At 32.5% G+C, this 65,315-nt stretch overlaps 4 protein-coding genes across 6 annotated transcripts; 2 read left to right on the top strand and 2 right to left on the bottom strand.

The window, feature by feature from the left end:
- The first annotated feature begins 9,323 nt into the window (after positions 1 to 9,323).
- LOC145593755 (uncharacterized) lies at positions 9,324 to 13,640 on the top strand. Its single transcript, XM_081650101.1, has 3 exons — positions 9,324 to 10,259; positions 11,727 to 11,979; positions 12,915 to 13,640. Exons 1-3 carry the CDS (start codon positions 9,942 to 9,944, stop codon positions 13,304 to 13,306), a joined length of 963 nt encoding a protein of 320 aa, XP_081506227.1. The 5' UTR covers positions 9,324 to 9,941; the 3' UTR covers positions 13,307 to 13,640.
- A 1,821-nt stretch (positions 13,641 to 15,461) lies between these two features.
- LOC145593753 (protein TIC236, chloroplastic-like) lies at positions 15,462 to 39,749 on the top strand. Of its 2 annotated transcripts, none has more exons than XM_081650097.1 (24): positions 15,462 to 15,619; positions 15,707 to 18,010; positions 19,708 to 19,906; positions 20,036 to 20,095; positions 20,789 to 20,893; positions 22,553 to 22,693; positions 22,983 to 23,045; positions 24,261 to 24,491; positions 25,223 to 25,306; positions 26,642 to 26,799; positions 28,342 to 28,846; positions 29,300 to 29,464; positions 29,570 to 29,629; positions 30,849 to 30,971; positions 32,196 to 32,471; positions 33,119 to 33,184; positions 33,695 to 33,826; positions 35,115 to 35,939; positions 36,050 to 36,330; positions 36,540 to 36,805; positions 36,990 to 37,228; positions 37,306 to 37,497; positions 39,044 to 39,316; positions 39,421 to 39,749. In XM_081650097.1, exons 2-24 carry the CDS (start codon positions 16,011 to 16,013, stop codon positions 39,565 to 39,567), a joined length of 6,591 nt encoding a protein of 2,196 aa, XP_081506223.1. In that variant the 5' UTR covers positions 15,462 to 15,619; positions 15,707 to 16,010; the 3' UTR covers positions 39,568 to 39,749. The 2 variants fall into 2 exon arrangements, with proteins under 2 accessions (XP_081506223.1, XP_081506222.1); XM_081650096.1 differs by having other exon boundaries at positions 36,981 to 37,228.
- A 335-nt stretch (positions 39,750 to 40,084) lies between these two features.
- LOC145593754 (psbP domain-containing protein 5, chloroplastic-like) lies at positions 40,085 to 44,852 on the bottom strand. 2 transcript variants are annotated; one of them, XM_081650099.1, is made up of 11 exons: positions 44,666 to 44,849; positions 44,397 to 44,563; positions 44,169 to 44,277; positions 42,899 to 42,948; positions 42,641 to 42,708; positions 42,463 to 42,561; positions 41,472 to 41,531; positions 41,289 to 41,348; positions 41,141 to 41,195; positions 40,556 to 40,605; positions 40,085 to 40,428 (listed from the first exon to the last, which is right to left on the bottom strand). In XM_081650099.1, exons 1-11 carry the CDS (start codon positions 44,743 to 44,745, stop codon positions 40,330 to 40,332), a joined length of 897 nt encoding a protein of 298 aa, XP_081506225.1. In that variant the 5' UTR covers positions 44,746 to 44,849; the 3' UTR covers positions 40,085 to 40,329. The 2 variants fall into 2 exon arrangements, with proteins under 2 accessions (XP_081506225.1, XP_081506226.1); XM_081650100.1 differs by lacking the exons at positions 42,899 to 42,948; positions 44,169 to 44,277 and having other exon boundaries at positions 44,666 to 44,852.
- Positions 44,853 to 62,069: 17,217 nt separating this feature from the next.
- LOC145594426 (uncharacterized) lies at positions 62,070 to 63,937 on the bottom strand. The gene is made up of 2 exons (XM_081650738.1): positions 63,804 to 63,937; positions 62,070 to 62,835 (listed from the first exon to the last, which is right to left on the bottom strand). The coding sequence occupies exon 2, from the start codon at positions 62,823 to 62,825 to the stop codon at positions 62,070 to 62,072; it is 756 nt and encodes a 251-aa protein (XP_081506864.1). The 5' UTR covers positions 62,826 to 62,835; positions 63,804 to 63,937.
- Between the last annotated feature and the right edge of the window lie 1,378 nt (positions 63,938 to 65,315).

Below are 65,315 nucleotides of genomic sequence, written 5' to 3'. Positions count from 1 at the left end.
TCATCACCATTTGATTTGATTAAATCCATAATCTTAAGCTTTATTAGGCATAATATAATATGATGTAATATGATCAAGTAAAATAAATATTTACCCCCCTACGACAATAGGTGGGAAGCAATCTCAAAAAAAAAAAAAAAAAAAAAAAAAAAAAGTAAAAAAAATATTTAAAAACTACGGAGTATAACGAAAGTTAGATGCATCATTTTGAAAAGTTTTTTATCAGTTAGATTGTGTGAAAGTATTTGATTAAATAATGGTTGAAATAACGGAAAGTGTATCTATAAGGGAGAAGGAAATTCATCAATTAGTTAGAATTTTAAAAAGAGGAAAAAAAAATTAATTTTAGATCGTGAAGTGTTTGGTACAATAATCTTTAAAAATACTTATAATCTGTCTTTATTCATCAATAAATGCTACTCGTATATGATAGTTAAATGTGAAATTTTTTTATCTAGAGGATGATTTGAAAGTATTTGATTAAATTGTGGCTCAAATAACGAAAGTGTATGAAGCTTTGCGTTATTTTTTTTTTTTTTTACATATAAGGAAGTGAAAATGAAACAGTGTTCATCAATTAGCTAGAATTTCCATAACGAGAAGTAAGCAAAATTTATTTATATCGTGAAGGGTTTAATACAGTTACCTTATAAAAAATAAATTTTAAAAAAAAAAAAAAAAAAAAAAAAAAAAAAAAAAAAAACACTACAATTATAATATGTCTTAATTGTGTTCATATAAATTGATGAAATCAAGTAGTCAAACAATCATGTTACTTTACTAGGCAATTGATATACACACTATGACAATAAAAATAATTTGTTTCAAAGTCCTAAAGATAGTTAAAAGTTGATTGAATAGTTTTTTATATGATAGAATGTGTTAAAGAATTTAATGATTTTTTTTTTATTTTACAAAGCTATATATATACTAACGATAAATATAAAGCATACCTAAAATATATGGATGAGAGATTCGAACACTTGACCTCTTAAAAATAGGTTTCTATTTAATAAATAATAATATTATTATTTAACCATCTAGTTAATTATCAATTATGCTTTAAACTTGCAAAATAGATAATATTATACTGTAAAGGATTGAAGACATATACTGCATACAAACTATTAAATGCTCTTAAACATTAGCAGTTGCACAACTATAAAAGTAATAATCCGGGGCAACACTCGGGCTACTGACTAGTTAAAATATTAAATTAAGGTAGTTATTAAAGGTTTGTAGGCTAAGGTTTAAAATAAGAATTTTTTTATGGTTTTGGAGGGATTGCATAATATTTAATTAAAGGATTGGCCGGGGATTTGAGACATTATGAAGAAATAATATTTTTATTATTATATATATAGATAAGTTAACCGACTATGCTCTCAAATAATTAATGCTATTTTACTAAAACTAGGGTAGCTAATGCACAAGCTAGTCATGTCATGAAATCTCTATCAATTTGGATTTATGTTATACCTTTAGTTGTTAATAACATTAGGGAAAATATGTAAACAAAAACTTTAGGGATATAAATCTTTGTACACTACTTTTAAAATTTCAATAGAAGAGTGAACTAACATTTTTAAGGGATTAAGGGCAAAAAAGTTGATAAATATTTTAAAGGGTATAATTGTTCAATCACTATATATAAGAGTTATTTCAAACTTTTCAAAAGCTATATAGACTAGAGAAGAAAAAGGGGGGAAATAAACAAGCCCTAAAGCTACGTTATTAATAAATTAATAAAAAAAAACAAAAACAAAAACAAAAACAAAAACAAAAAGGTTAAAAAAAATGGCACACATGTAAATGAGGGTATTTAAATAGACATTTTTAGGGATACAATTGTCATAACATTTATTCATAAGTGTTGGTTAAACTTTTAAAAAGTTATATACATTAGGGACTAGAGATAATTTTCATAACAATATTCATAAGGATTTGGTTAACCTTTTAAAAAGCTAGGAAAATGAAGCTATAAGATAGTTAGATGTTAAAAAGTCTTGACCCTGAGTCCTTGATATAATAAATTAATAATCGGGAAAGTATTTGACGAATTGGTGGTTGAATTCATGGCAAGTGCATGGAGTACTACGCATTTTTTAAATGTGATCTGGTGAGCTAGGTAAAATAAAAATGAAAATGTACGTGATCATCACTTAACTAGTTAGAAATGGCAAGTGTATTCTCAGCATGCATGGTAAGTTTTATACGATTTAGAGACGTTATTCTTGCAAAATATTACTTTAATGATGATATGTCTTTTTCCTTTTTCCATTTAAGTTAACTCAAATATGTTGACAAAGAATCAATGACACAAGAGTCTGTTCACATTTACTGAACTAAATAGAGCTGAAATGAATATTTTATAAGGGAAGGAAATTAGGAACTGAACTGAACTGATTGGAGCAGAACTGAATTGAACTGAAATTAAGCTGAAGTAAACAAACTCTTACTTGAGTAAATGACAAATACAACATGATAATGAAAATTTATTTAAACCTTTCAAGGTGTTTGGTGTTGAATAGTATGCATTGAAGTATTTGATAAATTAAATTAATGGTTGTATACATTTAGTAATACGGTGAAAATAAATGAAATAGTGATCATCAATTAGTTAGAACAGTAAAGACCTAGAGTTTTTAGAATGTCATGTGAGAAATCCTTATTACGGTGAAAAAATACATTTAGTAGTATTTAAGATTGTATAAGGGTTGATAAACAATTATCATGCAAAATATTACTTTATTAATAATTATAATTTGTCCTTTAATTTACTCCAACGCAGATATAAATGTTGTCAAACAATCAATTCTACTTTGGTAGGGTGAGGGATATATTCATATGTATAATATTTTTTTTTGGTGTTCCACCCGATTCACCCTTTGGGTTGGGTGGTTAGATTCCAGTCCCCTCCCAATTGTTGTTGCGGGGGATTGAACACGAGTCCTCCCTACCAAGTGCAGTCCCCATCACCACTACACCAACACTCAATTAGTATTCATATATATAATATGACAATACATAGATATACTTTTACGGATTCTACTATGTGTGTCTTTAGGGTAAGAATCTCATCAGTTATCTACTAATTTTATAAATGTACATGTAGTTAAGCAAAAAAAGAAAAAAAAAATCAAAAGCATGTCTTTCTCACTTTACATCAATGTTTTTATTGTTTAAAAAAAAAATTTTATTATTTTTTTATATAAAAAAAGCTTGATTCATCTACCTAATCCACATTTTAGATCATGTATGAATGTATGCTATGTTATTTGAGACAGACACAGTGTTAAATAATACTTTATATAAGGAAATTTAGTGTTTTAACGATATATATTTTCATTTATCAATTAGAACATGTGATTATTTTTTTCCCCTTCATGCATATTAACAAGATTTTTTTTTTTTGGTGTCGATAACCTCTACAATCCAACTTAGCAAAACATTAAAAACTAGATCGAATAGCATTAACATGCACTTTTTTCTATATTTTTTTAGAGATAGAAATAAGGGGGAAAAGTTTCAAATACGGAGTAAATATGCAAAACATTAACAACTACAATAGCATGATAAACGAGGAGGAAAAGTTTCACATACGAAGTAGTTTTTATGTGCATGATAAAGGTTTGGATATTTGTTTGAAACCAAATGCATGTTATTCTCTTTGATCTCGATCGAGTAGAAATTGACTACATTAGCTTCATTTGTTCATCTTTTAGTTTTGTTGGCACGTATCTCAACGAATTAACATTTTAATTTTATTAAGTTAATTTATTTATGCTATAGTCGTTATAACGCAGATAACTTACTAATATATGTAAATGATATGATCATACCCAAAATTTGACTTTACTTCAATGTGGAATTTCATTGCTCGTGAATCTTTCTATTCTAATCATAAAGTAATTAAATTCAGGGAAATTATCTTTCATTAATTTTGATTTACGGAAAACTTTTGTATACACCCGGTTTTCAGTAATTTACTGTACATCGGGTACACTTTTGTCAGATTTAGTGTTACTTTTGTCAAATTTAGTCACTTTTGTCAAATTTATCAATGAAGCATAAATAACTCTTATATATGTCAGGGTAACTTTTGTGCGTTTTAGTGTAACTTTTGCATATTTTATTGTCACTTTATAACGGATGTTCAGTAAATTACTGAATATCCGTTTTATTTAAAAGTTTGTGTTGATTTACATGTACACTACTATTAAATTGGGGATAAATTTGAAAATTATTGTAAATCCCAAATAGTACAAACAAGAAATATGGTCTTCATCTATATATATTTAAAATTAAATAAATGAGATTTATATTGTATTTTTTTTAGAAAAAAATTAATTGAACTACTTGTATTTAGTAAACATCTTGGTTTACATAAGTTACAATAATGAATCAGTGTACTTGTTTCGCCCAAAACCCTAGCTAGCAACATGATACTTGTTAAGTTAGTAATTTTAAAAATGAAGTCGAACCAAACCAATTTTAGCTAAATTCAAAAATAATAATTTAACTCCAAAAGAAAAAAGCCTTAAATTGTTATGTAAAATATATTATAACCCTTTTTCAGTTTGTATTTCTAATTTATAAGTAATTAATTTGGTTTAATTTCTTGATCTTCTAATGTAATTTTGCAAGCTATCTAACTAATTCATATTATCGGTCGTCTTAATACATACATATGAGTACTCAAGTGTGTGTAGAAGTGCACATCATATATATCATACTCAACACGCACATTGTAATCATCAAAGATGATCTGATGTAGCTCATATACCTTTTTTTTGCGATTAATGATAATAAATACATATTCTTGAATCTTAATTGTATTCTATATATATGTTAGGTTAGTAAAAAAAAGAAAAAAAAAAAAACTCGTGTGGTAAATGACATTTGATTACATTCTATTTTATGAGAGATTTCACTAAAATCGAAAAGTTCGAATCTCCCTAAATCTACACTCTTCAATTTTTTAAGTGGTTGAGAAAAAAAATTGACATCTCATTTTTACAAAGAAAAACACACAAAACTAACATGCATGTTAAACAAGCTAATCGAGAAGATAAACTTAAATCAAATTACTAATTGATAAACTTAATTAATACAAAGTATATATCTTACTCCCTCCGTCCCCAAATGATAGTCCCTTATGGGCAAAAATCACGGGAATTAAGAAACTTAAATCAAAGTAGTAAAATTACATTGAAAAGATAAATTCACATTGGGTATGTAAAATAGTAGAGAGAGAAAATAAAAAAAGTACATTGAAAAACACAATTTATATGGAAAAGTTAAATTTGCACAAATATTGTTGCAATTGGAGGGAATTTTGATAAAAAAATTGATATTAATGGTACTTGAAAAAAACAAATGGGACTATCAATTTGGGACTAAAAATAAGCCATAAGGGACTATCATTTGGGGACGGAGGGAGTATATTTTAGTCATATCGAATACGGAGTATTACCTTTGAAACAACTAAAAATTCAAGTATCAATAAATAAATAAATAAATAATGATGATGATGACATTAACAATTGCAATAATAATTACAATAATAATAATGATAATATTAACAACAATAACAATAATTATAATAATACTAACAACAATATAATACTTGCATTGCTGAAGCAGGTCCATAATTCCCAAAGACTCAAGACATTGGGGCACGTGCTGCAGCTCGTATCTTAATTACTAGATATAATAATAATGATGGAGTGGGGGCCCAGATTGTACCTTAGATTTCCATTAATTTTTTTGTAGGTTGTATGACTTTGTCGATTTTTGAATAATAATAATAAATAATAACTAATAAATAATATAATAACGACAATAAATAATAATAAAGCAAAATTTATATCATCATCTTACTTCCTCCATTTCTTTTTAGTTTACACGTTTTTTTTAGTCACGTTTACAAACGCACAATTTCAATTGTTAACATCTTTAATTACCGATGAACAAAAATTATGAACATTTGATATTTTGGAAATATATTGTTACGAATCTAACAAGATCTTATATGACTATATTTTTCATTACCTATATAAAGCACAAATCATGGGCAAAGGAAAATGAGTAAATAGTGCTAAAGTCAAAACGTGTCAACTAAAAAAATGGAGGTAGTATATCCAATTGGTAATGTGTAATCTACCATATAAGGAAATAAAATATTTACCATACCATTTTGACATTGAATGATCTTAGACATAATGAAAAAAAATATTTTCCATAATATCTTGATAATGTGTGATCTATTCATATAAGAAAACAAAATTTGACTATCTATCTTATTGATACTTTCCTATTTGTCTATTATTATTTGACTCTCATATTATTTTATAATTGTGGAAAAAACTTGTTTTATTATTTTGGTAATAATATAATTTGGATTATCATTTCTAGGTATTATCATTATTATAATATTAATTATTATTGTTGTTACTATATATTTTTTTATTAATGATATTAACTGAATTTGAATTTTGCTCAATCAAATTGACAATAAGTCCAAAGAATAGAGCCTAAAAGTCTAGATGGTTTTATTTGTTGACTCATCCAAATTATTTTTATTGCCAAAATAATTAAACAAGTTGCTACCATAATTATCAATGAAATTGATAATCAAATAAGGTGTAAACAATCAATAAGATATAAAAAAGGACAGACAAGTAATTTGTTTCCTTGTATTTAGATCACTCATTATCAAAATAGATAAAAAATATCTTGTTTCCTTATATTTAAGATCACTCAATGTCATGATAGTAGAGTAAATAATTATTTCCTCAAATTGTAGATTACACATTATCATAGAATAAATAAATGATAGATGACAAACATTTTCCTTCCTTACACTTTTTTTTTTAAATTTATATTTTTATGTTTTTCTGTATTTTCTTGAAAATATGCATGATTCATTTTTTTAAGTTCCAATAATTTCCTCTATTTTGATATTAATTTAAGAAAGATACGAAATACATACATTTATTAAATTTTAGGGTTCGTTTGGCATCACTGTGCTTTTCTATTTTTTGGTTTTTTATTTTTCAAAATTATATGATATATGTCATATAATGAATAAAAAATTAGTCAAGTTTATTAAACTCATGGCAATTTTGAAAACTGACAACAAAAATGTTATGAGTTTTAGCAAAGGTTTTTTTAGCAAAGGTTTTTCAAAAAAAAAAAAAAAAAAAATTGGAAACAAAAAACGACGCCAAACAAGCCCTTAGTTATGAGTTTTAGCAAAGGTTTTTTTTTAAAAAAGTATTACTCGTTTGCTTATTGATAGTCCCTTATGGACAATATTAAGTCCTTCCATCCCTTATGGCCAATTTTAAGTCCCAAAATGATAGTCTCATTTACTTTTTTCAAGTACTATTAATATCAATTTTTGTTTTTTACCAAAATTTCATCCAATTTGCAACAATATTTTTAACTTTTCCATGTAAATTTTGTTTTTCATTACATTTTTATTACAATCTGTCTCTACTTGTTTGCATACCAATGTAAATTTATATTTTCAATGTATTTTAACCACTTTTATTCATATTATGTTTATTAATTCCTGTGAAAATTGTCCATAATGGATTATCAATAAGGGACGGAGGGAGTAGCTTATATCAATACTCGTGCACGGTAATAAAAAATATCACTTATATTTTTCAATCATATTAGACCATACCAACAAAAAAAATCAAACCAATTTGAGTTATGAGTTTTAGCAATTTTTTTTTTTAAAAAATCAAATTATTCACGTAAGCTTATTATTAGTATTCAATCTATAGTAATATATAAAGTGAAAGGGGGTTTTGGGTGATAAATTTCACTTTCCCAAAATACCCCTTTCATCTTTTATAATTTTTAAAAGAAAACTACGTACCATAATTTAAAAAATATAACTACCATTTTTTTATAAAAAAAAAAAAAAAAACCAAAAAAACTACCACTCTTGAATTTATTTTACTTTTAATTTTTTTTTTAAGGGAAATCATATTTTGCATGAACATTATAATGTACTCATATCTTACCTTTTAACCTCTATGATTTCATCAATTTATGAACCCACTAATATATATATTTTTTTTATTAGAATAAGGTAGATAATATTTTAGGGAAAAAAAAAAGAGAATCAAGCCATGCATATTAATTTCTTATGTTGCACATGCAATTTGCGTGTGTCTCACAACTTGCATATATAATTACATAATTTTTAAATTCAAGAATAATAGACGGTATATATATATATATATATATATATATGAAACAAATATAACATTATCTCATTAAATAATGTTTATCCTAATACATTTGTGTGAAAATTTAATTAGTCTAGGATATTAATCGAGTTAGGGCCTATTCACATTTACTGAACTGAGATGAGCTGAACTGAACTGATTGGAGCTGAACTGAACTGATTGGAGCTGAACTAAACTGAACTGATTGAAGCTGAACTGAAATGAATTGAGCTGAAATGAAAATTTTATGAGAGAGAGAAATTAGGAGCTGAACTGATTGAAGCTGAACTGAAGTGACTGGAGCTGAACTGAACTGAAATTTTGTAAAAGTGAACAGGCCCTTGGATCGAATTAGAACGGCACATATCAAAACAAACCTAATCGAATTGAAATACTTTTGCCTTACTTCAGAATATATGGGGAGAATGCCAATTAAAAGATGTTAGGATCTAATACGGAATGTAGTAGTATAAGTTTAATCTAAGCTGAATATTACTTCAAACAATATAAACTCAAATTTGAACAAACCTAAGTGCACAAAACTACTTGTACTTTCCTAGAAGGTAAGATGGAAAGAATATCTCTTAATAATGCTAATTCAGTTACATTAGTGTAGAAGTTTTATCAGAGCGAGATATTAATTCAATTTAGTTCAAAACAAACCTAATCAATCTAAAACTACGTGTACTTCACTCTGAAATAAGATGAAAAGGATCTCGCTTAATAATGATAATCCAATTACGTTAATAAGAAGTTTTGTCAGGGCAAGATATTAAACCATTAATCAAAACAAACCTAATCAGTCTAAAACTACTTGTTTCACTTTAGAATAAAATGAAAAAAATCTCACGTAGTAATGCAAATCCTATTTCGTTAGTGTAGAAGTTTTTGTGAGAGAAATATGTTAATTCATAATTTACCAAATTCAAACCCATTCAAACCAGGACAAACCTAATCGAACTAAAACTATTCCTATTTTTCATTGAATTAAGACAAAAACCGCATCATAGACCGCAACCGTAATAAATAAGTGATCTTATTTATTTACCTCATACGTTATCCTAGTTCACATTAAAAACATTGCATCTTCTTCTCTTCCCTTTGATTGGGTTGCCCCTTTTTATAATCTCTCACCACTCATCTCTTCCTCATAACTCCTATTCACCATCGATTTCCCCCTTTTTTCACAAACCCTAAAAAAACATATAACCTCGTTCAGCCCCCGATTCTATCGCATCACTTTCTTCTCTCATCAATCCAATCCATCTTCTTAATAATCGAGCACCTAATTAGAGAGAATCGATTATTCAAGCCCTAATTTTTGATTGTCTTATCCATATGTTTTTAATCAGTGTTTGGGTTTGAGGGAATTCGTCGATTTTCCTGTGATTTTTTTATTTAATTTTTTGTTTTGTAAAGAAAATTAGGTGTTCTTATTAAATCCCTTTTGATTTTTAATCTGTTTTGTGAAATTTGATATCTGGGTTTGACGTTTGTCGTCGTAAATTTTAGGGATTGTTGTTTTATCGGTGATTTTGATAGTTTGGGAAGAAATAAACTTGTTGTAGATCCTTTACTCGAAACCCCAGAATTTTCAATTGTTGAAAGATATAGTCTTTTGTTGAAATTGCTGAAAAAATAAGTTATTTGGCTGTAAAATTTGACCTCAAACGTTGAAGAAGAGAGAGAAAAATGGTGGGTGGAGGAAACAGGAAGAACGAGGCTTCAATTACCATCAACAACTCGAATGTTTTCGCCGCGCTTGATACGCTAAGGAAGAAGAAGAACAAGGACAAGAGCAAGAGTAGCAGCAGTAAGAGTTCTAAGACTCCTTCAAAGGAGCAGGAGGAGCCTCAGGTTTTCTGGCAACCTGCCCCTTTGAATGCTAAGTCTTGGGCCGATGTCGACGATGAAGATGACGATGATTACTACACCACCACGGCTCCGCTGCCGTCCGTGTGGGGCGCCCCCACTTCTCAGCCTGGCAACGAGGCCGCTGCCCCGGCAGAGGTTTGGTCTTGTCCTTTGTGGTTGAATTATTGATATATTCTTTATATTTGGAATCGTTAAATTGTTGAATTGTATGGTAAATTACTTGTTGCATTTAATATTATGTGGATAACATTTACGCAGACAATGATTTGTTGCATTACTTTCTGTTTGTATTGTTACACTTTGTTGGTTGAATTAGTTTGGTATGGAATGTGATTAGTCAAATCAATTGGCGGCCAACACTTTTTTGGGTGTACATTGGCATTATCTGGTGTAAGTTATTCTAATGATATTAAGCAGAATTCATTAGTTATGGTAGTAAAATGTTGATTTTGTTCATTGTTAGTGTTAGGATTGCTAGTTGATTTAAAGGCATAGAGGCGTAACAGATGGTCTGAAAGCTGTTATTACAAGAAAAAGCGACTTAGATTGTATTTGTGGGAGCTGTATAATTTACGTTACGTTGTACCATGCCACAGTCGAAAATTCAGGGAGTTGTGGCATGTACTTTTGTCTACTCTAGAGAAAGTGGTTGATAGATACCTTTATGTTGGTCGTTAATATTCACTAATAATTATGAATGACTTTTGATCCCTAGTTTATTACTATGTTGTGCCGAATTTTCATTTATAGCCTCATCTAGGTATAATTGTGCCATCTATAGTCCTATCAAGGTTGATTAGAAATATTTTTGCCATTGATACTTTGCTAGCCTCATTTAAGTTGATGGATAATGTATTGATGTCTTTGGAAGGATCATAAGATCAGGGGAATTTAATACCCCCTCCTTCCCTTTATGTTTCCCCATCGTATTTTTGGTGGTCAAAATTTAACAACTTCGACCATGAATTCTCGCTAATTTATTAGTATAATATAGTTATGTGGGGTCTTGTTATATTCGTATTAATGTCTACTTAAAAAATATCAAGTTTTAACAATTTTTACTTGTATAAAATCAGAGATTCATGATTTAAGACTTGTTCATGATTTAAGATGTGTCTTGACTCTTGAAGATTGTGATAAGTCATATGGGGCAAATAAATAAGGACAAAAGGAGTATTACTCTATCTATGGTGCTATAACAACAACACATGATATGATGATTCCCCAGTAGCTATGAATTAGATGCATCAATCTCTCATGGGGCTCCTTTTGTTCTTAAGCAAAGATAGCATGACAAAAATGTAGTTATGAGAAGCTTTTTTAATAGGGAAGCCCACGTTTATTCAGGGAAAAAAATTATTTGAAGATGATGTTTACCTGACATTCTCATAGAGTACTTGTTGTTTCCCTTTACATTTTTTGCTTCTTTTAAACCTTCAGACTTGCATTATGTACAATTCAATTTGTGATCCTTGGGTTGTTTATTTGTTTTCTTAAGTGTCGGTAACGGCTGGTCTTTGTTTGAAATTTTGCTGTTTGTTTTGTTCATTAAATTTATTAACCGCAATGTTGATAGCTGATGCCTTCTTCTCTGAATATCAGGAGAGTGAAAGTGAAGATGATATGCTTGACTTAGGTGATGAAGAGGTTGAGGAAGAGCATGAGCATGATCATGATCATGATCATGAGACAGAGGCTCCTGTACATTCAGAGCCAGTGGTCAAGAAAGCTCCTGAAACTCCTGCGCCTAAAGAAACCGAGAGACAGCTATCTAAGAAGGAAAGGAAGAAGAAGGAACTCGAGGAGCTAGAAGCTCTTCTCGCTGATTTTGGAGTTCAAAGCAGCAATGGTCAAGGTATGTGGACAGCAGTTTACAATCTTTACAATTAGTATCCGTACAGATGAACTGGCTTCCCTTGAACCTAAGAGGGGAAGGAGAGATGAAATAAAAAATACTGGTTGTTAACCAAGTAGATATCGTTGCTTAATCCTTCTTGAGAAGTTTCTAGCTATGTGTGTCATTTTGATATTGCACTGGTTTTTGGTTTCTGATAATCATTTACTCGAGTGATAGTTAGAGGATGGGTTGTCTATTTAGAATGTAAGACTTTTAGCATGAACTGGGATTGGGGATTAATAATGGTGGCGTACTCAATTTTTTAGTGTGTTCTTTTCTTTGATGGCGTATATTTGTTGACTTGTTTATTTATTTACAATATATTTCCTCCGTTCCTTTAATATTGCAACGATCACCGTTTGGGAAGTGTCACAAATATTGCAACAATTACCGTATGAGGAAGTTTCACAAATATTGCAACACTGCCATATGGGGTTATATATATTGATTTAGATCTTGTTTATTGCATCAATTTGGGTATTTTTTGCTTCTGGGTTTGATTTGAGCATTTAATTGGTCTATTCCCAGATGAAATTTTGATGAAATAATTGGTTTAGTTGAAGTGTTTTATATGCACATGTTTTCTCTCTATCTCTCTCATCATATGAGTCCCCCTATCTTTATTTATCTCTATCTCTCTCCTCATTTTGAAATCCCTGTCTTTCCCGTGTTGCAATCTTAGGGGAATGGACGAAGTATGTTTGAGTGTTTGATTTCCTACTTGGCAATGTTTGTATTTCTTGTTTTCTTGATGTGTGGGCTTGTTGTGAAAAGGTTTCACTGATCTTTAAAACCAGTAGTAGTTTCTTTCGTAAGATTTTTGCAGCAGATGGTTTCACAGATCTTTTAAAACCACTAGTTGTGTCTTCATATGTATCATATGATTTCCGCAGATGCTGCACAAGAGAAGAAAACAGAGGAGCTTAAGAAAGAAGGTGATTCAGAGAATGGGGAGAAGAAGGATAGTGGTGCTTCAGAGCCTAAGAGTGCAAAGAAGAAGAAGAAGAAGGACAAGGCTTCCAAAGATGCTCAAGATCAAACTAACAGCTCGGAGGCCACTGCTCAACAAAATGATACGGCTGGAGCAGAACAGCCAGAGGAGGACGCATCCTCGCTTGATGTCAAAGAACGCCTGAAGAGAGTGGCTGCTCTAAAGAAGAAGAAATCAAGTAAAGAGATGACTCCGGTGAAAGCTGCTGCATCGGAAGCTGCTGCGAGGAGTGCAAGGCTTGCTGCTGCAAAGAAGAAGGAGAAGAACCATTACAACCAGCAGCCTGTGCGGTAAACCTTCGATGTTCTTTTTGTATACAGGTCAAGGTATTCCCTTTTGGTCGTTCATTGCTGGTGCACAAATAAACTCTTGGGGGATCTGCTCTGCTTTTGGATAGAATTTCTTTTGCTCCGGACAGCCTTGTTTATGTAGTCAGGAAAATTTCTCCATTTTTGGCTTCTGAGGTCTTTACTAAATTGCTTAGTTATAATGATACCAATTTCGAACCAGTTTTTTATGATAACCTTTTGCTAAATGTTACTTAAACTTGGTGGAGCAGATGCGGGTAATGTACATTGGAAGCCATTTTTGCGAATGCTTGTGATTTGATGTTTGACCTTTATAGTCCTGTTCTGATGTGCAATTTTCTTTGTTTGTTTGCATCCTTTAGTACATAACCAGTATTAGTGATTCTGAGAAAATGAAAAGTTGAAGCTCTTTGTGTGGTTTGAAACAATCCGCCATATCAAGTGGAATGTTCTAGCTTTTCCATTATGTGATGTGATTGTAAAATTATGTCTGTCTGTCTGTTCCAGTGAAGAGATTTCTGATGTATGTATGAATTCAACTTGGTTCCATAGCAGAATTGTTGAACCCAGTTTTCCTAGGTGCAATTTTTCATATTTTGTTTGAATGCCCCTGTTATAGTGTTATATACGTAGTATGTTTTTATGCAATTGCAATCACTTCCATAGTTATATTAGGGATTACATTGTATAATATTATTATACACATGGACTCTTTATAATTTTATATCCAGGAACAATTTTTGTATATTCAAACATAACTACTTCCTCCGATTTTTGAGTTGTATTCTTTGCATAATGTGAACTCCTTGGTGATTGTTGGAGATGAGAGAGATATCAATTGATTTGAATATGAGTAATTCTTAAGTATAAAATTCAATTTTATATAATATAATCAATTTGTTCTTTGGAAATATGTGAGAAATTACCTAATAAATAAATGAATAAACTACCTTGTAAAGCAAATTTTGATGTAAAAACATACCTTTAGCCGGATTCCGGTAATTGGTTGAATTCCACGATGGTGTTGATTGCCATATGAATGCGATGTAAACCTAATGACACAACTTTTGTCCCTTTTCACGATTTTTTTTCCCCTTCTTCTTTAACCCATTTCTCCTTTTTTCTTCTCTATCCTTGCGCCGATGTTAATCACCCAAATTGACCATTATTGGGCATTCATTTGAAGGATAATTGAATTAGGCATTAAATTTCTTCTATTCAAAATTGGAAATCCAAACTTGAACCTAAGAATTACACCTTGTCATGAAGATACGTTGGCTGATAGAAATTTGACGACTACATTACCAATTAAACATGTTTCAATAATCAAACCCTATTTTTCTTAAATTTTAAAATCGGAATATTGTGAAAGATAAAGAGAGGGTTTTAGAATTACCTTGATTTGTGATTCTGTAATTGAAGTTCAAAGCAAAAAATTTTGATTTTTGGTGCTTATTGATGAGATTTGAACTAATTTTTCCTTTGCGCTTCACAAATGAAGGAGCAATTAGAGAACACAAAGAGGAGAAACGAAGGGAGTGAATGATAAATGTGCTAAATAATGGGAAAAAGGGGGTCATTAATAGTCATATGATATTTGTGTGTACTAGTCAACGTTGTGAAATTTAGTCAATTATCGGAATTTGGCCAAAGTTTTTTTTTTTCTTTCTTTTTTCTTTTCTCGAAAGGGGCCAAAGGTTAGTTTTAACAACAAATATTGTCGTAAATCTTCATGTAAGTTATTGTTATTATACAAAGTAATTACTCTTATCAAGTGCCCTAAATAAAAACATTAGTCTTATTATTTTTTTCTTTGAAACCAACATTACTCTTATTAAATATCAACTTTGTATTTGAAAGGTAGCATTTCTTTTTATTTTCAAAATAAAATATTTGAAAACCATCCATTTTTTCTTGCCCTTATAAAGTCAAGTTAACTCAAATCGATTTATGATAGTCGTGTTGAAGTTCATCAACTAAATTAACAACCCTAGACCAATATCTCATATTACCGAAAAGATGAAATTACCAATTTACCCTGCTTACCGTTATCAGACCCTCAAATATTTCGATGATATTTTATGAATAATGGGTAAAAAATGTTTTATGGTATATTCGTGAACAAAACAAAACAATAATTCGTCGCTTACTTACGTGAAGAAAGAAATCTCAGAAGAACAACCAAACAAATTCATCTCCCAAAAATTAAATTCAAGGCAAATGCTTTAATTTCTAACACAAAAACCCTTTAATTCTCTATTTTCTAGCAAGAAATTAGAAGCGGGGCAAAGAATCCCAGGTTACTAGATTTTCTCTCTCATCACTACATACTTTCTCTACTAATTTTTGGTTTTATATAGTTTAATACAATTTTTTTTTTTGGCAGATTAAAGGGCTTAATTCTACCCGCCAAATTCAGAATTTTCCAGAATTTCTGTATTGTTTTTCTGGGTAAGTTTTGTTTTACTAAAAGAATCTTGTTTTGCTTGAGATGGGTTTTTGCTTTGGAGTGTAGAAAGTTGAAGTTGGACGTTTGTTTGGGCAAAATTTGATGTTAACAAACTTGGGTAATTTCTATTTTAGGGGTTTGTTTTGAATTTATGCAATAATTGGTTTTGAATGGGATAATAAGTGAGGTTTGTTTAGTGGTAAATCAATGAATTGGAGTATGTTTTTGAGAGGGAGAGAGAATGAGCATTAAGCTTCATTCCCCTTTTATTGGGACACCCATTTGTAGCTCTATAGATGGAAGAAAGGGTGGTAATCTTGTGTATTTGAGGCGGCGATTGCTGCCCGAAAGAAGGAGCTCAAGCCCTTCAAAATGTAGATGTTGGAAGAAAAATCATTGGTCACCAAATGGTGTTTGGTTTCCCCAAATATATGGAAAAATTACTAAATTTTTGAATGAGGACCTTGAATCGAGAAATGAAGTGAGGGTAAATTATGTGAAAAAGCGTTTTTCGGAAGGGAAAGGGCTGGTGAAGTCTCTTTCTCCATTATGGCAAGAAGGGCTACTTCTTTTCCGGTGCTCAATTTTTGCCGCGGTGATATCTGGGGTGTGCTTGTTGCTGTGGTATGGCCGAGCTAAGGCTAAGGAATACGTTGAATTGAAGCTGCTGCCTTCTGTTTCTTCGGCATTGAGTGAATACATTCAACGTGACATTGATTTTGGTAAGGTTCGACGGATCTCACCTTTGAGCATTACGTTGGAGTCGTCTTCTTTTGGGCCTCATTCTCAGGAATTCTCATGTGGTGAGGTTCCCACAATAAAGGTCAGGATTCATCCTTTTTCTAGTTTAAGGAGGGGAAAAGTTGTGATTGATGCTGTTTTGTCTCACCCCACATTGTTGGTTGCACAAAAGAAGGATTTTACTTGGTTGGGGATTCCCTATACTGAAGATAGCTTTCAGAAACATACTTCAACGGAAGAAGGAATTGATTCTCGTACGAGGACTAGGAGGGCCGCTAGAGAAGAGGCAGGTGCCCAGTGGGATAGAGAAAGAGATGATGAAGCTAGGCGAGCTGCAGAGACAGGATACATTGTGCCTAACCATGGCTCTAGTTCTGCTGAGGTTTATGCTGAGGAAAATAAAAATGGTACAACAGAATCGATGAATGAAAAGTCACACTTCTCTGGGGATGAAGGGATGCATCGGAGGGATCATTATTCCATGGATATGGGTGTTCCATATGATGTGAAGCATGATGATTTGGAGAAGTCGTTTGGCATAAAGGCTCCTAGATCAAGGCTAAAGTCCCTTTTTCAAATCATGCTTGGTCCAACAATGCCTAAATATAAAAGAAAAACCAACGGGAAAGACCTCTCTGCGTCTGGTGATGCTGCGAAAAGAAGAATTCTTGAGCGAAGTGCTGCTGCTGCTTTTTTGTACTTCCAAAGGCTTGGACTTGAAGACTATACTCAGTCTTCTAGTTCAGGTGTGGCATTAACTTCCCTAGCAAATACACATGAATTCACAAGGCTAGCCACCAACCGCAGTGATAATCTTGATGCCAAAAGAGAGGAAGATGCTCATTATGGGATGCCTGAACTGTCAACTCACAGTGCTAGAAGCTCATATTCAGGAGATTATGCCGTGGGTCCACGTTCATCAGTCCTGTTGGACAAAGAGATTGAAAATACAGCTGGATCTGATTCATCTAGTTTTGTAGTGGGCGATGCTGAAATAACCAGTGATAAATTACCATGTATTGCTGACGTTGATGTTGCAGGAAAGAAAGATGCTACTGATCTGAGTAGCAGAGGTCCAGAAAGTGTTGATGAAAGCTTATCAGATGGATCAGACACAGTGCAACACCAAAGTTTTGAAACCATCAGAGGCACGTCTTCTGATCAAGGATATCTTGGATCGTTTGATCAAGCCACTGTGCGTCAAGAACCTTCACCTGTGGGTAATGATTCCCAACCTGCTTGGCCTCCAAATTTGAAATCAACCTCCTCCTCACCTCCAGGAAGCAGTGGAGAGAAATTTTCTTATCTTGTGTCTGGTCCATTCCAAGAATTGAAGAATGGCATGGGTCATAAATTTGAGGATGTTGTCACAGAATTAGTTGAAGAAGTGGATGATATTGAGACTGAAAGGATTGATAAGACACTACCAGTTACTCTCGATTCTGTTTATTTCAAAGGAGGAACTTTGATGCTGCTTGGATACGGGGACGCAGAACCCAGGTGCGACTAATTTACTTTGAGAAAATCAATTATCAGTTAAAATTATTGATGGCTAATTTCTGAATTACTATCTGCCTATCTGGTAGGATATTACTATGAATGTTTTTATTGCACTTCCATTTCTGTGCTCGTTATCTCTGATGTCGAGCTTCCAATTGGCTATATGTTTAAATTTGTTTTTGTTGTACGATACTCTTGACATTTCCTTTGAACATGTATGCTTGCCCTGAAGTGTGTCAAAGATAAACAGTTGGCTTTCTTGGGAAATTGTTGTTTGAAACTAGCATGTCCTTGATCCAGTTTCTGGGTTCTATGGGGTAGATCTTGTGAGATAATGAAGTAACTATCTGTCAAAGGAATTTTTAACTAAGATTTACATTGCTATTTGGTACCTAATACAATCCTTCCTGTTACAAAATGGAGATAGGTCTGCTGTAGCAGAGAATTCAGAGGTAAGATAGAGAACATGTGCACCAACACACACAAACCAAAGATCAATAGAGGAGAACAAGAATGCCTATGCAGAATGCTATTGGCATTGGTTTTCAGATTTACATTATTGTTTGGTACCTAATACAATCCGTTTTTACTGTTGTGCATTCACTGTCTTATTTTAAATTTTGTTGGTTGCCTTAAAGCCTCCTGTGTCATAGGAGTGTTGTTTTAGTGCTGCCTAATATTTTTACTAAGTATGTGGGCTTTACGATGTATTATTATTTCATCTGTTGGCGCTACTGATCTGGCATGGTCTACATCTCTGATGTAAGCCAAATATTTGACTTGGATCTTGTGTTTTCTTTGCTATGTTATTTTTGATGCTACATTGCTACATGTGTCAGCTAGTAACATACTAATATCAAGCATTCGAAAGGCTTGCAATATTCCTTTATACAAAACAAAAACAAAACAGAATTCTTATCTATAATTATCATAACTTTCTCTCTAGTGTGCTTTATGTATAGAAATCTTCCTCCAACAAATACTGTAACTTCTTTCCTAAGCTACTAATACTCCCTCCGTCCCAAAAAGAACGACCCATTTGGGTTGATTACGCGGGTATTAAGGAAGTTAAGTAAAAAGAAGTAAAAGTATATTGGAAAGATAAATTTACATGGGGTTTGTAAAAAAATAGAGAGAGAAAGTCATAAAATAACATGGAAAATCAAATTTTTATATGGGGAAGCTAATTTTGCACAAATATTGTAACAAATTGGTGGGTGTTTTAATGTAAATGGGTCATTCTTTTTGGGGACAAAATTTTGGCCAAATGGGTCGTTCTTTTTGGGACGGAGGGAGTAACAAAACTATTATGCATTACCTAAAGGGTCTAGCTCCCTAATAACAGTTCCTTGCAGTTTCTTGACATACAAAAGGATGATGTTTGCAATGACTTCTGTTTGATTGCTTTTATACTTTCAAATTTTGTTTCCAATTTTTTATTAATTGTCTGAAAGCTTCATCTTGGTGGATTGTAGACTTGTAGTGTATCATACTTAAAGACCAATGTACATGTTCTTTTACTCTTATTTTAAATATCTTCTTTGAAGCATGATTTGCAACACTCGTCGTCAATTTTTTGTGAGGTTTATACCTCATACCTAGCCATCCATTTGCTGAGAGACCTTTTCTTTCTCTTTGGTACTCGTATAAAATTCTGCTTAATTTGTTATCTTATCCTTTATGTTCCTTTTGTGTAGGGTGATGGAGAATGTTGACGGACATGTAAAGTTTCAAAACCACTATAGCCGAGTTCATGTGCAACTTAGTGGAAATTGTATGATGTGGAGATCAGAGAGGGAAATCGATGATGGTGGCTGGTTATCAACAGATGTTTTTGTTGATATTATTGAACAAAAGTGGCATGCCAATCTGAAAGTTACCAACCTTTTTGTTCCGGTAAGGTATATGCTAATTTTTATATGAAGTTGTGGAATTATTCCAACATAATATTCTTGAAAGCTATGAATGCTTATGATGTTATGTACTTTGTTTTTTTTTTTTTTTTTTTTTTTTTTTGCTTTACAGCTTTTTGAAAGAATCCTAGAAATTCCAATTGCATGGTCAAAAGGAAGAGCAAGTGGTGAGGTGCTTATCTGCCTTTTTATTACGTTGGTGGTATTTAACAGCATTTGCCTGTATGATAGAATTGTAATGACAAAATATTTCATGGGCTTTGACGATAACATTTGTTTTAGTAAATGCTATATGTATCTTTGATTTTTTTCCCTGGGCCTTATGGATTGAAAACTTGATAGGTTTATTGTCTAATCGTCTAGTAACTCTATTATGAGGCCTACTAATCTTTAATATTAAGGTATTCTCCTATGTTCATGTAAATATGTACTTGTCTAGAGATTCATGATGAATTAAAGAGACAAAGGAAGAACAGATGTGACATATGGGAGACATTAATTATTTAAAGAAATCCATAGAAACTACAATAAGGGAGGAAACAAATGGTCAGGACTCAGGAGTCTTCTTCAGTTACTCTATGGGAGTGAATGATATGCTTACTCTTGAGGCTCTTGCTTATAGAGTTTTGGTGCATTTCCTAACATGTTCCTTTTCTGTTGTTTTGCAAGATTGGGGGTTCCTTTTTAATGTATCATCCCTTTATTTTTTGTCAAATGAAGTTTATCATTTTTATAAAAAGGTCTCATTGAAACATGCGACTATCCAACTACAACAGTAGTGTATATGATCCCTTTTCAGGTTATCATGTTAGTTTGGGATTGAAAGCATTATATTCCGTCATTTTAAATTAATCCCCTTTTGCAGGTACACATTTGCATGTCGAGTGGGGAATCTTTTCCTAACCTACATGGTCAGCTAGATGTCACTGGGTTGTCCTTCCAGATATTGGATGCTCCCTCATGGTTTTCAGTATGTTCTTTAAATTCTCTCTCTCTCTAAAAATTTGAATTCTTCAGTAGGGGGTGTCTTTTCGTCAATTATATTATCCTATGCTCCGGATTCTCAGTGCTTTATGTTATTATTATTATAATTTTATTTTACCTCTCCTCTTGGCCCTCTTTAAAAACATCTTAATTTTTTTATTTTTAAACCCTCCTTTTTTTTTGGATTTTCATTTTACACTGCTGTTGTTCTCTCTTGTTTTCCACTTTCTTACTTTTCCTTGTTTGGTTTCTTTGAATTTATCTCTTTACTTTTCTTGTTTAATAATTTGCTGACAGTTCCTTATAATTAGTCACATTGTCTGACACTAAATCAATTTGAGACTCAATCGTGAGATTCTTGGCTTCTTGACACAACTCCAAAACTTGCTTTTTAAAACTCTGAAGGAGTGATTCACTTAGTCTTGATAAAGTAAGGAATAGGGCTTAAATTAAAGTGGACAAGACTCCTAAATAAAGTAATAAGGAAGTGATCAGAAACCACAATTTTAGAGTATTCGACGAAGGCTTGCACCAAAATAGAAACTACTTAATCCATTTATGAGTGAAAATTCTGATGCAACCTAGAGCAGTTTTTGAAAAAGTGCGCCTAGGCGCTGAGGTGTAAGGCGCTAGGGGGTAAGCACTTATCTTGGTCTGGGCGAGGCATATGTGGTTAGGTGCATGGGGTGCAACCAAGGCGCACTCAAGGCACATCTGAAGCAAACTTTAGCCAATTTTTTTTTTTTTTTTTTTTTTTTTTTTTTTTTTTTTTTTTTTAAATTTTCATATAGTGTGCCTCACTTCAAAGAAGCACACTTACGCGCAGCAGAACCCCTCTCGCTTTAGTGCGCCTTAAGCTTTTTAATAAATTGATCTAGAGAAACTTTGGCCACCATCCACACACAATTTTGCATTGTAAAGTGAACATCCTTTGAGGGATTATCAACAAGGTCCCCACCATAAAAATCTTGAAGTCTTCTCACAAGTATATTGAAAAACACAAAAGTTCACAGGAGCACACACTACCCCATAGTTCCTAAAGCTCATCACAGAATTTGGGTCAAGGAGGAAAATTGGTAGGCAGACAGACACAGACCACCCAGCACCCCTATCCGATGTGGCTCAGGCTCACAAGTTTTGCAATATATTTGATGAGAAACCTTTTTTCTGAGAAAATTTTCTACATGCTTTTTAAGTACTTGTAAATTTAAATGCTTAATGCGGAAACAAATTAAAGAAATTACCTATAGCGTGCGTAGTAGGATCAAGGCTCTGTTATTTTATTTAAGCACGATACTTTATCCTTTTCATAATTTAGGAAACTTGTTATGCACCACTGAGGAGAGTTGGAGTTTAGAACTAGAGAAGGTAAGCTGACTTAAATACCATTTAACAGGTTTACAAGTTGCTTATTTTATGATTGCTTTAGGGGGTGCTTGCTTGAATTTATGCATTATCCTATGATAGAATACTTCATTCTCAAATTGAATCGTATTCCTTATTTTTTTAATTTTAATTTAGAATGATGATAAAAAACAATGCATTTCACTGTTGCAATGTAATTCATTGTTGCATTTTGCCAATGTTATTTCCAGGATATGTCAGCAAGTTTATGCTTATTGCATTTTGCCAATGTTATTTCCAGGATATGTCAGCAAGTTTATGCTTTCGTGGTCAACGTGTATTTTTGCACAATGCAAATGGTTGGTTTGGGGGTGTTCCTCTGGAAGCTTCTGGAGATTTTGGCATTAATCCCGAGGAAGGAGAGTTTCATCTAATGTGCCAGGTATTGTTCTAGTAATCCTGGAATGCTGCTCACTTGCTCAGAGAGCTCACAGATATTTTGAATGTGCATTATTTATTATAATATAAGTGGTACTAAGTGAAAAGATATAGTATTACCTCTGTGTAGCCATTAAGAATGCGTCTGTAACATTGTAACTTGCTTTATGTTGGGATGGTATGTCATGAAATTGCGTTATGCTTGAGCTTTTTTACACCATGTCCTGTCTCTATTGCCGTAAGTTACGATTAATTTCCAGCCAGCATTCTGATGGTTGTCTTTTGTTTTGCAGGTTCCCTGTGTTGAAGTCAATGCTCTTATGAAAACTTTCAAGATGAAGCCTTTATTATTTCCAGTAAGTAGATTGTCTCTTATGGAAGGTTAAAATCTGTTTGTTTTAACCAGCTGCTTTCTCGTATGAAGTGAGTGATATGATGGTGTCAAATCCAACCTTGCTCTATGACAAGGTCCATAAGCTTTTGGTGGCTGGTTTCTATTGGAATTGGCATGTATGGTCATACAGAAACCAGACCAGACCGAGCTTAGGTGGCTTAATCTTACTTCTGCTGAAAATTTTCATAGGTGCAAGTGTGCAACGTTATTCTTTTTTCAACCCTCCATAGTTTTTACGCTTCTATATTTATAATTAAGATTTGAATTCAAGAAAACCTTTTTTTTTTTTTTAAAAATTTTTTTTTTCTTTTTTTTCTTGCTTATCAATCCTATTTTCTCTCTTTTTCATAATCCTTTCTCTTATTTTTTTCTTCTCTCTCTATTTACTGTGACACCTATACTCATAGCATCCTTGATAGTTGTTAATGTGGATAATTTAAATGGATGGAGTAATTATTTTAGCGTTGAAATATTGTTGGCTTTAAATTAGGGTTTTCTGTTTCTGGATTATAGTGGGCACTAGGGCTGCCGAAAACTGAATCATAGATCTCTTGAGAAGATGATTTAGGAGCAGAAAATTCCACTTTATAATAACAAGAAAAAAAGGTTTTGGTTTCAGTTTGAACTTGGAAGCAAGTACCTGCTGTTCCAAGAAAGTACTCATCCTGTTATTTTTTTTTTTGTTTTATAAAAGGAACTCAGATTTTTAATCCTAGTATCTGATTATGATTTTTGTAGACTTATCCTAGGAGATTTATTTTAGTAATTGATGCCTTGATAGTCACCTGTTTTAATGAGACATTCAGTTTATAATCTATAGGCTCAATATTTTCATTGTTTTGTGAGCTCAAAGATGCTCTTTTAAATCTGTTTTGATGGTCAGAACTGGTTTTACTAGCAAGGGAAGGTCATTGGTTATGTTCTGATACCCTTATAACCTTGTTTAAAAGAATATGTATAATAGTACAATTGATTTAATAAATGTGAGGGATCAGGTTATATCCTAGAAGTCTAATTTTTTAATGGTGCTAATATATGAATTGACACATAGTTAGCTGCATTATTAAGTATATCTGTGATCAGTTGCTAGTTTCTGCTGGCTCATATTTCTTGCCATCTTTTGTTTTGCATGGATCTTCTAGCTTTTAGATAAAGTAATTAATTTGTTTGGTTACAGTTAGCTGGATTTGTGACTGCCATCTTCAATTGTCAAGGACCATTGGATGCTCCTATATTTGTGGGCAGTGGAATGGCCACAAGAAAGATGGGCCCCTCAGTGTTTGATATACATGCATCATCTGCGTCTGAAGCAGTAGCAAAAAGTAAAGATGCGGGTGCTGTAGCCGCAATTGATCATATTCCCTTCTCTTATTTATCAGCTAATTTCACCTTCAACACTGATAATTGTGTAAGTGAATCTTAAAAACAGCACATTTGTTAGTTTATGTTTGCTTCAACACTGATAATATCACCTTCAACACTGACATATTTTGAACTGCTAGATTTTAAATTTTTGATAGTGCTCTGTGTGATATGGTAGTTTTATGTTTCTATGTTAGACTCTCTGGTATATCAGTCAGAAATTTCAGCACATTTGTTTAATTTGTTGAGTTAGGTCTTAATGTTTCACTATGCTGGGATGTTCTTATATGTGATTGCTTCACATGTAGTCTGGAAATTTAACATTTTTTTTTTAAAATCATGTATGCTCTTGTTGAAATATCAGGTAGTGTATGTTAGCGCATTAGATGAGAAATAGTGGTGTCAGAATTTTGGTTAAATTTGTCCATCTTTTAGGCTCTAAACATGTGTAAGCCGTTAACATATAATAGATTCACGTATATATTACTTGGTTTTGAAAAGGGTATAATATCTTGGCATTGTTTGATTTGCTAAGATGATCAAGTCTAGCTTTATCATAAGTCATAACTATCTGTTCATAGGCAAACATGAGTTTAATAAGATTCATCCTCTACGGGAATAAAATTCCCACTAACCAGAGTAGATAATCACTTGAATATAATTGATTCATTGACTATTTTCAAATGTGTAGGTAAGTGTGTTTTTCTTGTGCAAGCATTTCCTTTATCCATCAATAAGTTTAAATTGAGTCAAATGACTGCAAATTTTAATGTACAGATCGCAGATTTATACGGAATTCGGGCAAGCCTTGTGGATGGCGGTGAAATTCGAGGGGCAGGGAATGCCTGGATTTGCCCTGAGGTAATGTATTGGTTAGTGATTATGTACAGTTACCAAAGAAACTAGCTGCAGTTTCCAGATAATTTCAACAAATTTGAATTTACCATTGGACACTTTATCTGCTTTATAATGCAATGGACTAATCCAATATCACACTTATCCATCTTTTGCCTTTTGATTTTTTTAAAAGTAGTGGATAACCAATTGCTTTATTAATCAAGACTCCAATGTAAAATCTGCATTTGATGGGGTATTGCTGTTATCTGCCCATTTATGAGCTTATTCTTTTTCTTGCTATAGGCGGGAGCCTTATTAGACTCAATAGAGCATTAGGGCGATGGTTGTGTATGATAGGTGCTATATTTGATACCTTCTTATCAGTCTTTGGTTATGTGATCCATTATTAATCAATTATTTTAAGCGAAAGGCTTCTATGAGATAAATAGATAACGTGACATTTTATGTGATATCGTGTGACTCTTTGGATGACCTATTGATTGTTTGAGATGAGTGATTTACAACAACTTTTAGGTGTGAACTATGAAGTGACTTTTAACAAAAATTAAGGTTTAACTTTAGCTATCTTTTTGTGTACATGCTTCTGAAGTAAGAGCTTGTCTTATATTCCTTTCCATATCTTTGGCATGTGAGTGTATCTTTGTTTGGAATTAGTTGGCTTAAGGGCTTAACTTAGTGAAGTAAATGATGTTCTTAAGGTTTTAAAGAGGAGATTGAAGGATAAAGAGATTGTAAGTTTTCTCTGGCTATGTGTGTGTACATGGAGGGAGAGGAACTGGTTGAGTTGTAATAGATTCAAGCTTGTTGGTCTTCCACAATCCACACACACACAAGTAACATTGAATTCAGAGATAAAGATAGTCTTCGATTGAAAATATTGAAAACGAGGGCAAAAGGATCCTTAGTTTACTCCGATGTGTAATATTCTGTGGAATTGCATTAGTTCTTCACACAATTCATCTCATTAATATTCGAATATTCTCTTGTGGAAACTTTTACTTTTTATCATGCTGAAAATAGCAATATTTTGCATTATGATTTTGTTTGTAGTTCAATTAGAGGCTTGCATCTTTATTTTATTCACTTGTTTAGAATCTTTAGAGCTAGTTAGTGATTATGTTGATTGGGTGATTGGTTGAACTTGCCATTCATGTGATTAAGCTTTATTGACATCCTATAAGTAATTTATGATTGGATGATTCAGTATTATCCTCTTTTAGTTGTATTATTATTGTGAATCAAGAACTATCCAACTTTTGTTCCTTTGATACTTGAGCTGTTTGCTTTATTACGAATTTCCTCTATCTTTTAATTTTCTTTATTAAAACATAAAAACAGGCCGAGGTAGATGAGACAGCATTGGATGTGAATTTTTCTGGAAGTTTATCCTTCAACAAGATTCTGCACAGATATCTACCTGGTTTTCTGGATCTACTACCTATGAAATTGGGGGAACTGAAGGGCGAGACTAAAGTTTCTGGATCCCTTCTAAAACCGTAAAACTCTAATCTCTTGAATTTACTTTATTAGCATATATGCAAAATTTTGTATGCCTATTCATAATTTTATAGAAAAGTCAGATTGTCTTTAAAATTTGCTTATCTATTACTATTGCCCTATTGGTATATCTCAATAAAGTACTTAAGTTAATATTACAATCAACTCTTTTCTTTAAATGTAAAACTCTAATCTCTTGGATTTATTTTATAAGCATATATGCAATTATGCAAAATTTTGTATGCCTATTCATGATTTTAAAACGTGTGTTCTAAGATTTTTAATTATATGTTACAGATTTTAAAGCGTATGTTCTATTTTTTTACACGTATGTTCTAAATTCTTTACTCACAATTTCTATATTCTATATCAATTTGTTCTAAATTTTTATTCACATGTTTATAATCTTAAATCAGATGTTCTAAATTTTACTCATATGTTTAAAATTTCATAAAGCAAATTTTATAAATTTTTAATCACTTGTTCTAATTCTTAAATCAGATGTTCTAAACATATTACTTACACAAATATTCTAAATTATTACTCATGTGTTCAAAATTTTAATTTGAGTCACGTGTTCTAAATTTTAATTTGAGTCACGTGTTCTAAATTTTAACTCGCATGTTCTAATATATATATATATAGGGGAGGGATCCGGTGAGAATAGCTTCATATGTGAGAATTCATACTTATATGAGAACTGATTTAAAATTTAGAACATGTGAGTAAAAATTTAGAACATGTGAATAAAAATCTAGAACATGCGAGTTAAAATTTAGAACATGTGACTCAAATTAAAATTTTGAACATATGAATAATAATTTAGAACATTTGTGTGAGTAATAAGTTTAGAACATCTGATTTAAGAATTAGAACAAGTGATTAAAAATTTATAAAATTTGCTTCATGAAATTTTAAAAATGCTGGTAAAATTTAGAACATCTGATTTAAGATTATGAACATGTGAGTTAAAATTTAGAACATTTGATTTAAGATTATAAACATGTGAATAAAAATTTAGAACAAACTAATATAGAATATAGAAACTGTGAGTAAAGTATTTAGAACATACGAGTAAAAAAATAGAACATATGCTTTGAAATCTAGAACATATAATTAAAATTCTTAGAACACACTTTTTAAAATTTAGAACATATAAGTTAAAATTTTGGAACAAGTTATTTAAAATTTATGACATCAAACTTAACTAATTTATGGTTCAGAACATGTGAGTATTAAATTAGAAAATTTGATTTAATTTAAAACACCTAGGAAAAAGTTTACATGTGAGTATTAAATTAGAAAATTTGATTTAATTTAAAACACCTAGGAAAAAGTTTAGAACATTTGAGTAAAAATTTAGAACATAAAGAGTGTTCTCACATAAGAAAAATTCTCACATAAGAAAAATTCTCATGAGAGCCTTCCCCTATATATATATATATATATATATATATATATATATATATATATATATGGTATTGTTGTTTATATTCTGTCATATTGCATTTGTACTTATGTGCCAATCGGTGTAATTGTAGGAGATTTGATGTGAAATGGAACGCACCTAAAGCTGAGGGTTCATTTGTTGATGCAAGAGGAGATGTCATAATATGCCATGACTACATTGCTGTTAATTCTTCATCAATTGCTTTTGATTTATATACAAAAGTGCTGATGCATTATCCAGAAGAAAACTGGTTAAATGAAGAAGACTATGCTGTAAAGACTGCAAAAGCTTTTATTATGGAAGGACTGGAATTAGATTTACGCATGCGTGGCTTTGAGTTTTTCAGTATGATTTCATCCTATCCATTTGATGCTCCAAGGCCTGTAAATCTCAAAGCAACTGGAAGAATCAAGTTCCAAGGCCAAGTAACAAGTGCTTCAAATACATCTGACCAATCTGCTGCTGATGATAATGATAGCAATAAGGAAATGGATTGTCTTGTAGGTGATGTTTCAGTGTCTGGCTTGAAGCTCAACCAGTTGATACTGGCTCCTCAATTGGCTGGACATATGAGCTTTTCACGTGATCGTATCAAGGTAAGCTTTGGAAGTATGATATAATTCATTTTTTATTTGGGGGGGTGGGTTGGAGTGGAGTGGGGGAGGGGTTGGTGGGATAAATGGGGAATTCATGTGATGATGTTTGCATTTATATTTCTTTACACAGGATGAATCTGCCTATCCTTGGGCCTCTTTATTGTATTCAGGTTTTGCGAGAACCTAATATGAAAATTGTTTTGAGCATGTGATTCCCATATACTACCTCTCTTTCATTATAGTGGTTGCACTTTTCTTTTTTGGATGTTCAAATTAATGGCTGCACTTACGTTTTCTTTCTCTTGACATATGGGCCACAATGATTTATCATTATAATGGTTGCAGTTTTCTTTTTTGGGGATTCAAATTGATGTTGCATTAAGGTTATATTCCAGGGCTCATAATTGATGACCAATAGACCTCTTTTGACAATTTGAATTTCTTTCATTTCAGCTGGATGCTACAGGAAGACCAGATGAAAGTCTTTCTCTGGAGATCATAGGTCTATTAAATCACACAGCTGAAGAAGCAGAAGGAAAACTGTTTTCATTTTCTCTTCAAAAAGGACAACTGAAAGCGAATATTTTCTATCAACCAGAACTTTCAGCTAATTTAGAGGCATATCCTTCATCTCTTTTGCTTCTGTTCTTTGTATCATTTTAGGCACTTTCTTTTCAAACGTTTTAAACATATTAAAGCAATTGTATATATGTGATTGTGTAGATTCGTCACTTGCCTCTTGATGAATTAGAGCTTGCTTCACTCAGAGGAACCATGCAGAGGGTAAGTTATTGTCTCCCTTTTTACAGCTGACTTTTACGTATATTTCATAACTTAAACAAGCCATAGAATAGGAACATAGAAGTCTTTTGCTCGCTTTCTATTTTCTTTCCCATTCTTTGGTCCTACATTGCATTGATTATTTATATATATATACACACACACACACACACACACACACACACACACACACAATCTGTGTTCAGAATTAATGGGAAAAGAGTTTGCAATTTTTTTTTGCGTTGATTGAACCTTTATCCTAACTCATTATCCATTTAAATTATGTTATTCCGTGTTTCTGTTTGCATAATTTCATTTTTGCATCTTGAAAGAATGGTCTTACTGATTAGCCATCATTGAAAGAATGGTCTTACTAACTCTGACATATTCTATTTATTAACCCTGACTGGTTATTAGAATTGGGGATTTACCTAGGATCGGTGAGTGGGGTAGAATAAAATTGGTAAAATCGAATCATAGGATAGCATGAATCTACATGATTAAAAATTGGGTGTCAAATTGTTATTTGGACGTGGCATGGTTGTGGCTTGTTTTATTGATATTTATCATTGGCATGCACTAATCTGATTAGCTTGATACTGTCGCTTCCTTTAAATTAGATTATTAAGAACCCCTGTCCACCGTTTTTAATTTCTGAGGGAAAAAACCCCCTGCATTTTGTCTTCAGATATGGCTTTATGAACTTTGGTACTGGTTACTGGTTTATTTGGTCACTTTGTATTTTTCTCTTCTACTGTCAATTTGAGAATATTCCTCTAGTAATGCTATTCCCGTTACTTCAATTAGAAAAAAGAAGAATCAAAGTTGCTTTTGGACCATCAGCTACCTTGACATTGATGACATATTTCAGATGTTCTCTGTTTTCTCTTTGTTGTCTGAGTGATAAAAGAATTTTGGATGCCAAAGGGATGTTTGATTTGAAGAATTTTGATTTATGAGGGACGTGAATGTATAATCTGTCACCATTACCTTATTCCTATCATGCTCTAAATTATACACAGAATCAAGAGAAGCATTTGATGGTCAGTATGACCATATGAAATACTTGGCTGCTATACAATATTCTCAAAAGAAGAAAACTAAATCCTTTTTACGAGAAGAGGCTTTGGTCTTTTTTTATTTTTCATTTTGTTATTTCATGACTATGTTTGTCTTCTTATACTAATTATTGAAGTACATTGTTTGCCTTTGTTTCCTTCAGGCGGAAGTTCAACTGAATTTTCAAAAGAGGAGGGGATTAGGTGTGCTGTCAATGTTACGTCCAAAATTCAGTGGAGTGTTGGGTGAAGCCTTGGACATTGCTGTCAGATGGAGTGGAGATGTTGTGAGTTCTTAAACTGATGTCTTTTTACTCTAGAATAACAAGCTTGCTAACTTCACAATATGAAATAATTGTTTTGTTGATGTTTTATTTCTTTTTTCCCCTTTAGATTTTTTTTGGTGATTCTTATATAAATAACGAAGGTTAGTTCTAAAGTATCAAGGTAACACAAGCAATGTCTGTACAAGCGATTAAATGACTTTCCGTGGAGAAAGGAACTTGGAAAATAATATCCTTGTGGTTTTAAAGACTACTTTTTTTAAATTTTTTTTTTTTTAAATTTTATCCAATGACATTTCCAATCGTGAAGAAATAATTTGCCATTAATTACTTGTTGGAGAAATAGTATTCTATTTTAAATACGTAGTACTATTATCTTTAAATAGTACTTTGCAATATTGTCATCACCAGTATCATTAATTCATTATAAACAGGCTAATTTTCAAAATGGGGCTTTTGAAACATTAGTTTCATTGATAGATAGGATTTTAATGACATAAGACTATGCTTTGTCTAGGCTTCAAAGACCACTTATATGTGTTGCTTCCTGTGTTGCACCTTTTTACTCCCTCTTATCATGTGCTAGCCATTGCTGTTTCTGCATACACATCATGAAGTAATCATTCACTTATGCACCTATATGTATATACTTGATTTCCAGCACTTGGTCATTCCTTTTCTCCTACTGTCCTACTCTTAGGACTCAAACACTCTCCCCACCCCACCCCTCTCCCAAAAAAACCTTCTTTGAAAAGGAGATTAAGAATTCAAGATACTGTTGCCTATTTGCTACGATAACTATTCAAAAATATACTCCCAATTAAAAATGGCCATACCACTACTTTCCATGACGTTATCAGTACAAGGGGCTGAATGAAATATGTAAACTTCAAATGCTCAAAGGGAAGCAGAAGTTTCTAAGGTGATAGTATATTTATAATGTGGAATTTTACTGTGCAAGGAAGTGAACAATGATCATACGGGCCCTCAGTCTTAATTACTGCCTGGCTGGTCAATTCTATATTACTGTTGAGAAAACTGTTTCGGGACAAGGGAAGCAGAAGGTTTTAAGGACTGTGTAATTATTATGTGGAATTTTAATTATTACGTGGAATTTTACTATGTAAATGAATATAGTTCATATGGAGCCTCACTCTTAATTCTTTGTTTATACTACCATAAAATCTATCTAATTATATGATTTGTTGCCTTGCTGGTCAATTCTAGATTACTGTTGAGAAAACTGTTTTGGAACAAAGCTACAGCCGATATGAGCTTCAAGGTGAATATGTGTTGCCTGGCACACGAGACCGAAAGTCTAGTCCTGAGCTAAGCGGCGGCTTTTTCAGCAGGGCCATGTCTGGGCATTTGGGTAGTGTTATGTCATCAATGGGTCGATGGAGAGTGAGGCTTGAAGTTCCTCAAGCTGAAGCTGCAGAAATGCTTCCACTTGCAAGGCTTCTTTCCCGGAGTACTGACCCTGCTGTTCGCTCTAGATCTAAGGTTATATCTTATAACTCTAACCCAAGGCAAATTCAGGATATGGTTTTGTCCATAATTGTGCTCCGTACTACATTTCCATGGTTTAATTTTTTCTCTCTCTTTTTTTTATTTTTTTTATTTTTTTATTTTTATTTTTTATTTATACATTTAATCTTTTTTGGTAAACCATTCAATGTTTTATTTTTATTTTTATTTAATTTTTATAGAGCCTAAAGATTGAATGCTCTTTGGCTTTGTTCAAGATTGACTTTATTAAATGATATATGCCTATATCAAACTAATGTGCTGTGCTGTCATTGTGTAAGTTGTTGCTGATCATTTCATATTAAGTGTGTGATTTCAGCAACCATACTGATACTACAGGATCCATCTTTCTAGTTGCTTTGAATGCTTTCCCCTATAGTATCTGTTTGCCTCTCTATCTGTTACATTATCTCATTAAGTTTCACCTTTCTAACCATAAGTATCACATTTAGTTTTTTTCCCCTTTAATCTGTTTCGTAATTTATTTCATTTATTATGTATATCTTGTGTGTTTCATGATCACATAGATGTTTATGATTTGTGCTTCACTAGTAGAAGCTTAATTATGTAACAAGCACTGATATGGCCAAAGTAATATCTTCCCTTTCAAAATGTATTTGCAGGATCTTTTCATGAAAAGTTTGCAATCAGTGGGTTTAAGTGCAGGAAGTCTCCAAGAACTGCTTGAGGTAAGTTGGCTCTTCAAATTTTGCACCAGTTTCTCATAAACAAATAACGTGGCAACCCCAGTTTATTTCCGAAATAAATATATATTTCGTTTAGCTAGTAGCAAAATTGTAATATTTTGGTGAGAAACCGGTAATAGAATCAGCAGTTTTACCGTCAAACCAATACTGGTGTTAGCAGTTTTGCCTGTAAATAGGGCAAAATCACGCCATTTAATTACAAGGTTGTCATTTGATAAACAACTAGGTAAACTTATTTTTTTCTGAAAAAAACTAGTCATTAGTAAAAATCAGACTGTTGCATGTTTTTTTTTTTTTAATACTAATTTTGGAACATGCTTGGGGTGAATATGAAATTTATGATAAAATGTAAAATAGTGCAACTGTTTGTAGATGAAATTATGTTTCTCATCAATTTCTTTGATACTGTGCTCAAATTCTGTTTCACAATTTCCTTCCGTGTTTATTTTCTTTCATTATCAGACTCTAATGCAGTACCAATTTTATTTTTAGGTCATAAGAAGGGAATATACTTCATCTGATGAAGTTGTCCCTGTAGATATAAGTTTACCAGGTTTATCTGAACTTAAAGGCCACTGGCATGGATCTCTTGATGCAAGTGGCGGTGGCAATGGCGACACAGTGGTATGTTACATCTGATTCATTTTTGTAATACCCGAAATTCATTTACAGTTTTGTTCTGTGCTGCTTGACAGTAAAGTTTGGTATCGTCAGTATTGTTATAGATTTCGTAGGGTGAATTTTCTGGTTTTCTATTGTAGATGAGAGGTCTTTCTTTTTGTCGCCAACTGTGACTCTGTCATACTGAACTGTTATCATTTGAAACCTATTAAACTTACTATTTCTGGCTTGCATTGCCGCTAGAATAGTATAAGCTATATTATTTGGAAAGATATGATGCTTTTCTTTAATGATGAGTGTAAAGTTTGTCATTTGAAGAAGGGGTTATAGAAGAACAATACATTGCATATTTTGTCCTCAAAATGTTATTGATCCATAACGTTTCTTTTTTTGAAAAAGAATATATCTTATGGGTCTGGAAACACCCTCTCTTCTAGACTATCAAGAGGAAAAAGTGGATACTGGTGCTCCTGCCTAAACCCTCAATAGGTGGTATAATCCATATTGCTTGTTGGTAATGGCTACATTATTCCTCCTGTCTATTAACATCTACAGTCCCATATTGTGGATGGTAAAAGGTTAAACAAAACTGCTAACCTCTGTACATCCTATCTTACGCATATGCTACTTCTGAAGTTTGAATAACTAAAAAGGTGTTTTTTTTTTTTGGTTGGGGGGGGGGGGGGGGGTAGGGGTTAGTACGTGAGGTTTCTAGACTGTAATTTTTTAATTCCTTTTCTTTAGACTTCTCAAGTTGAGAGCAGTATGATTGTTCTTCTACTGAGGCTGTGCACTTTGACTCTATCTTTTGAGTTTATGGCTTAATTGGAGTTTGGTTCTGGGTGTTTTTTAGTTTATTTTGATGTATTATTTTGTGGCATTTCATCATCCTCAACATATACTGCAAGGAATCAATATTTGAGGGAGGGGCAAATTAGTCATAGCCTATTAGTAGTGTCTTGGGGAATAAGTTAGAGTTAGTTATGAGACTTTTTCTATAAATAGGACTCATTAGGAGGGTTAATCATCATCTAGAAAAATTATTGTTAAGCTTGGCTTAGTTTTGGGAGAGCTCCTTTCCTCTCGAATGAAAGGTGTATTGATTGAACTTTGGTAAACATCAATACAATTTATCCTTCTTCTTCCTCTAAATCCTTTTGTTATACTCTGAGTTTTCTTACAGGCTAGTTAATTCCTAGCATATACCTGCATTATATACCTGCATTGTTACAACTGAATTCAGAGGGTTTCAGACTCAGTTGACGAGTGACTAACCTAAATTACTTTTCAGGCAGAATTTGATTTCCGTGGGGATGAATGGGAATGGGGAGCTTACAAAACACAGCATGTTCAAGCAATTGGTGCATACAGCAATGATGGTGGTTTACGCCTTGAGAAGATTTTTATCCAAAAGGACAATGCCACCATTCATGCTGATGGCACATTGTTGGGACCCAAGACAAATCTTCATTTTGCAGTTCTGAATTTCCCCGTTAGTCTAGTACCTATGCTTGTGCAGGTCATTGAATCTTCAACCACTGCTGCAATTATGTCATTAAGGCAATTTTTAGCACCAGTGAAAGGAATTCTTCATATGGAAGGGGATCTACGAGGCAACCTCTTGAAACCAGAGTGTGATGTACAAATAAGGCTCCTGGATGGTGCTATTGGGGGTATAGATCTTGGTCGAGCAGAAGTAGTTGCTTCCTTGACCTCAGGAAGTCGTTTCCTGTTCAATGCCAAATTTGAACCTATTGTTCAAAATGGTCATGTTCATGTTCAAGGTAGCGTTCCAGTTACTTTTGTGAACAATGGTGTTTCAAAAGAAGAAGATACAACTACTAATGGTGGCAAATCAATTTGGAGCCCCGGTTGGGTCAAGAACAGAGGCAAAGAGTCTGGTGATGGTGATGCAGAAAAAAAAGCTTCAAGAGACAGAAATGAAGATGTTTGGGATATTCAGCTTGCTGAAAGTTTGAGGGGACTGAACTGGAACTTATTAGATGCTGGAGAAGTTAGAGTTGATGCAGATATAAAAGATGGGGGCATGATGTTATTGACTGCTTTGTCTCCCTATGCTGACTGGCTTCATGGAAATGCAGAAATCATGCTTCAGGTTTCTCTAGAATCTCTCTCTTTCTGCACTTGATGTGATCAAAGATATACCAATGTGCAACCAATTAGTAATTTGCATCTCTAATGTATGCTATCTGTTTCAATAACTAGGTGAGAGGTACTGTTGAACAACCAGAGCTTGATGGATCTGCAACTTTCCACAGGGCTTCCGTATCTTCACCTGTACTTCGCAAACCTATTACAAACTTAGGTGGTAGAGTTCTTGTAAAATCTAATAGATTATGCATAAACTCTTTGGAAAGTAGAGTAAGCAGACGAGGAAAGCTACTGCTCAAAGGGAACCTTCCCCTTACCGCAGCTGAAGCTTCCCCTGATGATAAAATTGACTTAAAATGTGAAGATCTGGAAGTCAGGGCAAAAAATATATTAAGGTAGGTACATGTTACCTCCTTAGTTGTCTTTAATTATCTAAGGTATATAGATAAAGATCACCTTGTTTAATAAACACTGTGTGCCTACTCTGTTAATACATTTCCTACAATGAAGAGAGTCTCTATTGACTTCTGTAATTACATAGACATTAGTACCTCTCTACTTTTGGATTCTACTCTCATGGCTGACTTTTTGGTTCAACTTATAGTGGTCAGGTTGACACTCAGTTGCAAATAACTGGATCGATATTGCAACCTAGTATTTCCGGGAAGATAAAATTGAGTCATGGTGAAGCATATTTACCACATGATAAGGGTAGTGGAGCTGCTCCATTCAATAGGTTGCCATCTAATCAAACAAGGCTCCCAAAGGACACTTATAACCGGATGGTTGCTGCAAGATATGTTTCACGGTTTTTTGGCTCAGAACCTGCTACCTCAACCTCCAGTTTCTTACAAGAATTGCAACCCTCAGGTAGCTATTACCTTGATTAGATTTGTTGTTGTCACATCTTTGTTCTTATTTTATTTTTCTTTTCAACCTAGACTACAGCCTGAAGGTTAGCCAACCCTAGGCCTTGTGACTTGTCTTTGGCATAACTTTTTGATTTTCTTAAACATGTTATACTCATTTTCTCATTTACCTCAAGCATTGGCAGGAAAACAGACTGAAGTCGGGAAGCAAACTGAACAAGTAAATAGACAACCACAAGTGGATCTACAATTGATCAACTTGAAGCTTGTTCTTGGACCTGAATTGAGAATAGTCTATCCACTGATACTGAATTTTGCTGTGAGTGGGGAGGTAGAACTGAATGGTGTTGCACATCCTAAGCTAATTAAACCCAAAGGAGTTCTTACATTTGAAAATGGTGATGTTAATCTTGTTGCAACACAGGTAAAGTTCAGTCCTTTTTTGATGTCTATCTGGCTACAGGCTGTTGTGTATGCTCATGTATTCATTTCAAATTCCAGGTCAGACTCAAAAGAGAGCATTTAAATGTTGCAAAATTTGAGCCTGATAATGGATTGGATCCGACATTGGACCTAGCTTTGGTTGGTTCAGAGTGGCAATTCAGGATTCAGGGTCTAGCTAGTAATTGGCACGAAAAATTGGTTGTAACCTCTACACGCTCTGTCGAGCAGGATGTTCTTTCTCCTACTGAGGTAATGTATTGTACATTTAATTGGGTTTTATTCAATGGATGTGATGATCTGTACATTTAAATGTTTCTATGCAGCTGTAAACCTATTGAGTTGATGACGATGCATAATATCTTATTCAATTGTCCACTTAAATTTATAATTGAAGAAGGTTAAATTCTGGCTGTAGTATACTTAATCGTGAATGTGCTTAAATCCTTGTAGCATGATTAGCTATTGCTTCTTTAACTCCGACCACTATCGAAGTTGTAGATCTTCTATAGATGTATTCTCTAGATGTTATTCATTGTATACTTAGTTCTGCGCATATTCTAAGAAGTAAGAACACTTAAGTGCCTGTTTGGCCCGGCTTCTTGAAGAGGTTCTAAGTGGGAAAAGGAGAAACTTGGCCAAACGGTGTGATTTGCAAAAGTAATTTTAGCTTCTTGATTTAGCTTCTCAGGGGAGGAGTTTAGGCTATTAAATGAATTTTTTTCCAGACCAATATGCCCTTAAAAAATTTAAAATTGTCATGTATTCCCTCATAAAATAAGGCCACTCTCTTTCCTTTATCTTCATCTCCATAGATTTGACCACAACTCCATAAAAATATGCTCTGCATCTGCTAAAAACCCCTAAGATTTATTGTTTGATAGCCTAGTGGAGATTGTAGTGGCGAAGTTGGTCACTTATAAGGAGACGATGGGAGGATTGATGATTCGGATTGGATGAAATTTTGGGTATTTTTAGGGTGGGTTTTTATGGGTTGCTAGGTTGAACTTGGACAAGTGACAAACTAAGAACGACATTAAAGATCCATTTATCCATTAGTGGTGGTGCCTTGGTGGTGGGTGGTTTGAGTAAGAAAAAGTGAAATAATGGCATAATGGGACTAAGGCTTCGATTGATTGATTGAATGGCATGAAGTTGCAGCTTTGCAGGGGAAAGGTGGAGAAATGTGAGAAAGATAATGGGTATTTTTTCATTCAATGGGCCAAACAATGTAAAATTGTTTCTATTTCTTAAAAAAGAACTTCTAAAATTTTGTGGCCAAACAAGTATGTTGCTCACAAGTGTTCCTCTAGAATCAGTTTTTAGAAATCTACTTCTAGGAAACAGAAACTGTTTTACAAAAGCTTGGCCAAACATACCCTAAATTGGATAACATTTTGCATGGATCTTCAAACATACCCTAAAGTATGTTGCAAGTTTTTTTTGCTTCCTTTTCTTCCCTTTCAATAGCTTTGCCAGTAATACAGAGAACTATAAGAAGTTACCAATTTGGAATTTCTCAGTAAGCTTTTCTTGCTGCCTGTAAGTGGTAGTTCTGGAAGAGAAAATTTAATGCAAGTCTTTATTACCAAATATTTCTTTTGGTGATGAATATCCTGCTTTGTAGAGGCTTGTGTTGTGAGGAAAACCCTTTCTTCCTAACATTTTTCGTTCTTTCCTAATGATGTGAATAATATGAAATATGGATTACTTGTCATATTCAAAATCAAATAGGTATATAGCACAAAAGCAGGCTCTTTTTTCTCAGAAATTAATGCTTATATCTCTTTTCCTGCAGGCTGCTAGAGTTTTTGAAAGTCAACTTGCAGAGTCGATATTGGAAGGTGATGGACAGCTTGCACTCAAAAAACTTGCGACTGCTACACTTGAGACTTTGATGCCAAGAATAGAGGGTATGGGTGAGATTGGGCATGCTAGATGGAGGCTTGTTTATGCACCACAAATCCCTACTCTGCTGTCCGTTGACCCCACTGTCGATCCTCTCAAGTCTCTGGCTAGCAATATATCATTTGGCACTGAAGTAGAAGTTCAGCTTGGCAAACGACTACAGGTTATTCTGGCATCCTTTCTACTTACTTTTGGGGCTGGGATAAGACAAACAGACTTTATTTCTTGTTTTCTTCCTGCATGTTATGAAATCCTTTTCCTTTTCAGGCTTCTATTGTCAGACAAATGAAGGACTCAGAAATGGCAATGCAGTGGACATTAATATACCAGCTTACTAGCCGCTTAAGGGTGCTGCTACAATCTGCACCCTCCAAACGTCTTCTTTTCGAATATTCTACAACATCACAGGACTGACTTCCCTGCTTCAACTGCGGTCAGCTTACTTGTCAAATGGGAAGTACCTAATGAATCCAGTCAGAAATGCAAGATTGAAGGCAGGAATTTGGACTAGCTCATTGGTTAGGATTTAAATATGTACATAGAAAGCAATCATTTGTGGTCTCTAATATGAGATCTTTGCTCACAAGTGATGCTTCTTTTTTTTTTTTTGTGGGGGGGGGGGGGGGGGGGGGGGGGGATCATGTAGATTAGGTTTAGAGAAGGCATGGTTCAAAATGGATTAGGACAAGTGCGTAGCATATTATTTGTATGTTACTAATTGGATTTTGTAAATATGAATATCATTCAATTGATTGGTTATTACAAAGAAAATGAGAATCCTAAAGCCAAGAAACTCATAGAATACGTGTTGGTCATGCTCATTGATTACGGAGAGAGTTGAGTTGAGATCCAAACCCAAACTCAGCTTTGAAGTATTATTCATATATTATGCCTCAAGACAATCAACCTGAAATCTAAAGTCTTTCTGTCGAGTAGGAACCTTGCTCTGAAAGTGCTATGAATAAAATGTACAAGTGCTTATTTGAAAATTCTTTCAATATAACAACAAAATCAGTTATCTCCAAGCTACATATAGAAACATACAAGCCCTACATTGTAATATTTCAGCTCTCTCTCAGAGAAAAGCCATGCAGACTCAGTGGCTGCTGTGCATGAAAAAACATCTACACTGCTCTGAGAAGGGGACAAGAACATCGATGGTTGATGGAAAAAATATCACCAAAACCTCCATGGATCCTTGTATGGAGGGACATAATTATCAGTTGGGGGGAGAAGCCGAAAGGAGTTGGCAGTTCTCTTCAAGATAGGCCCCATCTGCACCAAATAGAAAACAGCAGTCAAACCACAAGAATCACATGGCAATCTTTGGATAACTAACAATTCCTCCTCAATATCTAAGTGAGGAGGGTCAAATGCTGCAATGCCAAGATAAGGAGCTTACAGTTTCCCACTGCTTGCTCAAAGTCGAAGCGTTCAGAGTGTATAAAAAACCTGCAAATGTTGTACGAGTTAAATGATTCTTTGGAAAAAAATGTTAGTATCAAAGACACACTTTTTAATATGTTAGTGTATCAAAGACACACTTTTTAGATTAAAGCTTAATAGCCAAACATACTATTTTATTCTAGTATACCAGAGCTTAAATATTCATTTCTTTTAGAAAGGTAAGACATCAGGAAGCTTTCCTCAAGGGGAAATCCTAATGCAACCAGAACTTAGATTAAGTAATGGGGATAGAATAGAAGAAAAAATTATCTTCAATAAAAAGTCTCTTAGTAAAATCATGTCATAATGTCATATCCTCTCTTTCTCTGTTCTTTTTCTTCGCTATGCAGAAGTAAAGCTTCAGTTTTATTTATTTATTTATTTATAATTTAATTTTTTTTAATTTTTTTTTTTTTAAGTTTTCTACTTTGTAATTATCCAAAGAGGGGAAAGCCTCTTGGAGACAGCAACCCTTGCAGAGACCATGTGTTCAATATCTTAAGGTTTGTAATATAGATAAAAGAATATGCCAGAAACATACCATCACGCTCAGCTGTAGAAGCAACATATTGTCTATAATTGTTTGACTCCTGTGCCTACAGATTAAGGAAGTTGGATTAAATATGCAAAACAAATGTAAAGATCCCCAGGAAATCCAATTTGGTTTTTTTTTTAAAAGAAAAACATACAGATTTGGTTGGTGATTTGCGGACTAAGTATTCATAAAACCAGTATCTTTCACCATCAACCTGAGAAGAAAAGGTACAATATAAACATCACTTTGGAATGAAAATGCGATTTTTATTTAAGTAATCGCTATAGATGTTAATTGTCAGCTAAAACACCAAACAACCAAAATTCTAAGGGCTTACTTCATTTGATTGTGCATCAAGTATGGAGCTCTCAGCCAATTTTTGAGTTGATGTAACTCGCTGCAGAAAACCAATACCATGTTAATTAAACCTGAAACGAATTTGACATTAATGACGGATGCATCATTTCAACTGAATCATATTTCAAGCAGCAAACTGACCTTCAATATATGGAATTTGAGAAGTACTATGGTGTATGCTTTTTAAATCAAACTTATTTACTTCCATAACTCAGCAAGTTTAGAGTTAGGACTATGTGAAGGCAATTTAAATGGATTTGCAGTACATAGAAAAATGATTGTTATTAAGATGCTTGTGATTCCCTCAAATGAAAAGCTTCTCCGTATTTCAGCATGCAATGTATCTCTTTAATCTACTTTATTTATATTTGCTTACAAGCAATATTTGAATTCTTATTAATACCAATTATAACGGTGATCATGGCTTTGACATACAGGTGGTAGACTTGGTATTGACAATTATGATGAATGCATTAGCTACAGATCAATCTTCGAATCATAACAAGATTGCCACAATAATAAGAGCGGAGTTTTATAACTCCAAACGAAGACTAGGAGTTCCCAAAACCTACATTATGTTTGGATAGTGAGAAATGTAGGAAAGAAAGAGAAAAGGAGGGATGCATCATCCTTTGTTTGGATATCTAATGCAAGATTGCAAGGAAGGAAGGGGAGGACATTTCCATTTTCCTTCCCTGTTTAGTAAATCAAAACCCTCTATTGTTGGAGAGATTTGGAAGGAAAATGGAAGTTCACCTTTTCTTTCCCTTACCGTCCCTTTTCCCTTCTCTTTCCTTTTCCCCTCACTATTGTTATCCAAACACAGTGTTATTATGTAGTATAATTCCTCAAGAACAATCTATGACTTTAGGGATGGCATTTATGGCAACAAAGCAAAAATGTAAGACAACGCTGAACCAATCAATTTTCATTCTGTCAGGTGAAAAACAGCAGAGAAAATGACAAATTACCAAAGCAGATTTGTCAGACAATACTGAATCGGCAACGTCTTTCGGATTCCATGTACTCTTATCCTTGGATTTCAAAAACTCTGGATTGGGGGGGCCTATCTGAATCAATACACCAAGTCAGCTAATGTAACAAGATAACCCCAAAACAATTTGGCAGATACATGTATATGGTAATCACCGTAACAGATATGATGACATTGTCGATGAAGTCAACACGCTCGGACACTATACGCAGCCGCGCATTAGCTGCATCAATTCACATCAATGTCTGATCAGCTCAACTAAGATGAGGTACTATGGTTGAAAAAGTAGAAATTCATGACTACATGTCTCATGTCTACATTAATCATATTCAGGAATGAGTAAATGAACCAGTCTCATGCAGCGGATGTTGGGTGGGGGGGGGGGGGGGAGAGCAAGGTGAAGTTTAACTTACGGGCCAGAGGAGCAGCTGATGAATATCTTTCTGGCTTTCTGGATTCCACCCTTAAAATAGATGAAAAGAGTCAGGTCCCTACATTTCAGGACAAAAAGAAGTGATTCGCAATAGAAGTAGTGCATTTATTTTTGAAAGCAAACTACAAGAATAAAATGTCACAGGAAGCATAAGATACAACTTCTCACTTTCAAATACGCAAACATATAAATTGATATATAAAAATCAGGAAAGACTACCTTCTATTCCTGTACTCTTTTCATTACTAACAGAACAACTCTTTAGTAAAACATGTTGCTAAATCTAGTAGCATTTACACTTAATTTACATAACTTCATGCTTGCAGTTTGAGAGGGGGAGCGGGGGATGCTTCAATAAAAAAAAAAAAAAAAAAATTAATGGTGGTTACAGTTGTTTTAGCGCCACAAAAAAATAAGCAAGAACAATAGCAGTTCCAAGTGGAAAAAAGACTTAACTAATTGTGGTCATTGAACATATGATCAAATATAACCCTTTAGACATAAGATAATTCGCCACATTTTGATTAATGTAAGCTTTCAAACTGCATTTGATGATAGCACAGATAGCATAGCTTGATATCCCTTCTAGAAGTAGTAGATAACAACATATGGTAAGCTGTCAATACCATCAATGTAAGAACTAAAGTGACAACCACCCAAATTATAAGGGACACGTCTAACAAATAACCCATAAAGCTGAAGAAAACTCCAAACCGACTTAAAACTAGGTTGCCAACAACTATAATTGAATTCAAGATTGTGAAGCAAGTGCAAGAACAAGAAAGTAAGATAAAGCTCGAGGAACCAAAACTTGGTTTAGTCACTCTTGCCGCCCAATATAATATGGTTCATTCAGATATTCAACCACTAGTTTCTCAAACATTATAAAGTGATTTACAATTTTACTAGATTTATCTCAGTAAGTACATTCACAGGTGTTTTTTGTAACGGTTAAGTCATAGGTAGTAATCAACAACTTTTCGGTTTGAGTGAGTATACTAGACTATTATGAAACTATAAACTGTAATACTCTAATCACTAATTGCAATAAAAGGGCCATGATATAAATAAACACTTAGAAGAGTGGTTTAAGATTAAACAAAACACAAGTATTAACTTCATTATAATAGTCCACACTCCACAGTCCCACATACAACAAATTATTCTCCCCCAATCCCAAGCAGCATAGCACTAAAGTTCAAGTTACACAATTGTAATCATTGGTTTAACAATAGTATTAGAAAATATACCATTTAAAGGCAAGCTTTCTGGAGGGAAGTTTCATTGGATATGAGTAAGAATAGGCATTTAAATCATCAACAAATTCAAGCATTTTCACCTCCTCTTCAGCATTAATTCCTGCAGCATATTCATATATTAGGATTCTACATATCATTTTCCAATACAATATAAATAAACCCACATCAATAATTAGCAAAATTAGATAAAAACACAAATTTAGAGTAAAATGAGCTCACCATTAGTAGGGAAAATCAAGGCCATAGAAGAAGATAAGCCAAAGAGCAACAAATCCCTCTTGCAAAACCCAAATTCTGAGGTGGGTATTGATGAATTGCAAGAACAAGCAATTATTTTACCTTTTGATTTGCATTTTTTCAGGAAAACAGAGGAATTTATCTGATTTCTGAACCCCAAATAACAAAATTGATTACATAATAAACAATATCCAATTTGAAATTAAAACAAAGTATAATTGCTATAAGATAAAGAGAGGAAAAAGGAGTACCTGAAGAGTAGAAGATGAGAGGGTAATTGAGAGGGAGAATTAAAGATTGTTGGAGTGGAAGAATGAAAGACATTCGCCATTGTTGAAGCTTCTTTCTCTCTCCTCTCCCGCGCTAAGGGAGGATAAAACGATAGAGTTTATTAATGGAATCAAATTATCTTTTTAGAAGTACTATTTCGTTTTCATTTTTTTTTAAATGACTTGTTTACCCCTTCGATAGAATGCGCTATGTACCGGTGCTAATGCACGAGAGAATTATATTCAAGTAGAATGATAATATATTTTTTCTATAACGATGGATGACCGATCAAGTAGATTTAAGTATTTAAGGCTCGAAGCGAGTTGTAAGGAGTAATATCATTTCATATACGTAATACAATTTTTATTGAGAGATCGGAATCCTTAAGGTTTGTCACAAATTTAATTATGAGGTTCTTTATTTATTTATTTATTGAATAAATATGTGTAAAGGATATTCGAGTTATTATTAGTCATTGTGTTAATTTTGTAATCCCTTAATTTACTCTTTAAGTTGATAGTCAACGATTTCCCTAACTCTTAGCTAATGTACCTACAAATGTACCTACTCTAAGGGCCTGTTCTCTTACGTTGAAATTCAGTTCAGTTCAGTTCAGTTCAGTTCAGCTCCTAATTTCCTTCTCTTATAAAATATTCAGTTCAGTTCAGTTCAGTTCAGCTCCTAATTTCCTTATCTTATAAAATATTCATTTCAGTTCAGTTCAGCTGAGTTCAGTCAATGTGAACAAACCCTAATTTTATTGCTTACTCAAGTATTATATATACTCTTATACTCATCAATATAATTTAAAACTTTCCGACATTCTCTTTCTGATAACTCTATCAATATGAGGTTCTTTTTAATCTTGAATGAAAATATGGTTTTACAAAAATACTATTAACACTATGAATTTTTTGTATTAATTGATAAATTAAGTATGCTATTTGTTCTTAGTTCTATTTCAAATCTTTGAACCTTGATACTTGATAATGTGTTCCTAATTTTTTTTTTTTTTTTTTTTAATTTTATAACCATTTTGATAAGGATGCACATCTTTGTGTTCAACACCAAAGTATGGATAAAGTTCGTATACGTAGTATTTTTGTTTATCAAATTGCCCACCAAATGAAGAAAGTTGAGGGTGAAAATGTAAAACTTCCATTATTGTGTCATTAGGGAGGGAAATACAAATTTATAAGCTTGGTAAACAAAGGCATAATTTGGGATAAAAGGTTAAAGTTGCTAATAACACCATTAAATTATCCTCTAACGAGTAGTAATATTTTGGTTGTTACTTTATTTTATCGGTTTACCCCTTCAATAGAATGTGTTTAGGGAACTATTAGTATTTTATCCTAAAAATTAATCCAAATTCTCTTTGTAACACCCCAATAATTCTCCCTTTCCCAAACCACTTGCTTTAAATAAAATAGTGGAGAACCATTGACGTGCTACCGCCACGTGTTAAAACGTTAAGGCTTTATCAAAGTATCGCAGCGGAAAAAATTAAACTTAAGTATTTAAAATAACACAATTTAGAAAACGAATAAGTCAAAGCTTACAAATTGGAACCATATAAGGCCCTTATTTAAAACCAAACCAATATTAAAAATCCAAAACATAAACGAAATAGCAAAGCATAAATAAGTTCAACACAAGAATCGAATACTCTCAATCACACCAATCCCTTGACAATGCGTTTGTCAAATCCCTTAACTTCACATCATCAAGCTAACCTGTGCATACTGCTCCCCAATAATACAAGTGTAATAATTGGATCATCACAGGGTCATTGAAAGGCGAAGGCCATGACCAAAGAAAACACACACAAAAGCACGCAATCAGCAAAGCTGAGTACATACAAGCTACAACGTACAAAACCTAGCATGCTCAATTAATTATAATAAATAAACATACAACACGAATTCATTAATCAAGACTCCACACTTAAACAATTCAACTATCTCAACATACTTACTAACTAATTCCAAACACTTGACTCTTTATATTTAATTTAATTAATTTAGTTTGGAGTAAGCAATAGACCAGGTTGTCCAATCCACCAAATCATTTTGGTCCCAAATGACCATTTGAAATAAAAGTTTAGCGCGATGCAAGAATGGGCGCGACTCCATTCTCACAAAGTTAGTCTAGGATCCCATCTAACTTTCATTATAAAATAAAATGTAAATACCAAAAGAGAAGAGGACATGTTGATCAAACAAGCCTCGAAAAGCCACGGGCTACCACCGTGTACCCCAACCCATAATTGTCAATACTCTAGAAGTGCACGCTTTCCAGAGTTTTATTGCTCATCCATGTTTAACTTTACGTGATTACAATTTTAATTAATAGCCGACTCAATCAAGAAGACCATACATAACAATCATACATCAATTCGTTTTTAATCTTATTTAGGACAATGGTGATCACATCACAAATTAACCTTTAATTCCATTAAACTTCCAAATTATCCAAAATTGTTGAACATAGTCAACTCACCTAGCCATTTCGGCTTAATCCACCTTTACTCAACATACTAACAAGTTATGATTGAGTAATAAATAAATAATAATAACCTTGTGGAATAATTAATAAATTCATTCCACTTAAACTATTCAATTCCAATCCTTTAATAAACCAAATGTGGTTAACAAACCAATCCAATAAAATTATGCTTGTATCAACATTCCATACAAACATTTTATCCAATATAATTCAACATGTTTGCATCCATAATTCCATACAAACATAATCAATTCACCAAAACATGTTTCATAAACATAAGCACATGAATTAAATCAATGTGTAACCAAACAATTTCCATCCAAGTGTTCCCTAATCATGAAACTAAGTTCTTTCCTTTTGGTACCTAAACATGATACTACTTATAACGAAGTAGACATGTACGTACCTCGTACTAACAATCCTTTGAGCCACTTTTAATCACTTAAAATTCTCCTAGGGAATAATCACTTCCTAGAAAACAACCAACAATTAATATTACTATCCCAAGTAATTTCCAACAATATAATATGATGAAAAACTTATTAAAATAAAAAAAAATATTTATATGCTTAATTAACTTTAAACATAATTAATTTTATTAATCAAAATCAAGGATAAAATTTTAAGCATAAAAAACTTCGTTAAAAATGAAAAACTGCCCGAAAATCATATTTAGAGGCAGAATTTGGCCACGATAGGGTGGTGCTCACTACCATAGGTAGTGAGTCTTTCTTAAAACATCGTTTCCACATGGAAAACAGTACTTTTTTGTCAAAATCGGATGAGTTCAGAACCTAACCGGGATTAAAACGGGATTAATATTAACGAACCGAAATCTAAACACTAAAACACGAATTTACGTGTTCAAAATAATCTGGAAACTAATTAGTAATATAATCACCAAAATTTCAAAACATCATTACTATAAAAGCCCTAAATCAATTGTTCATAAAAACCCTAAAATCATGATTTTCAATAATTAAAAACCCTAGGTTATTAAATTTACAAAATCTGAAAATTATAACATTTATAAAATCTGAAATTATAAAGTTTAATCATCAAAATACAATTTGATACTAATTAAATTGATTTCAAACAATAAAATCAAAACCCATAATCAATAATTATAATTACACAAATTAATAAAACAAAAGAGAAAGGAAATAAGACTAACCTTTTGTGTGGGGAAATTTTGGGGATGTATGGGGTATTTATAGGAGAGAGAGTGGTGTAGGGTTAGTTTTAAGATTGGGCCTCATAAAATTAATGAGCCAATTAAGAAAGGAAAGTGGGTTTGGTTTGTTTGCTGGATATAAATTAGTGAAGAAAGGTTCATAAAAAGTTCTTTGTAATAAAATCGTTCATCAAACCCAAAAATAATTTGAAACTTTTGAAATTAAATCCGAAAAAAATACAAATAAATATTATGAATAAAATATAATTTCATTAATAATATATTTAAAAATACGGGGGATTACAATCTACCCCTCTTAAAAGAAGTTTCGTCCCGAAACTTAGCACAAAATCCCATAAATTGCAAAACTTTTGCATAAAGCCATTTCAAAAATTTCAAAATTATGTTGCTGGAATCCCAATTGTGTCATAATATCGACACTAATACTTTATCAGCATCCCAATTTACGCACTTCACTAGATGCGTAAACAAATAAAATCGCTATGAAAAGCATGAAAACACCATAAAATAGCATAAAATAGGGCAAAAAAACGCGAAATTATACGCATTCTACCCCCCTTAAAGAACAAGAGTTACGCCCTCGTAACTCATCTCATTAAATAACCTAGGTTATCTCTTTTTCATATCATCCTCGGCCTCTCAATAGCTCATGTTTTCCTCACTTTTCGAGTATACCAAAATATCATCAATAAAAACAACTACAAACTTGCTCATGGAATACTCGATTCATCAAGTCTATAAAGATTGCAAGTGCATTGGTCAACTCAAAAGACATAACTGTAAACTCGAAGTGCCCATATCTAATCCTAAAAGCAGTCTTAGGTATATCCTTATCAGCCACTCTTGATGATACCCCGAACGTAAATCAATCTTAAAAATAACACACTAGCTCCATTCAATTGATCAATCAAATCATCGATCCTGGGTAGTGGGTATTTATACTTTACTGTAACATTATTCAACTCCCTATAATCGATCCACAATCTCATGCTCCCATCTTTCTTCTTCACAAAATACATCCAAAACTCATTCATAATTGGCACATCTTCCACATTCACTTACTACTCATTTCCAAGTCTTGCACACAACAAAAGAACAAAGGATGCCCCTTACGTACAAGTTTTGACAACTTCAACACAGAAATAATCCCAATACCATTTGGTTTCCCAAAACGTATGTAATACACAATCTCCCTCAAAGAACTCCTTAAGTAAACCTTCTTTATCTCACAATCAATCTTATATTAGCTTATAAGTGGCTAACGAATCTTTTCTCAAAATGACATCAAGGTCACCCAACTCAAATTCTATAAGATTAGATGGAAAATTAGTCTCTCGGATCCAATCCTCAAAGGTAAACCCTTATGTGGTATCTTGGTGCACCTCACAACCTCGTTAGTAGGCAAACTAATAGGCAAGTCAATCGAATTTGGTTCAACTAGTCCTAATAGCAGCAGCTAAAACATCATTGTTAGCCATCCTCCTTCTCTGCCTAGAAATATAACACACTCTTAGATCGACATCAGCGCGAAAGAACTCCACTTGCTTAATAAATCACATTCATGATCATCAAATATATATTAAGGTAGAAAGGTGGACACGACCACACAATCGCCCCTAATAAGTCACTTTTAAAGGAAATGATTATTTAATTTTAATCATTCTTACGCACGCGAAAAATAAAATAAAATAATTCCTTTGATTCAATTCCACCAAAATTCATGCATCAAGTGCATAACATCATTAAATTAACACACATTAGTAGACACATAATTACATGCTTCATACAAACAACTCATTTAAACATTTCACATTGCATAAAGAATCTCATTCCATTCCATATTACATGTTTTAATCTTAAACATGATACTAAGTGATCACTCAAGTTTGCGCCATTACATAAAACATAGATAAATTAAATAACCTGCATGATCACTTCATACATGAATAAAAGCATAAAGTAATTAATTATAATGCATACGGAAATAAATATTCTATTCTATACGCCCTTTCTAATGCTACCCAAATCTCACCGATAAGCAAAATAAGCACACAAGTTAGGAATAAAAATAAATAATTAAATTCATTTTAATTCAAAATAACTAAATAATTCGAAAATATATAAAACAAATAAATACACATTTTTATTAAATGCCGAAATAAATATATTAGAATAGAATAATTTTTGAAAACCTAAGTTAACTTTAAATAAGGTAGTTAAATAAAACTCATTAGATTTAAAACGTTAGGCGCCTAAAAACTTTAAATTAAATTTAGTGGTAATTAAATCGAACCTAAGCTCCCAGATACCACTTTGTAACACCCCAATAATTCTCCCTTTCCCAAACCACTTGCTTTAAATAAAATAGTGGAGAACCATTGACGTGCTACCGCCACGTGTTAAAACGTTAAGGCTTTATCAAAGTATCGCAGCGGAAAAAATTAAACTTAAGTATTTAAAATAACACAATTTAGAAAACGAATAAGTCAAAGCTTACAAATTGGAACCATATAAGGCCCTTATTTAAAACCAAACCAATATTAAAAATCCAAAACATAAACGAAATAGCAAAGCATAAATAAGTTCAACACAAGAATCGAATACTCTCAATCACACCAATCCCTTGACAATGCGTTTGTCAAATCCCTTAACTTCACATCATCAAGCTAACCTGTGCATACTGCTCCCCAATAATACAAGTGTAATAATTGGATCATCACAGGGTCATTGAAAGGCGAAGGCCATGACCAAAGAAAACACACACAAAAGCACGCAATCAGCAAAGCTGAGTACATACAAGCTACAACGTACAAAACCTAGCATGCTCAATTAATTATAATAAATAAACATACAACACGAATTCATTAATCAAGACTCCACACTTAAACAATTCAACTATCTCAACATACTTACTAACTAATTCCAAACACTTGACTCTTTATATTTAATTTAATTAATTTAGTTTGGAGTAAGCAATAGACCAGGTTGTCCAATCCACCAAATCATTTTGGTCCCAAATGACCATTTGAAATAAAAGTTTAGCGCGATGCAAGAATGGGCGCGACTCCATTCTCACAAAGTTAGTCTAGGATCCCATCTAACTTTCATTATAAAATAAAATGTAAATACCAAAAGAGAAGAGGACATGTTGATCAAACAAGCCTCGAAAAGCCACGGGCTACCACCGTGTACCCCAACCCATAATTGTCAATACTCTAGAAGTGCACGCTTTCCAGAGTTTTATTGCTCATCCATGTTTAACTTTACGTGATTACAATTTTAATTAATAGCCGACTCAATCAAGAAGACCATACATAACAATCATACATCAATTCGTTTTTAATCTTATTTAGGACAATGGTGATCACATCACAAATTAACCTTTAATTCCATTAAACTTCCAAATTATCCAAAATTGTTGAACATAGTCAACTCACCTAGCCATTTCGGCTTAATCCACCTTTACTCAACATACTAACAAGTTATGATTGAGTAATAAATAAATAATAATAACCTTGTGGAATAATTAATAAATTCATTCCACTTAAACTATTCAATTCCAATCCTTTAATAAACCAAATGTGGTTAACAAACCAATCCAATAAAATTATGCTTGTATCAACATTCCATACAAACATTTTATCCAATATAATTCAACATGTTTGCATCCATAATTCCATACAAACATAATCAATTCACCAAAACATGTTTCATAAACATAAGCACATGAATTAAATCAATGTGTAACCAAACAATTTCCATCCAAGTGTTCCCTAATCATGAAACTAAGTTCTTTCCTTTTGGTACCTAAACATGATACTACTTATAACGAAGTAGACATGTACGTACCTCGTACTAACAATCCTTTGAGCCACTTTTAATCACTTAAAATTCTCCTAGGGAATAATCACTTCCTAGAAAACAACCAACAATTAATATTACTATCCCAAGTAATTTCCAACAATATAATATGATGAAAAACTTATTAAAATAAAAAAAAATATTTATATGCTTAATTAACTTTAAACATAATTAATTTTATTAATCAAAATCAAGGATAAAATTTTAAGCATAAAAAACTTCGTTAAAAATGAAAAACTGCCCGAAAATCATATTTAGAGGCAGAATTTGGCCACGATAGGGTGGTGCTCACTACCATAGGTAGTGAGTCTTTCTTAAAACATCGTTTCCACATGGAAAACAGTACTTTTTTGTCAAAATCGGATGAGTTCAGAACCTAACCGGGATTAAAACGGGATTAATATTAACGAACCGAAATCTAAACACTAAAACACGAATTTACGTGTTCAAAATAATCTGGAAACTAATTAGTAATATAATCACCAAAATTTCAAAACATCATTACTATAAAAGCCCTAAATCAATTGTTCATAAAAACCCTAAAATCATGATTTTCAATAATTAAAAACCCTAGGTTATTAAATTTACAAAATCTGAAAATTATAACATTTATAAAATCTGAAATTATAAAGTTTAATCATCAAAATACAATTTGATACTAATTAAATTGATTTCAAACAATAAAATCAAAACCCATAATCAATAATTATAATTACACAAATTAATAAAACAAAAGAGAAAGGAAATAAGACTAACCTTTTGTGTGGGGAAATTTTGGGGATGTATGGGGTATTTATAGGAGAGAGAGTGGTGTAGGGTTAGTTTTAAGATTGGGCCTCATAAAATTAATGAGCCAATTAAGAAAGGAAAGTGGGTTTGGTTTGTTTGCTGGATATAAATTAGTGAAGAAAGGTTCATAAAAAGTTCTTTGTAATAAAATCGTTCATCAAACCCAAAAATAATTTGAAACTTTTGAAATTAAATCCGAAAAAAATACAAATAAATATTATGAATAAAATATAATTTCATTAATAATATATTTAAAAATACGGGGGATTACAATCTACCCCTCTTAAAAGAAGTTTCGTCCCGAAACTTAGCACAAAATCCCATAAATTGCAAAACTTTTGCATAAAGCCATTTCAAAAATTTCAAAATTATGTTGCTGGAATCCCAATTGTGTCATAATATCGACACTAATACTTTATCAGCATCCCAATTTACGCACTTCACTAGATGCGTAAACAAATAAAATCGCTATGAAAAGCATGAAAACACCATAAAATAGCATAAAATAGGGCAAAAAAACGCGAAATTATACGCATTCTACCCCCCTTAAAGAACAAGAGTTACGCCCTCGTAACTCATCTCATTAAATAACCTAGGTTATCTCTTTTTCATATCATCCTCGGCCTCTCAATAGCTCATGTTTTCCTCACTTTTCGAGTATACCAAAATATCATCAATAAAAACAACTACAAACTTGCTCATGGAATACTCGATTCATCAAGTCTATAAAGATTGCAAGTGCATTGGTCAACTCAAAAGACATAACTGTAAACTCGAAGTGCCCATATCTAATCCTAAAAGCAGTCTTAGGTATATCCTTATCAGCCACTCTTGATGATACCCCGAACGTAAATCAATCTTAAAAATAACACACTAGCTCCATTCAATTGATCAATCAAATCATCGATCCTGGGTAGTGGGTATTTATACTTTACTGTAACATTATTCAACTCCCTATAATCGATCCACAATCTCATGCTCCCATCTTTCTTCTTCACAAAATACATCCAAAACTCATTCATAATTGGCACATCTTCCACATTCACTTACTACTCATTTCCAAGTCTTGCACACAACAAAAGAACAAAGGATGCCCCTTACGTACAAGTTTTGACAACTTCAACACAGAAATAATCCCAATACCATTTGGTTTCCCAAAACGTATGTAATACACAATCTCCCTCAAAGAACTCCTTAAGTAAACCTTCTTTATCTCACAATCAATCTTATATTAGCTTATAAGTGGCTAACGAATCTTTTCTCAAAATGACATCAAGGTCACCCAACTCAAATTCTATAAGATTAGATGGAAAATTAGTCTCTCGGATCCAATCCTCAAAGGTAAACCCTTATGTGGTATCTTGGTGCACCTCACAACCTCGTTAGTAGGCAAACTAATAGGCAAGTCAATCGAATTTGGTTCAACTAGTCCTAATAGCAGCAGCTAAAACATCATTGTTAGCCATCCTCCTTCTCTGCCTAGAAATATAACACACTCTTAGATCGACATCAGCGCGAAAGAACTCCACTTGCTTAATAAATCACATTCATGATCATCAAATATATATTAAGGTAGAAAGGTGGACACGACCACACAATCGCCCCTAATAAGTCACTTTTAAAGGAAATGATTATTTAATTTTAATCATTCTTACGCACGCGAAAAATAAAATAAAATAATTCCTTTGATTCAATTCCACCAAAATTCATGCATCAAGTGCATAACATCATTAAATTAACACACATTAGTAGACACATAATTACATGCTTCATACAAACAACTCATTTAAACATTTCACATTGCATAAAGAATCTCATTCCATTCCATATTACATGTTTTAATCTTAAACATGATACTAAGTGATCACTCAAGTTTGCGCCATTACATAAAACATAGATAAATTAAATAACCTGCATGATCACTTCATACATGAATAAAAGCATAAAGTAATTAATTATAATGCATACGGAAATAAATATTCTATTCTATACGCCCTTTCTAATGCTACCCAAATCTCACCGATAAGCAAAATAAGCACACAAGTTAGGAATAAAAATAAATAATTAAATTCATTTTAATTCAAAATAACTAAATAATTCGAAAATATATAAAACAAATAAATACACATTTTTATTAAATGCCGAAATAAATATATTAGAATAGAATAATTTTTGAAAACCTAAGTTAACTTTAAATAAGGTAGTTAAATAAAACTCATTAGATTTAAAACGTTAGGCGCCTAAAAACTTTAAATTAAATTTAGTGGTAATTAAATCGAACCTAAGCTCCCAGATACCACTTTGTAACACCCCAATAATTCTCCCTTTCCCAAACCACTTGCTTTAAATAAAATAGTGGAGAACCATTGACGTGCTACCGCCACGTGTTAAAACGTTAAGGCTTTATCAAAGTATCGCAGCGGAAAAAATTAAACTTAAGTATTTAAAATAACACAATTTAGAAAACGAATAAGTCAAAGCTTACAAATTGGAACCATATAAGGCCCTTATTTAAAACCAAACCAATATTAAAAATCCAAAACATAAACGAAATAGCAAAGCATAAATAAGTTCAACACAAGAATCGAATACTCTCAATCACACCAATCCCTTGACAATGCGTTTGTCAAATCCCTTAACTTCACATCATCAAGCTAACCTGTGCATACTGCTCCCCAATAATACAAGTGTAATAATTGGATCATCACAGGGTCATTGAAAGGCGAAGGCCATGACCAAAGAAAACACACACAAAAGCACGCAATCAGCAAAGCTGAGTACATACAAGCTACAACGTACAAAACCTAGCATGCTCAATTAATTATAATAAATAAACATACAACACGAATTCATTAATCAAGACTCCACACTTAAACAATTCAACTATCTCAACATACTTACTAACTAATTCCAAACACTTGACTCTTTATATTTAATTTAATTAATTTAGTTTGGAGTAAGCAATAGACCAGGTTGTCCAATCCACCAAATCATTTTGGTCCCAAATGACCATTTGAAATAAAAGTTTAGCGCGATGCAAGAATGGGCGCGACTCCATTCTCACAAAGTTAGTCTAGGATCCCATCTAACTTTCATTATAAAATAAAATGTAAATACCAAAAGAGAAGAGGACATGTTGATCAAACAAGCCTCGAAAAGCCACGGGCTACCACCGTGTACCCCAACCCATAATTGTCAATACTCTAGAAGTGCACGCTTTCCAGAGTTTTATTGCTCATCCATGTTTAACTTTACGTGATTACAATTTTAATTAATAGCCGACTCAATCAAGAAGACCATACATAACAATCATACATCAATTCGTTTTTAATCTTATTTAGGACAATGGTGATCACATCACAAATTAACCTTTAATTCCATTAAACTTCCAAATTATCCAAAATTGTTGAACATAGTCAACTCACCTAGCCATTTCGGCTTAATCCACCTTTACTCAACATACTAACAAGTTATGATTGAGTAATAAATAAATAATAATAACCTTGTGGAATAATTAATAAATTCATTCCACTTAAACTATTCAATTCCAATCCTTTAATAAACCAAATGTGGTTAACAAACCAATCCAATAAAATTATGCTTGTATCAACATTCCATACAAACATTTTATCCAATATAATTCAACATGTTTGCATCCATAATTCCATACAAACATAATCAATTCACCAAAACATGTTTCATAAACATAAGCACATGAATTAAATCAATGTGTAACCAAACAATTTCCATCCAAGTGTTCCCTAATCATGAAACTAAGTTCTTTCCTTTTGGTACCTAAACATGATACTACTTATAACGAAGTAGACATGTACGTACCTCGTACTAACAATCCTTTGAGCCACTTTTAATCACTTAAAATTCTCCTAGGGAATAATCACTTCCTAGAAAACAACCAACAATTAATATTACTATCCCAAGTAATTTCCAACAATATAATATGATGAAAAACTTATTAAAATAAAAAAAAATATTTATATGCTTAATTAACTTTAAACATAATTAATTTTATTAATCAAAATCAAGGATAAAATTTTAAGCATAAAAAACTTCGTTAAAAATGAAAAACTGCCCGAAAATCATATTTAGAGGCAGAATTTGGCCACGATAGGGTGGTGCTCACTACCATAGGTAGTGAGTCTTTCTTAAAACATCGTTTCCACATGGAAAACAGTACTTTTTTGTCAAAATCGGATGAGTTCAGAACCTAACCGGGATTAAAACGGGATTAATATTAACGAACCGAAATCTAAACACTAAAACACGAATTTACGTGTTCAAAATAATCTGGAAACTAATTAGTAATATAATCACCAAAATTTCAAAACATCATTACTATAAAAGCCCTAAATCAATTGTTCATAAAAACCCTAAAATCATGATTTTCAATAATTAAAAACCCTAGGTTATTAAATTTACAAAATCTGAAAATTATAACATTTATAAAATCTGAAATTATAAAGTTTAATCATCAAAATACAATTTGATACTAATTAAATTGATTTCAAACAATAAAATCAAAACCCATAATCAATAATTATAATTACACAAATTAATAAAACAAAAGAGAAAGGAAATAAGACTAACCTTTTGTGTGGGGAAATTTTGGGGATGTATGGGGTATTTATAGGAGAGAGAGTGGTGTAGGGTTAGTTTTAAGATTGGGCCTCATAAAATTAATGAGCCAATTAAGAAAGGAAAGTGGGTTTGGTTTGTTTGCTGGATATAAATTAGTGAAGAAAGGTTCATAAAAAGTTCTTTGTAATAAAATCGTTCATCAAACCCAAAAATAATTTGAAACTTTTGAAATTAAATCCGAAAAAAATACAAATAAATATTATGAATAAAATATAATTTCATTAATAATATATTTAAAAATACGGGGGATTACACTCTTAAAACTAAAACACTAAACAAACTTACAAATTCTCAAATGAACCTGGTTCACACTAATTTATTGTTAACCACTAACATTAGAGACTATATGATTGTTTTATTAATAAAAAAAAGGTCACTATATTGAAATAAAAATTATTATGTTGAAATAAAAGTTAGTGTGACATTATAAAAGTTATAAGAGGTTAATATTTATAATGAAATTTTTAATATAATGTTCAATATAAATAATAAAGATCAATATGTTAAAATTAGGTCACTATTCAACATAATGTTGTACTTAAAGTTCATAATAACATTAAGGGTTACACAAGTTTTTAAAAAGGGTACTATGTTAAAAAATAAGGTTACTATAATAAAATTAGGGTCACTATATTAAATATAATGTCAGTTACGTGTGTATAAACCTTAGGTCCACAATAATATTTTTGATAATTGTGGTGTCGATCTCTTGTGTGATGACATAAAGGTTGGGATTTTAGCTGCAAACAATTCGATAAATGGGAGTATGATTGTCAGTCCACTCCTTTGCAAATGCAACTCTGATTGCCATTTTGTTTAGAAATAATATTCAATTTTATGCGATTCTAGGACTAGATACAACTATACAAGAGCTGTAAATGTAATGGTATGATTTTGGGTATTTGAGGTGAAATTTCAAGTTTATTTTAACATAGGTATTATGATGTTGTATGTCTAATGGTTTTAGTACAACCCAAAATCGATCAAATTTATAACCCAAATCGAACTATTAACTCGAATTGCATGTCACCTGTTTAATTCAGCGATACTAGTAGTATAAAATTTGAATCTTGGACAACTAATTCTCTCTTAACTTTAATTTGTTGTGTAATTGAAACATTGACTTGGACCATTAATCATTGACTCGTAGCCATGACCTGACCTACCCAATAACCAAGTACTCCGTATAATCTTGATCTTTTTACCGTAATAAAATACGAGTGATAATTTTTTGTTATAAAAAAAAACCCTACCCCTTTCTCTCTTATCGTTAAATTGGGGATTTGGATTTTGGAGCATATATACTTCAATTGAATCAATCAACAAGGTACTTTCTTTCAAACTCTTTTCGCTTTGATTACTTCTTTTTGCGGAAAGCTAAACGTCGCACTCAAATATCTAACTAACGTCCACAAAAATAACCTAAAATTCCTTATATATATATATATATATATATATATATATATATATATATATGTGATTTATATTTTAATTTGAGGAATTGAATCGGTTTTATTTATTTATCTACTATTTATTTAGTTAAGTTGAATTTTAAACTTTTAAGTTATTCAATCTTTGTTTTTTGTGCTTTGAATTTAACATTTATGATGATTTCGTACCATAGTTTAATTTTAATCTGAATAATCCATAACTTCACCAAAGAAAGCTAAATTAAATTAATCTAAAAGTTATGATCTATTGACTATTGTTGTTAACTTTTCAATTTATGTGCTCAATTTAAGTTAAGTTTTGCGATGATGATTTAGGACAAAGTTTATTTACAAATTTTATTGTATATAAAAATCTAAACAAACATTTTACCCTACAAAATCTATATATTATAATATAATATGATATGATATACGGATGATATGATATAAGGAGTTATTAGAGTCGGTTTGGTTATATTTGTTAATATTACATTTATGTTAAGTTTATCTTGTTAGGATTTTTATTAGAGTCGATTTGGTTATATTTGTTAATATTGTATTTATGTTAAGTTTATCTTGTTAGAGTTTTAGGCAAATTATGTTTCCTATTGTATTGTGTATTTGTGTGTATATATAAGTGATTATTATAATGCAAAGGCTAAGCTATTTTCTCCGATATTTCCTTGAAGTTAATAGGAATAATGATAAATAATTTACCCATCAAGCTCCCCCTTTGTTTCTCAATTCTCCATTGAAGCGCACTTGACGTTTTCCTGAGTTGAAGCAGCTTCTAAGGTAACTTGATGTTTCCTTTTATAATTGTTTAATTCCTAGAATTGTTGCCGAATTTTGTTCGTTTATCTAAGTTGGCTTTTATTTGTCTGTAATTCTACAGCCTTGTAAACCAACTACAATGAGTATATTCATGCTTGGTGAAACAAAGGTCAATACCAACGTTGACAACAACAATACCGACGCTAACAACAACAATACCAAGAAAGATGTCTTACGTGTTTTGTTGATTGGCTTGATTCTTGTCATTTTTGTGGGTGCTTGGTTTGCTGGTTCTAAGACCGCCTCCGACAATGACTTCAACTTCAAGCTAGAGTTCCAAATCAATTCTGTCGAGGTCAAAGTTTATAATAATGTTAGCGACCATTTAATGGCAGATTTGGACTTTAATCTGACATTGAAGAACAAGGTACAAGGACTGATGTACTTTAACCCGATGGAAGTGTCATTAGAGTATCACCATGACGAGTTTCTATCGTCGACTATGCTTGACCAACCTAATCTTCTATTGGAGGATCAACGCCAACTGCAATTTGGAATGCAGATCAAGGATGATGATGCTCGCCTTCAGAACAGGACTGTGGATTCAATCTCTCGCGATTTGTCCGACCAGAATGTTTTCCAGTTTTCTCTCAAAGGCAAAGGTCGTCTTGTACGTTGGATTAGGGGTCGTTTCGTTAATTGTGGTGTCGATCTCTTGTGTGATGACATAAAGGTTGGGATTTTAGCTGCAAACAATTCGACGAATGGGAGTATGATTGTCAGCCCACTCCTTTGCAAATGCAACTCTGATTGCCATTTTGTTTAGAAATAACATTCAATTTTATCTAGGACTAGATACAGAAGCTGTAAATGTAATGGTATGATTTTCGCTATTTGAGGTGAAATTTCAAGTCTTTAACATAGGTATTATGATGCTGTGTGTCCAAAGTTTTAGTACAACTCGAAATCGACCAAAAATCTAACCCAAACCTAACCTATTAAACCCGAATTGCATGTCACCCGTGTAGTGATACTAGAAGTATAAAATTTGAAACATTGACTTGGATTATTCATTATCGGCTCGTAACCATGACCTTCCCACCAAATAACAAATCTAATCTTAAACCATTCTCCTACTAATTCCTCTTCTACCACTTTTGTTAAACTCCTTTATTAATAATGATCAATTTTGGTGGTATTTGCTATTCGAGACTCCTTTGACGGTCTTCTCATGCCTTACACTTACAACATGAAAGTGTCTTCTCCACTTAATAATGAGTTAACTAGTGTGTGCCCCGGGCGATGTCTCGCGTTGCTAATTTGTATATTTCTTTAATTTTAAAGTTATATTCAACTATTTGTGTATAGTGCGTGTGGTTCAAGCGTTGTCTCGGTTTTCACTTAAAAAAACATGGTGGGAGTAATAAAAGTTTGAGTTTTTCTAAGGTATGCCCCTCTAGTTATTTGATTTCTAAGTTGTACCCATACTTTTTCAAAGTTATAGGTTGTGCCCTCTACCTCACAATATTTTATCAACAATACCCTTTGACAGTCATATCCGTTAACGAAAGTTAACTTATTTTGTTAATAATGGTGTCGTGGCATTAGTAATTAGACACATGTCCCATAATAATTGGTTTAAACACTTTAAAAAAATTTAAAGCATCAGAAAATAAAATAATGAATAAGGTTATTGTTAACGTCAAAGGCTATAGTTAATAAAAATTAGTGAAGTTGAGGGCACAGCTTAGACATTTGAAAAAGCATGGGCACGGCTAAGAAACCGAAGAAGATTGGGGGCATAACTTAGAAAAACCCTAAAAGTTTTGTAAAAATCATGCATTTGCACATGACTTGTATTAGTTTTATACTATCACTAAACCAAACCTACTACATACTGGTCATAGAAGCTCAAGCTGCACGGCCAAAAGAATGCGAGTCACCAAAACTTTCTTATGTCGCATTTGTACTTCCAATTACGTACAACATTCCATCTTGTACAAATGCATTCTTTATTTTAAACTTGTAATAAAAACCACTACACATAAAACATCAAAGGAAAATAGTGATGCAAAAAACATGAAATTATTTCACCTCAAGTAGCCAAAATCATAACCTTACATTCACAGCTCTTGTATCTAGTCATAGACTTGTATATAGAACTAAATATATCTAGACCATATGACAATCAGAGTTATATTCGCAAAGGAGTGGGCTGACAATCATACTCCGAGTCATGAAATTATTTGCAATTGCAGGTAAAATCTGAACCTTTATATCCTCACACAAAAGATTGATACCGCAATTAAACAAAACACCTCTACGCCAATGTACACAATAACCTTTGCCTTTCAGAGTAAACTGCACAACGTTCGAGATTGAATCCACAGTCCTGTTCTGAAGGCGTGCATCAGCATCCTTGATCTGCATTCCAAATTGCAGTTGGTGTTGATCCTCCACTAGAAAATAAGGTTCAAGAATAGTCGACGATAGAACTTCATCAGGGTCGTCATACTCTAATGATACTTCCATAGGGTTAAAATAAATCAGTCCTCCTTTGTTCTTCAATGTCAGATGAAACTCTAAATCTGCCATTAAGTGTTGTTTCTTGTCGCCACCAATAATAGAATAGTAATCATTGCTGACATTGTATAATTTCATCGAACTCACTTCAACAGAATTGATCTGAAACTCTAGCATGGGGTTGGCAGCTTGCTTGTCGAATATAATATCATGTATGGAAAAAGCACAGAACAAGACCAACGCGACAGTCAAAAGAAAATACCCACAAATCTTGTCATTCTTGTTTTTACAGCTGCTATTGTTGTTGGCAACGTTGCTATTGGTGTTGACCACGCTGCTATTGCTGTTGTCAACGTTGGTATTGTTGTTGTTTTTGACCCTTTTTTTACCGGACATCGCACTCATTACTTTGATCCTGTTCAACAACAGACATAACAAATACAATTGGAGGCTAAGCATCATGGTTATTTTGATGTCAATTTTAAAAAATGCATCAAAAAAGCCAACTTACATACATGAATATTAGAATATGAATGGCCAAAATTCAGCAAGAATCCCAGGAAATATAATTGGAGGCATACACATTGCTTATAGTAGGTACCATAATGACGTGATCAAGCAATAAATAACGAATACAACAATCATGAATATATCATCAAGGTTTAATACACATAGGTGATTTAATTTAGGAACTAGCAAAAGAATTTCAATACTAACAATGGAGTATATCAAAACAATTTCATTCTTATACCCTTCTACGACGACACAAAGGCCATTGTGATGACATTCATTCATATCACTGTAATGTTAAGTATTAACATTATTCTTTTGTTCTTTTATAACAAAACTATATACCAGTATTTGAATCTGTAATTCATCAAGAAAAACAAAAATTGACTCTCATTCTATATAATAATGATTAGATAGTGCAAAATTCTCCGGTAAACTAGAAAATACACAATTCAATTTACACAAAGAATATTAAACTATCAATTAAAGCAGATTTGTGTTATTCTAGACACACGAATCAATAAGATAATCTTAACTTAGTCCTAAATCATCATCGCAAAAAATTAACTTAAATTGAGCACATAAATTGAAAAGTTAACAACAAAAGATCATAACTTTAAAATTAATTTAATTTAGCTTTCTTTAATTTGGTGAAGTTATGGATTATTCAGATTAAAATTAAACTCTAATACTACATCATAAAGGTCGAATTCAAAGCACAAACAAAGATTGAATGGCTGAAACCCTAAAATTAAACTCAACTAAATAATTAAACAAAAACCGATTCAATTTCTCAAATAAAACTATAGATCACCTATATATAAGGAAATCATATTAAAATTAATCAAAGCCAAAAAGTTTGAAAGAAATTACCTTGTGAATAGATTCAATTGAAGAACGCACTAAATCGGCGAGATAGATAAACGATGATAGAGAAAGGGGAAGGTTTTTCTGAATATTCTGTAAAGAAATAGACTATGAGAAAAGTAGGTTAGGTCCGGTAAAATTCAATAGCTATTTTAAAAAAAATTAAAAAAAAAAAAAAGATAAGATTGGTATAAATTATCTTTTTTGTCAGACTTTTTTAAATAAACAAACTCTTTTTTTTTTTTTTTACTAAACCAAAAAAAAAGTACCTAAGTTTTGATGACACCACCCGTACTCAAAATTTGACGAAAAAGTTAACTGCAACGTCAAAGTGGCCCACGACCTTGTGTTTTCCCTCCCAAAACATTCGACCCTTCCCCTGTATATCAATGCTTGAATCTATTGAGTAAAATTGTAAAAAAAATCTGAAGTTATTATTAAATCTAAAGCCCTAAGGTAATTGAACATCCCCATTTCATTTCATTTCATTTTTTGTTTTGGCCTTTAAATATGAAGTCATTAATTCCATTTTTGTTTGTTTGGTAGCTGTCGAGTTCTTACCAATCTGTTAGAGATAATATCGGAAAATATATATGTGATATATTTTCCGTATTGATCTTATTAGGAGAATAATATATTTAGGTTTATATCTTTTAGGAAGATTGTTTCCTATCTTATGTTTTTAGGTTTTGTATAAATACTCTACCTATTGATGAATAATAATCAAACCATTCTATCACTTTTCTCTATTAATTTATCACAATCAGCTATGGAGGTCCCAAAATTCTACAAATGTGGAATTCCAGTTGGCCAAAAACAATCATAAACAATCATGGACCACAAGAAACCTTGGAAGACGATTTGTCTGCTATAAATTTCACAATCCTGAAACTGGATTGAATGGATGAAACACATTTATGAGGGTGGATGATCCTATGACTGAGGGTCTGTTCTTTTACGTTGAAGTTCAGCTGAGATCAGTTCAGTTGAGTTCACACGTTGATCATTTGAAGTTGCAAGTGTGCAACACAGAGACGAGAAGTCCAATATTTTGAAGGATGTCCAATTGTCCAGCAATTGAAAGGTCAAAAGAAAAAATTGGAGGCTTCATTATTGAAGAAGAAGGCTAAGGTTAAAGTGAATTATGGGATTTCAGTTGCAATTGGGTTTCATTCTGATTTTGTACTTCTCCAAATTGACTTAATTTGGGATTATATTAACTTTTTTTATGTGAAACATAATTTATTCTACAAAGATATTAACTTTTTGTTTTGTATGCCATAAATTAACTTATAAAAAGAAAATATGGAGTAATTAATTAAAAAAACTGTGCATAGCACGTGACCTAACCTAGTTTTTTTTTTATCTAATTATTGGTTGAATAAACAACTAAGTACATTTGCCATTTTTATGATTATTTTAGAATAGATATATACAAGTATTTTTTAGCAAGTGTTTTTTTTTTTTTTTTTTTTTTTTTTTTTTTTTAGAGAGCCATAAGGGCGGGGATGAGAATCG

Source organism: Chenopodium album, chromosome 19 (genome assembly GCF_948465745.1).
Source record: "Chenopodium album chromosome 19, dcCheAlbu1.1, whole genome shotgun sequence".
In the NCBI taxonomy this organism is placed as follows: Eukaryota; Viridiplantae; Streptophyta; class Magnoliopsida; order Caryophyllales; family Amaranthaceae; genus Chenopodium; species Chenopodium album.
This window is presented reverse-complemented; position numbering and strand designations above follow the sequence as displayed.

Excerpts from the sequence above, each read along its gene's own strand:
- LOC145593755 (XM_081650101.1), top strand. The coding sequence starts at position 9,942 with ATGGTGGGTGGAGGAAACAGGAAGAACGAGGCTTCAATTACCATCAAC. Across the intron at positions 10,260-11,726 it reads AGGCCGCTGCCCCGGCAGAG|GAGAGTGAAAGTGAAGATGA; the intron begins GTTTGGTCTTGT and ends TCTGAATATCAG. Across the intron at positions 11,980-12,914 it reads TCAAAGCAGCAATGGTCAAG|ATGCTGCACAAGAGAAGAAA; the intron begins GTATGTGGACAG and ends TGATTTCCGCAG.
- LOC145593753 (XM_081650096.1), top strand. The coding sequence starts at position 16,011 with ATGAGCATTAAGCTTCATTCCCCTTTTATTGGGACACCCATTTGTAGC. Across the intron at positions 18,011-19,707 it reads TACGGGGACGCAGAACCCAG|GGTGATGGAGAATGTTGACG; the intron begins GTGCGACTAATT and ends CCTTTTGTGTAG. Across the intron at positions 20,894-22,552 it reads ATGCTCCCTCATGGTTTTCA|GATATGTCAGCAAGTTTATG; the intron begins GTATGTTCTTTA and ends TGTTATTTCCAG.
- LOC145593754 (XM_081650099.1), bottom strand. The coding sequence starts at position 44,745 with ATGGCGAATGTCTTTCATTCTTCCACTCCAACAATCTTTAATTCTCCC. Across the intron at positions 44,564-44,665 it reads TCTCATCTTCTACTCTTCAG|AAATCAGATAAATTCCTCTG; the intron begins GTACTCCTTTTT and ends TTTGGGGTTCAG. Across the intron at positions 41,532-42,462 it reads TGTCTGACAAATCTGCTTTG|CGAGTTACATCAACTCAAAA; the intron begins GTAATTTGTCAT and ends GGTTTTCTGCAG.
- LOC145594426 (XM_081650738.1), bottom strand. The coding sequence starts at position 62,825 with ATGAGTGCGATGTCCGGTAAAAAAAGGGTCAAAAACAACAACAATACC.